Raw genomic sequence first — 68,464 nt, forward strand, 5'->3', positions numbered from 1 at the left:
CCTGACTCAGAGGCAGGAACGGGGGAGCTCATGGCAGGAAGAGGAGGGCTCTGGCCCTGAGGATTCTCAGGAATCCAAAATAAAGAGTGGTCTGTGATGATGTGACCTAAACAGAAATGAGTGTTCTGTAGTCAAAGGCACAGAAACAGGACAAAAGTGGCCTGTACTGTGCTAATAATCCATGCTTTCTGGGAGTCTCCTGTGACAGCACCTCCAGGTTACCATGCACTGATATTTAGGGTGCTGGCTGGCAGGTTGCTTCCCCTCCTTCAAGGGCAGCTTTGTGCCTGCTGCAGGGTGACACCAGAGCCTCTGCAGTCTGGGCTGGGACCTAGAAGTGTCCCTGGCTGCCACTCCTCTGTCCTGCTGCAGGAAGATGCTGGAGGCTGCAGCCTGGCCTGCAGGTCAGGATGGTCCTGGTGCTTTGTGTCCCTGTGTCCAGAGAGCAATGGCAGGGCTGTACCCTGGGCTGTTCTCACTGGAGGATGCTGGAGGCATCAGAGGACTGAGAGCCCAGCCAGGGCTGGCAGGGAGTGGGAAATGCTGTCACCAGTTAAAAATAAGTTTGTGTTTGGTATTTGTGGGGGAGGATCCTCCTAAGGTGGCAGGAGCTGCTCAGAGGCAAGGGTTGGATGCCTGTGCTGGTCCCAACACCAAACAGATCCTCCCTGGGTCTGTTTTCCAGGTGCTCCATGTGCACATCTCCACCAAATTCCCTGGCTGCACTGGCCTGGCAGCTGTGCCATGCTGGCACAGATGGGATTGCTGCCAGCATTTGTCCCAAGGCCAAGCGCTGGCAGCAGGAGTTCCCTGAGTGAGCTGTGTGTGACCTGAAGCAGCTCTGTAAGAGCACCAGAGCTATTGATTGCAAACTGGGCAGCAACAGGGACTCTGCCACTGCCTTGGCTGAGCTGCTCCAGGGTTTATCTGCTCTGGCCATTAAAACCCATCCTCATTTCTGGCCTAAACTTGCCGATGGGATTCCTGCTCTGGGTTTGGGGCCAGCGCAGGCTGTGGTGGAGGAGGTCTGGGGCAGGTTTTTGGAACAAGTGAGTCCTGCAGAGCCCCTTGCTCCCTGCATGGGTTACCCAGAGGTAGGTTCACTCTGTGGAGGGGGCTCCACACACCCTGCAATTACTGTAAATGAAAGTCAAATGAGTGTGGGAGCAACTTTGCCATAGAGTTGAAGGCATTAAATGGGACAAATCTTACGGGAGAGCTAATTCCTTTTATTAGGTGGGGAAAACAAATTAGCTGGGTACACAAGCCCTTTCTGACACTATTGTTACTGTTATTATCCTGCTCTGGTGCTGTTAGAAATGAGGGCATTGCCTTAGAGGGAAGGCACATTATGCAAGTGTTTAGGCGTGCTGGTAACTGCTCTCTGCTGACAGGTATTTACTTAATGATATGTTGGAGTGAAATCCAGCAGCAAGGACAAGCATCGGAGGGAGCTGAGCTCTGCCTGGTCCAGCCTTGCCTGGACCTTATGGAGCTGCCTCACACCTCCCACCCACAGTAGGCATCCCCAAAGCCCCTTTTCTGTACTTCCAGCAGGGCCCTGACCATAACACATTCCCAGACTGAGTCCCCAGTGCTGTCCCTGATCCCAGGCCTGGTCCCCATGGATGTCTGCAGCCTCCAGAGCTGCCCTGACTTGCTTGCAAAAGGTCTTTGTGCTCCTGCCTGTGCTGGAGGCAATGCCTGCTGCGGGTTCCAGTGGGACTGGTCACGTTTCCGGTGTCATGTGCTGTCCATGACGGATGGCAGAGCCAGTTTTTCTGCTCCAAAAGTGGGACTGGGGAGGAGACCGCAACACTCAAATACTCGGAGCCCCGGTTGCTGCCAGCCAGGCATCGAGGAGATCACTTCTTTTTCAGCTCTAGGTAAGGCCCTTCCCTTTCTCCCTTATGCCATCCAGGGAATTTACAGACTCACCCGTGTATTTTACGGGCTGGAGAAGCAGAGCAGGACAGCGGGGTGGATGAGGGGGCAGCAGGAGCATCCCTGGGGCAGCTCGTGCTCCGTGTGGTGTTGGGGATGGCAACGGGGTCCTGAGCTTTGTGGGAAGGACTTCAGTCCCCTGGCTGAGATGGGAGTGTGCTCACTGTGAGCCTGCTGTGCCTGGGGGGCAAGGCCATTCAGGTTTCATCTAGAAGGGTATAAATACCCCAAACAGGTTTGCTCTGTTAGCCAGAGGTCTGATCCAGCTGCACCTCATGCCCGGCTTGGCTATGGACAATTGCAGCTGCTCCGTGGGGACCATCAGCTGGTAGCTGGGTTTTGCTGGTTTGTCTGCCTGGGCTTTAGGAAACCGGCTCAACTGGGGCAGGCAAACCTGCCTGTGCAAAATGTCAGGTGGCCAAGGCTCTAGAGGAACAGGCAAAACTGGATCTGCTGATCTGAGATGGGATGGGATGGGAAAAAGCTGAGCATTGGCAGCCATCAGGAGCCAGCACCCACAGCAGGGGCTGCACAGGGTGCTGGGTGACACCCCCCAGACAGGAGCATGTCAGAGCCCCCCCATCTCTTGGAAATCAGCAGGGTTGGTCCCCAGGGACAGAGGGAGTAGTGCAGGGGGGAATTAAAGGGGTTTAACCCCCACAGAGGCATTTCTTGCCATGTGTTGGGGCAGAGCTCTCCCTTCCCAGCCCTGGCTGATGGACTTTGGTCTGGTTGCCCATCTCCTAGTGCAAAGCTTTTCCACCTCTTTGCCTTCCGTATCCTGACCTATCTGGACCTTGTGCTTCCCCTAACTGCTCCCCTCTGGCAGTGAAGGCACGAGGCAGGGGCATCCTCATGGATTTGGGGCTGGGCACACCATGGGAGCCATGGGGCAGCTTTGGTGAGCAGGACCTGGCATCAGAGCGTCACCTACACCTTCTCCTACCCCTTCCCAGGGCTGCCTTTTCTTTTGTTAATGTTTGATTATTTTTAATGATTTTAGATTAGAATGTGATTATTTTCAATTAGTAGTTACACTTCTTAATTACGGAGATGAATTAGATTGTCGTTCATTATTAATTAGATTTTAACTTTGCACTGATTACATCTTCTATCAGGCTCTTCCCACACTCCTTTCCTTCCCATCCAAACTCCCTCTCCCCCGATGCCACCCCAAACCACACTGCTTCCTGCTCCCCTGCAGCATCCTGGGGTTTACAAACCTGCCTAGAAAATACAAATCGATGTTATTGGCTCAGAGGCTGCAACCGGCTCCCTCAAAAGGGCCAATAATATCAACCAGATGATATCATTTTGTGGCTAAAAACCATTAAAAGGAAACATTAATATTCTGCCTTCCTCCATCATTGGCTGGAAGAGAAACTATTTCCTAATTACCTGCTGCAGCAGGGGCAGATCTGCTCTTCCCTGATCCCCTCACCGCTGCTGCCCTGTTTGTGTACGACAGGGAGGGTTTGACCTGCCCAGGCTATTTCTTGGGCTTTTTTTGGGCCTCCTGTTTTCAAAGCAAGCTGTTTCCTTTCCTTTCTTTTCATCTGTCACCTTTCAGGCACCCAATCAATGCTTAGGAGTTTTGTTACCCTTGCTCTTGGCTTCTTCTCTGCTTGCTGCTGTCTCCATCACCCTCTCTGCCATCACCCTGTCCCTCAGGGAAGGTTTCCTTTCTGCTGGGGATTCCCAGGAGTCCCCACACCTGCTCTTTATAGTTTCTTTCTCATTTTAATTTGAAATACTTCTGTAATTTGCACCTGCTGGTGGTGAGGGGCTAAGACATCTCTCTGCACATTTGCCCTGAGATTCCTCTGCCTCCATCACTCTCCACTTGCTGCTTTCCTGGGCAGAGGGGGCTGCCTGGATGGGCACAAGGTCTGGTCCTTTTGGTTCTTGTGCAGTCCACAGATTGATCTCCTTCCCTGCTGTTTTGGGGGGTAGGAATTACACAGGGCCTCTGTGAAAACTGAATGTTCCAGGGAGGTGTTTTCATCCCCGAAATTCTCTTGTTGCTCCTTCAGGTGCTCTCTGTTCCGCAGGTGTGACTGTCCCGTGCCCCAGAGCTCTTTGGCTTTGGTGAAATGTCGACAATCCTGAAATGTGAGTGTTTGGTGTGGGCCCAGGGGCACCTGCAGGGTTTGTGTGTGCTGGATGCTGCACGCTGGCAATGAACCCTCCTCTGTGCCCTGCTGTAGGGTTTGGACGGGAAGATAAGGACAAGGAGGAGAAGGACAAGAAAGAGGAGAAGGAAGAGGAGGAGAAGGCTGAGGGAGAAAAGGAGAAGGAGAAGCAGAAGAGGAGGAAGAAGGAAGAAGAAAAGGTAGGGGAATGATGGAGCTTTCTGCAGAACCATTTACATCCTGTCTATAGGGGGAAGCCACGTCTGGCCCGTGGCAAACCCACACCTGTAGGAGATGGAGCTAAGCTGTCCACAGCCAGAAATCAGAGTGTCCATGGCTTTTCCACAGACACAGCTGTGTCTCTGCTCCCAACATTCCTAGTTAGTTCTCCCTCCTTTTTCTCTCCAAATGGGATGCTGCCTGGTGTGGGCAGCAATGCTGTCTGCACTGCACACACCATGAAATCCTTGCTCCTGGCTCTGGAGGGCTATGTGGTCACACGTGGTTCCACAACAGCACCAAGGGTGCCAAGCCTGGCTCTAGATACCCACAGGACCAGGAGTCTCTCTGAATTGAAGCTCTAGCTTGAACAGCTAAGAGTGCCAGGGTTCCCAGCTTGTCCCTCTCTCTTCACCCCAGCAGGGAGATGGGGAAGAGGACAGGAGCAGCGGCAGCTCTGACAGTGACTCGGAGGAGGTAACCTCACCTCCTTGCACCTACAAACCCCAGTGTGCTACCAAACACCTGGGATGGGACACTCAGCACTCCTCTCACATGCTGCCCCTTTTCTTTCTGTCCCTGCCCCAGGACCAAGGCATTGCCAAGGATGATGAGAAGGAAGACAAGGATTAATCTTTCCGTGCTGGAGCAGCAGCGCACGCCCTGTGCACGCCGAGGAGCTGGAGATGGAAACGGCAGCTGGTGCTGGAGGGCGGCTGGGCCACTCCTAGCTAAATAAAGATGTTGTGATCTCCAAAGAGAAATGCTGTTTATTCACCCGGTCACATTGCCTACCCAGTGCTCTCCGTCCCTCTGCAGAGGGAAACGCTCCAGGCAGAGATAGGTGTGGAGCTGGGGTCCGTGTGAGCAGGTTTTGTACCGGACCGTGACAGTCTGGGGAGAAATGCAGGGGCACTGTCTGCCTGACTCTGCACAGTCCCTCCAGATCTGGCATCACCAACATCCTCCCCGTGCCCTCCACGCCGTTTGTTGTGGGATGGAGCAGCGTGAGTGGGAACAGACGCCTGGTACTGTGGTGAGCTTAAACTGATTTCAAATTTATCAAAAACAAACCAAAAGCAGTTGTAGGGGGTGGGGGAAACCCCGGCAAAGCTCTCTCTTGTAGCGGCACTGACCCCAGCGCGGGTGCCGTGCCTGTCCATCCCCAAGCCCCGCCGCAGCCGCCGAGGGCTGGCATCGGGCGCGGCGCCAGGAAAAAAATTAAAAATAAAAAAAAGGTGGGAAAAATTAGGAAAAATGAGCTGGCACCGCCATCTACCGGGAATGAGACGCCTGGCAGCGGGGCAGCTCGGTTTCATAATCGCTCGGCTGTTTTGTAAGGCTCCCGCAGCGCCCCGGGGGCAGGGAGCGCTCCGGGGCAGGGAGAGATCCGGGAACAGGGAGAGCATCGGGGACAGGGAGAGAGAGATCCGGGAACAGGGAGAGAGCCGGGAACAGGGAGAGCATCGGGGACAGGGAGAGAGAGATCCGGGAACAGGGAGAGCATCGGGGACAGGGAGAGCATCGGGGACAGGGAGAGAGCCGGGAACAGGGAGAGAGCCGGGAACAGGGAGAGAGAGATCCGGGAACAGGGAGAGAGCCGGGAACAGGGAGAGCATCGGGGGCAGGGAGAGCATCGGGGACAGGGAGAGAGAGATCCGGGAACAGGGAGAGAGCCGGGAACAGGGAGAGCATCGGGGACAGGGAGAGAGCCGGGAACAGGGAGAGAGCCGGGAACAGGGAGAGAGCATCGGGGACAGGGAGAGAGCCGGGAACAGGGAGAGAGAGATCCAGGAACAGGGAGAGCATCGGGGACAGGGAGAACATCGGGAGAGCACTGGGAGCAGGGAAAACATCGGGAGAGCACTGGGAGCAGGGAAAGCACCTGGTACAGGAAGCGTTCCAGGAACAAGGAGCACTCAGGGGCAGGGAGAGCGCCGGGGACAGGGAGAGAACTGGGTCAGGGAGCGCTCCGGGGTCAAGGAGAGAGCCGCGGACACGGAGAGCATCGGGATCAGGGAGCGTTCCGGGGACAGGAGGCGCTCCAGGAACAAGGAGCGCTCCAGAGCCAGGGAGAGCATCGGGGACAGGGAGCGCTCCGGGGGCAGTGAGCGATGCCCCTGGATGCTGGCAGGGTGCAGCCGGCAGCAAAAAGGATCTCGGAGAGGGACACAGGACCAGCGCCCCGACCCACTGCTGCTGCCGGCGGGCAGAATTAGGCCAAGCCCAGAAGTCTCACCATCGGTAAAAAAATCAATGCAAACTTGACCAAAAGCTCTCCCTGCTGTGTTGCTGCCTTGTTTTGTTTTCCCTAAGAAGTCTATTTTTATGAGTATTTTCTTGAGTGATGCAGATTTCAGGCAAGCTCGAGATTAAAAGTCAACGGAGGATTTTACTTGAAACCACAGAATGTGGCTTTGGATGTTCTTTCCGTGGAACAAATGCAGCCGGCTCTTGTATAAGCACAACAAACAGCAGGAAAGATGCTGAGGAATGTTTTCTTAATTATCCAGCACAAAGATTAAAGGAAAAACACGAAGATGGGGAAAAAACAAACAAACAAACAAACAAAAAACAACGAAAAAAAACAACACCAAAAGCTAAACTGGGTTTCAATGAGCTGGTTTGGTTTCAGCAGGGAAGGATTGATTTTAACTGCCTTATTGCTTCATGAACCCTTGGGTGCATTAATATAAAATAATCCTGTGTGGGGTTATTTTACATATTTTACTTTTCCCTCTGTGCAAGTACACAGGACTCTTGCACAAGACACAAACTACTTCCAAATAGTAGATGGAGTTGCAGAATTTTACAGTCCCCTCAGGCCACGCTGCCACAGGATGGTAATGTCTTGGAATAAATTCTGTGTTTGGACATGAGAAGGGGAGGCCGTGCCTTTGCTTTTCAAGATAAAGGTTGGAAACTTTTCAAGCATAGTGTGCCAGACTTTGAGGTCAAGCCTGCCTGGAGATGCTCAGTTGGAGCTGAGAGATGTGGCATCTCACTGGAGTGGGATTCTGCTTTCCAGATGACAGATATTTAATCTAAAAGCCCTGAAACTGTCCTCTGTGTCTTGTGCCCCAGCTTCCAAAATGGGTGGAGCCTGCAAATCTCTGTCTGCAGCTGACCCCACAGCCGTGTCCCCACGCTGCCCCGATCTCAGCATTCTCCCGTGCTCAGGGCCGGCGCTGGGCTCTCTGCAGTGCTGGGTGATGGTGAGTGCCAAGCCGGGAGAAGTTTTCCTGTTCGCTGCTCGTGTTTCACAGTCCCTGCTTCAGGTCACTGCACCAAGCTCTGCAAACACAGCACGTGCAGCCAGATCCCTGTGGCAGGAGAGCAAAGAGCCAAACACTCCCAGGGACCGGCTGTGTGAGCATTCAGCCGTCTCCAGCGGCAGCCGAGCTTCTCCGTCCTGCCTTTGGCACCTTGCCCTGCACGTAGCTCTCTCTACCCTCGGCACCCTTGTCCTGCCTTCTTTGGAACTGGCCAAGTTCCCCCCAAAAAAGTTGTAGAGGTGGAAACCATTACAAGTTCCCTGGTGTCCCTAATTCCTCATTGCCTCTCAGCCCTGGCTTGAAGCCAGGCGATGTGAATGGGCGTAGAGCACGAACATTCGTGCCAACCACGGGGATTAGGGCTCTGAAAACACTTAGTGGAGGAGGCAAAAGGCAGGTGGAGCATCTGGCTTTTGGGGATGCTGAGGACCTGCAGTCACAGCAGTTCAGTAGCTCTCCTGAGGGACCTCGGTGTGCTGGGATGGGTGTTTGCCCACAGACGTGACAGGCAGCAGCTGCCCAAGCGCTGCTGGGCCTGAGGTCTGATTGCACCGGGGTGTTTTAACCACCTCCTTTGCTCAAAGCATCTGCAGGGTTCAACCAGGGGCTCCTTGGAGCTGCTGTGTCTTCAGCTGGCTGGGAGAGGAGCATGGAGCACAGAGCTGGGCCAAGCGCCCGTCACACCACGCTCTGGAGGGGAGGAGTAGGAAAGGAAGACCAGCAAGAGGAACTGGCAGCCGTGGAGTTACTTAAGCAAGTCTTGTTTACACAAATTTATATAATAACTTTGGCTGGTCCTCGGGGAGCAGGAGGGGTTGTGCTGCCCCTGCTCACAGCATCTGGGAGTGCCTGCAGGGATCCTGCACAGCACAAGGCTGCCTGCAGCCTTATAGAAGAGAGATGCCAAGAGAGCTTAGGTGTGGAGAAAGAATTGTTTCCTATACCATTTCATGCAGAGATGCCCCCAGACGGAGGCATTTTTCTATAAATGCCAACAACTTCAGAACAGAAAGGTTGGACCTTTATTTTGTGAGAGGTTTTTCATCTTGCATCTACGGGCTTTTTTATATAAAGTGTCCTATTAGGGAAACAAGGCTCTCTGAGGTGAAGATCAAAAAAAAAATCTTTCCTCTGTTCCTAAGTGACCTTCTACATGGAAAATTTCAAGCTGCTTTTTCATTCCAGTGAAAAATGGAAACAGTTAAAAATCCTGACTTTCCCAGAAAAGCTGATTCCTGCAGCCCTGGCTTATGATCTGCTAATCTCTGCAGAGTGCTGGGCAGAGGTTTCCTATGAAACCACTCCTCTATTTTTGAGCTGAATAAGAAGAAAAGCAAAACCCAAATGGAACTTGAGTCATACAAGTGAAGGGTGTTTGGAAGGTGAAACCCCTGCTCCTGCTTCCTGCACAGCACTCAGACTTGCTCCTCTCTGTGCTGCATCCTTCTACAACTTCTCCCTTCATTCTGAATATCTGTAAATTAAGACTCTTTGCTATGCTAATTAGCAGCTAAAAGTTATAGCAGAGCTTTATTCTTGGGATTAATTAAAAATTATGCTAAGGGTACAGCACCTTTCTCTCCCCTGCAAACCCCTCTAGGATTCTGCATTTGCTCTTGCAGAAGAGCAGGGCAGGCTCCTAACTCCCCAAACCTCGCTGCAGCACCTTCCTAAAACCCACAGTGGAACGCTGCCAGGCTTCTTGCGAAGGAGAACCTTTAATTTGCTCTGGCAGATCCACCAGGACAGGTTTCTGGGTGACAAATGTAACAACCTGACCTCTTTAAAAGCCGTGACGTCTGTGCGTTATGAAAGGAGGGGCTGGCGGCGGGGCGATGACGGGCTTACCCAAACATGATTCACCTGCTGTTCAAAGTGCACCAGAGGTGGAGGCCAGCCAGCCCGTGGAACAACAAGGCACAGACAGAAATATTTGCTCCTTGAGCAGAAAGCTCTGCCCAGGCCACCACTGCTGCGAGCAGCCCGGGAGCCCACAGGCAGCTATTTATAACTGCGCTGGAGACCTGCTCATCCTGCCTGAAATGCAGCCCAGGATGTGCTCAGGGCTTCATTCTGTCTGGCTGAGGGGAAGGGGAAGTGCAGGGAGACCCTGAGCAATGAGCCCTCTGCATTCCTCCCTGAGACTTCAAGGTTCTTAATTCTCCACACAGACACGGCTTTTGGATGGAATTTGAGCCACCGGCTTTGCAAGAGCTCTTCTGTCCTCACCAAGGACACACAGCGGTGGAGATGCTGGAGATGAAGGAATGAACCAGGGCAGAGGATGAGGAAGCCAGACCCTGGATCTGGCCTGAGAGCCCAGAGGCACCCCTGCAGAGCCGGCTCTGCCAGCTGCAGAGCCCTCCCGCTGCCACTTGCAGCCTCCTATGGCAGAGCCAAAAGGCAGCGCTGGGTGCCCGCCAGCCCTGCTGGCACCCCTGTCAGGTGGGTGGGAGCCACACAGGAAAAGTGGAAAAAGGAACAAATGAGGGAGGCGGCACGTACTCGCTTCTGGCAGAGGCAAGGAGCCAAGGCCACGAGAGCTGGGAGTGAGTGGGGCAGGGCAGCTGGCGAGTCCCCAGCTGCGGTGATGGGCCACCACGGCATCACCCCCGGCCACAGGTCAGGCACACGGACACACAGCGGCTGGTGAAGCTGGCAGCTCCTGTCTGACCCTGCAGTAAAGGCTGATTGCAAATCCGCTCTCCCTATCCAGAAGATTAAGAGGGTGACGTGACCTCCAGGTCTGGCCCACTGAAATGCAGCTCCCTCTGGACACCAATCTTCTTGGAAGAGGTGGACCTTGCTGCAATGTAAAGGAGTTGGCTTGTTACGACTTTTCCTCCTTTAATCGCTTTGTTGTGTTATCCATGGGTTTAAGTGGTGCTGAACAAGCCCTGCTGACTTTGGGCTCCTCCTTGGGATCTCCTGGAGATGGAGGAACTTCAGCTTCAATAGAAATACCAATAAAACAATTTCCAGGGATCAAGGCAAGCTTACAGCACCCTGCAGCACAGCCCACGGTCTTGTCACCCATCCAAGGGCTTCCCCTGGGATAATGAGAACAGTTCTGATCTGGTTTTGTATTCTCTCCTCAGGAGTACGTGGCTTGTAAATGATTGCTCATGCTGTGGAAAAAGATGTCTCCATCTATTTTATGTGGGACTTGCTTCCAAGACTCAGCAATAATGTTCTGCCAACCTCTTTGCCAAGATGTTTGACTGGAGAGACTGAAACGAGCCGGATACGAATCTGGGCTCTCCCACTGTGACTCTCCAGTTTCCAGAGTTCAGGCACAAGCCTGGTTACATGAACAATGAGATAATGTTACTTTGCAGCTCTCTGTCCCACCAATCCATGTCAAAGTCAACTCATTTCTCTAGGAATGATGCTGCCTCAGGCAAAGCCTGTATGAGTCAGAAGGAAAAAAATACTAAACTTTTCTTAATCCTCTGACCCTGTTTACAGATGATCCTCTGTACTGAGAGTCAGGACCTCTCTGAGCACTCAAGCAGCAGAGTTTCAGGACTTGGGAACCACACCATGTAATTTATATGATTGCTTCCTGCCCTGGTCAGCACAGAGCAGAACCCGAATCCCAAACCGCACAGAGCGCTGTGGCAGCCTGCCTGCCTCTGCCAAGAGAAAACCAGGCCTGCAGCAGCTCCCCTAAAACTGCACACAGAGACCTGAGAACAAAGGTGCAGGTTATAAAAGATGAGCTCAGGACAAAGAGTCTCCCACACCACCTGCTTCCACTTCCTTTTGTTCCACTCCCCGGGGAAGGCTCTGAACCGCGTGTGGTAAATGGGAAAACCTGGTGGTTGAATAACATCCTGGATCTAGAAATACAATGATGTAAAGAAAGAAAGAAAAAATTCCAGGAAGCTGATGTGTTTGTTGACAGGCTTGGGCAGGAGGTGGAAGGGGGGATGATTCAAATAACTCCCTGCACGTTATACGCACGTACTGAGGTGTAAAAATAATTCCTTAGGCCAACTCTCAAGGCTTGCAGACAGCCAGGATCCAGGTGCAGCACTGCTGGGGCACAAGTGTCTGCACAGGTGCTTTGCCTGATCACCCAGCAGGCTGCTTGGCATCTGGACATGCCACTGTGAGCCCAGCGTGGCCCTTGCTGCTAGCAACACTCGCCCTCCTCGGCTGGAATTCTGGCCCTTTGCTCCTTCTGCAGGTTTAGAAATGGGAGAACTCCTTTCACCTCTGTGCAACAGGACTTTCAGGTCTGGAGGAAGCTGGTGGGTAGAGCAGGGATAGCAGTGTGGAAAAGGGCTCATGACATTCAGGGTGCATGTTCCTGTTCACAAGTGCTTGTGGTGCCTTTGAAGACACCCTAAGGAGCACGCAGGCCTCCTCTCTGGACAAAAAAGGCAACACTGGGAAGGTGCTGTCACCTCAGAGCCACTCCTTAAACCCTAATGCGTTAAAAACAAGTGTCAGTGCTTGAAAGCAATATTTATGCACTAAAAATGAGCAAACACAGCTGGTGTGAAATCCCTGATCCCCGTGCTGGGCTCAGCAGTCTGGACCACATTAATGAGGCAGTGCTGGAGCCGAAGCACAAGCGGACGTGTGGCTGGGAGCCAGAGGAGGAGCTGCAGCAACACCTGGAACTCTTCACCCTGCACTGACCCTGGGATATTTCCCACCTCTAAACTGGAAAAAAAACATAAATCCTGCTGTGCTTTGCAAATAGTTCCTACACACAGTGTGATCTGTCCTCTGTTATGCAACATGTGAAGTTCTCATCTGGCTAGCAGAATGGTTAGTATTAAGCATTTAAAGCTTTTTTTTTTTTTCCCTTTCTTTTGCAGTTATGTACTGAGTCAGCACAAACAGGGCAGTGACAAGAGAAAGCATTCGGAGTTCTGAACCAGCTCAGCTCTGGACAGATTGAAGAAAACAAAATGTTCTTGCACGCTGGTGCTAATGAAGCCTGCTTCGTGATGGCCTCGTGTGTCGTGGTTGATTGATTTTAAACTGTATTATGCAAAAGGCAGCAGCGCAGTCTGCTCTGCTTGTGAGGCGCTGGAGAGCCCACACATGTTTGTGGAGTGAATCAGGAGGTGAGGGAAAGAAGGAGGCAGGTCCCAGGCGAAGAGCCCGGTGTGTCCCTGAGGAACTGGCTGGGGAGATGAAAGATGCTGCGCTCCTCACCTGACAGCAGCTGCCCCTGGCAAAGGGCTGCTGCTCCCAGGCTGAGCCACACAAACAGGTTATTGTGCATTTTGCTGCACTGTTGGCTGTGGTAGCTAAAATCACCCTCATTGCGTGGCTCACGAGCCAGGAACGTGCCCTTCTTGAGGGGTAAACTGGAGGCAAAACCGGCGAGGTCACCCTCGTGGCAATCTTTTCTCTTTAGTCAATAGCCAGGTTTTGGTGGAAAAACGAGCCATGGTGAGAACTAAACCATGAAAGGAGAGTGTGCGGTGAATGAGTTTTGTCCACCTGAGAAATGCCCAACATGGGAGAACTGCTGGGGGAAGGGATGTGCAAGGTCCTCGGAGGCGGCAGGGGGAGAGGGGGGAACTAAAGACTGACCCTGCAGATGGGGACATGGAAAATGTCCCCTGCTGGGCAGAGTCTCAGACAGACCCCAGTGCTCCCAGGGTGACCACTGTCCCTAATGCCATGCTCAGCTTTTCAGGGCAGCGTTACCAAATGTCACCTGAGATTTTTCCAGTCTGGAGGGATCACTTAAAAAGATAACGGAGGAAGCAATAAAGCCTATCAAGCCCACATACAATGCTTAGTTGTTGAGCTTTTAAAACCTCTCATGAGCTGTTTAATGTAATTGCAATAGATTTGGAAACAAAACCTGCTCCACAGCCCAAACCTCCGCCAGCCACTCCCTCAGTGGGGCACGGGTTTCACCAGAACTGACCTCCCACTGATCTCCCTCCCTGAGCAGCCCTGCCAGTGCGTGCGTGGGTTTGGATTGTTTTTGGGGACATACAAAGAGCCCTTGGGGAATGTGCATCATCCTTATATAAATTCTGATCTACTGAGCTCCAGAGCTGCCAGATTTCAGCTGTTTTTCTCGGCACCTGCTGTGCAAGAGCTGCTGACTTTGTGCTGTATGACTGTGTGGTAAGGGGATGCATCTCCCTTGTGACACCGAACCCATCCTGGGGGGGCAGTCTGTGAGTGGGAAGGGAATTGTCCACACACAGGCTCTGAATTCATTCAGTTCTGGGTGAGTAGAGCATCTGAGGGAGATGCAGTTTCCCGTGTATGTTGCAGGAGTGCCCCTTTGCCCCCAGACACTATGGTTTTCCATGGAGGGCCATGCAAAGAGGCACCTAGTGCAACCCAGCCTCACCAGCCTGCCCTGCTCTGGAGCACTGCAGCAGCCAGCATCATCTGTGGAGAACCTCAGACAGCTGAAGGACCGCAGGTATCCTGTACCAGCCACTCTGCAGCATCCCACCCTCCTGAACCCATCACAGAGCACCCTGTGTCGCCCAGGACTTGTGCTCCACAGCACCCCGTTCCCCCAGGCAGCCCGCACCGTGGGTGGCTCCAAACTGCCCTGGCCCCACTCTGGGGCACCTCGAAACACCCCCAGCCCTCTGCACCAGGGCGCCCCAGAACCCCCGGGACGCCGGGCAGAGCTCTCCTCCGCCCGGCGCACGGCTTCGGAGCCGGTGTCCGGCTCGTCCCCGCGTCCCGGCTGCGGGGGGATCGGCAGCGGAGCCCCCCGGCACTCCTGCATCCCCGCTCGGTGGGGGGGGGATGTCACCCACCCACCGCACACCGACTCCGCTCGCACCCGGACCCCCGCCCCTCGCCCGCCGCGGCACCGCGGGCTCCGTTACGAAACGCGGCCGGGGCGGGGCGGGCGGCGGCGGCCAATGGCGGCCCGGGGAGCCCGGCCACCGGCGCCCGCCCGGGGTCCCTCCGGCGGGCCGGGGCGGGCCGGGCCGGCAGCCGCAGCCTCCGCCGGGCCGGCCGGGGCGGAGCGGAGCGGGGCGATGCGCGGGGGCGCGGCGGCGGCCGGGGCACCGCCGGCTTTAGGGACAGCTCCCCCGACCGCCGCCATGAGCGGCCCCTCCAGGCCGAGCTCCCCCGGGCCCGCGGAGAGCCTTTCCGGGCAGCCCCTGGGGCCGGAGCTGCTGCGCTGCCCCCGCTGCCGCCTGCTCCTCTGGGAGCCGGTGACCGCGTCCTGCGGTCACTCCTTCTGTAAGCCGTGCCTCGGCGGGGCCGGGCCGTCCCGCTGCCCGCTGTGCCAGGAGCGGCTGGAGCTGCCGGGCGTCGGGGCGGCGAGGTGCAGCGTGGTGCTGTGCGGGATCCTGGAGCGATGCGTGCCCCGGCAGCGGCGGCTGGCCGGGCTGGAGGAGCGCGTCCGGGACCGCCTCGCCCGCGGGGACGCGCGGGAGGCGCTGAGGATGGCGCAGAGAGGGGTCGAGCTGGGTAAGGACCACCGCGCTGGGGGGCTGCGAGGGCGGATGGTGCGGTGCGGGGTGCGAGGGGCCGGCCCGGCAGCCCGACAGGCGGGGATGCGCGGCTTGGGCTGCCGCGGCAGGTGAGTACCGGTGCGCGGAGCAATGTAGGTCACCGTGTCCCTGCCGCTCGGCGCGCTCCAAGCCCGCACGGTGCAGAGCTGGGAGAGGTGGGAAGCTGGAAGTGTTGAAAGGCAGGGGTGGTGGGGATGGGGAGGGGGAACGCAGCTGCCGGGCGTTCCTTCCACATCCGTGGCTGTGCCGAGGTGCTGGGAGCGGTGGGATGCTCGGCGAACCGCGCTGCTCGTCCCTGCCGGGGCCGCCTGTGTCCCATCCCACGTGCTTCTGGGGAGGAAAGAGCAGCGCATCCTCACATCTTGCAGCCCGGCGGGATTTCAGGGTCACGGGAAGAGCTCTGCTCAGGGGGTGGCCATTATGTAAAGTGGCTGGGACTTGTCCGGTCGGGGATGGACACGTCCTCTCCTCCAGAGCCTGGCGAGGACACAGCCTTGGCGGAGCTCCTGTGCCAGCCTCACGGTGCAGGTCAGCGCCCGGCCCGGCTCTGGCCGGACATTTGACCGCTGGGCTGGGATCGGGCCTGGGACGGGGGGGTTTGATCTGCTTTAATGTGTGGCTGTAAGTGGATTTCTTGGAAAGTAATACTTAAATAAAAGGGGTTATACAATGTGTCTGGGGCAGGGGGTTGGGGCGACGGAGGCAGAATTTCCTTTTTCCGCGGCGTTTCTATGACAGCACTGAGCTCTCCCTCCCGCAGAGCAGGCTCTTATTCATCGCCTGCTGCCAGACAAGTGCCAGAGGTTCAGGGTAAGCCTGGAAACGAAGGGCTGAGCGGACCGGTCGATCCTGGTGTTGGCAGCAGAAAACAAGTCGTTTTATGCAACCTCCAGAGGCATCCGTCTCTCCCCGCTCACCCTCCCGCAGAGTAAAGGCACATGCACACTCCTCTGGTACTCATTCACCAGGCTTTTGCCTGACTGGGGCGCACAATTACACGTTTCTTTAAAAATCCTTTGTTAGTTTAAAGAGGAAACATTGCAAACTCTGCCCTCGCTCTTCCCTGCACATTTTGTTCCCCGAAAGACAGGAAAGTCTGGCTGAGGGCAACAAGGAAATTGCTTCTGTGAACCTGTGCTGGGGCTGCCAGGCTCAGCCACGTGGGTGGTGCTTTCAGGATGTGTTTTCCAACTCCTGCAGCCAGCTTTAGGCTTCACAGCTTTTTACGGGCTGCCTTTCGCTTTGAAACAGAGCCACTGATCAATGTTTGACCCATGGGGGTGTTTTACTTGCTGTGCAGTGATAGCGTGATAGCGCAGTTTGCAGTGCCCTGCTCAGCCCAGCCTGCAGAGCAGCTCGCTTTGCTTGGCTGGAAAGAAACTGTCAACTTTTTATCTTCATTCTTTCTGAGTGAACAACAGAAAAATGCACTGTGATGCGTAGCACAGGAGGCCCTCTGACATGCCTGGAGCGTGGAGGCTGGCGAGTCTCTGAGGCTGCCAGCTGGCTGATGGCCCTGGTGCGTAATGATATCATAGATCAAAAATAGCTGCAGCAGCAGAGAAATGCAGAATTCATTGCCCTGTTTTACACATCTGGGGTGGGTTGTTTTTGGCCAAATCCGTCGCTTTATTGCTGCGCTGTGCAAGTGTTTGAATGGGTTTGCCCGCATGGAAAATAAGCCTCTAGACTTTGTACCTATTTGTTCATCCCTACTTGTTGTAAGGAAAAGAAACTGCCAGGGGCCAGGTGCTGCTCTGCTGCACAGCCCAGCATGGCCAAAGCAGCTTTTGGTGCAGGAGTGGCTGTGCCTGGCTCTGCTGTTCTCTGGGTGAGGGTGACACCAGGCTGGGAGTAAAGTCTCCGTGCCAGGCGTGGGGACGAGGGGGCCACAGCCATGGCAGAGTTTCCTCCTCTGTGCTAAGAAGTGGTGGCTGCCTGGGCAGGGTGACAGCAGAGGTGGGCAGGGAGATGGGCAGATGCTTCCTGCACCCGGCTGTCGTGGAGCTGCCAGTCCTGACCTGCAGTTTGCTGGCAGAGCTGCATCTGCACCGTGTTTGAACCGGGCCAGGAGGAGATGCTGCCGGGTCTGGAAGTGCAGGAGAGGCATCATCAACTGTGATGTTTCCTGATGATTGCTGATCAGCTGCCAGCCAGGCCTGTGCACCCAGCTTGCCCCTGAGAGAGCTCCTGGCCCTTCAGCAAGGTGATGTTGCCCACAGTAAATGCAGTAGCAGTGCCTGCAAATGGTGCCTAATTTATGATACAAGGCTGGCCTCAGCGCCAGCATCCTGCAGGGCCACCACATGTTACAGTGCTGGACCTGCCATCATCCCACAGGGAGCTGGGAGCCACTGGAGGGACCTGCATGACACTGGAGGCCTCCCCAAATGGACCAGGGAGCAAACAGTCCCCAGCCCTCAGTAGCTTTGAGCTGGTGCTCGGAGCTGGGGGGATGCAGGGCGGGATGACAGACCTGTTACCTGAGCTGCAGCACCAGCACTGCACTGGATGTAGGTCACCTCTGTGAGCTGTGATATAACGGGGTGGGTCTGGGCATCTCTGCATTTCAAACCCACAAACATTGCCACACCTGGTTACTCCACGAGTGTGGTGTTAGGGTGCTGCTTCCTCGCTCTCCCCAACATCCCCTAACCCAATTCTGCCACCAGCAGTGCTGATAGGGAGGAAGGTCTTTACGTGGTTTTCTGAGCTGGGAAAGAAGAGAATCTCACTGGCAGTTTTTTAGGAAAAGGCAGGAGCATGTAATGCTTGGTGTCATGACTAGCAATGTCTGTGGGACCTGTGCCCCCCCAGCACCCTAACGTCCCATCAGTGACATCTTGCTGACAAGGAACTGGATCCTCAGTTCTCTTCCTCAGTTTTGGGAAATCTCAGCCTTTTCTCATCCTTGGAAGCCCCAGGTCATGTGGTGCAGGCAGATTCTTCCACCCCCCTTGGTTTCTCATCTGCCCCAGGAGAGCAGTGACGGCCAGTTGGGTCTGGAAATTCAGGTGTTGGGCACTGCAGTCCTGTTTGGTGACGTGTTATTGTGGCTCTGCTGGGTGAGTCACATCACAGGGCCTGCCATGGCCACAGCCCTGTAGGGACTACTTGTATGGCAGAGCTTTTTTGCTGCATCCCAAAAAGATGGATGAAAGCCCAGATCCCAGCATGGCTGAGCCCTGAGGCAGTGGTGGGGCCTCTTGGCTGAGGGTGTTTAGGGAAGATGGGGGGAAAAAAACAAAGGGAAGAGCCTCGATTTAAAACTGGGTATTTAGGGGAAATAACTTCCTTGCAGAGGCTTACAAAGCCACTGTCCCTGATGAAGAGCAGTGCAGGCGCAGGCTGTGCTCTGTGTGAGGCAGTGGCCCAGGGACTGTCCCACTGTGGTGGCCTCTGCCCAGCCTCCTCCAGCCCCACTGCCTGCCCAGGGCTCATCTCACGTTTCTCTCTCCAGCCCTGGACTGCAGCTCGCTGCGGCTGTGCCGGGCAGAGGCGCTGCTGGCATTGGGGCAGTATCCACAGGCACTGGAGGACCTGGATGCCCTGTGCAGGGCTGAGCCTGCAGAGCACGAGGTGAGTGAAGGCCACATCGACTGGAGCCAAATCTTACTGGCAGGGGGAAATCTTCCTGCACAGGAGCAGTTTCCCCCTCTCCTCAGTGCTCCATTGGATTCATCCCTCTCAGAAATGCACTTGACAGACCCCTTGGGTTGCTAATCAAGGTGGCAGGTGCTGTGTTGCTCTCACAGGAGAGGTCTGGCACCGTGTCCATCTTTCACTCTTTTTCCAGCTCTCCCTAGGCTTGGCTTTTGCAACTGCTGCACTTTGGAGAGTCCTGGTGGTTTTTTAGGTAGATCTAATCAGGAGAGCATTGACAGGTCCGGGTGCTCTGGCTTGGGATGGGAGCGGGCAAAGGGACATTCCCTTGGGGCTGGCACAGGAGCTGAAGGGGCGCATGCTCAGCTGGTCACTGTCTCATAGTCACCACATGTTTTTTTTTTTTGCTCTGCAGGCCTTCTTCAGGAAAGGGAAGGTGCTTCTGGAGATGGGGCAGAGAGCTGAAGCCCTGCTGGCGTGGGAACACTGCCTGACACTCAGTCCCCATTTCCAGCCGGCTCGGAGAGAGATGGAGAAGGTGTGTGGGCTCTGCCGTGTTCCTGTGCTCTCACATCGCACAGGGAGATGTCCTTGTCCTCTGAAGGACTCAGCAGAGTGCTCAGCCAGCACAGACACCTCCTGCCGTGAGCAGAAGGGTCAGCCCTCCCACCTCCTTGCTTTTTCCTCCTGGCATCCCCTAACGCTTGCTTTGTCCTTGCAGATCATGATGGAAGCTGATGCTCCTCAGCCATGCACGGCTGCACACCCGGGTGATGCTGCCCTGAGCTCAGCTGGTTCCCAGGTGGATGGAGGGAGCCCAGTGCCCCCATCTTCCACGCAAGCTCAGGTAAGAGCCTCGGTATCTGAGTCTGCAAAGAGACTTAATGTCCCTCTGGGACATCCCAGGTGCCCAGTGATGGGAAAGGAGGTGTGATGATGGGAGATTGTGCAGGACATGTAGCCATGTTGTGTGCTGGGATGAGAATCTGCAGGTAGTGGAGGGTGGGAGAGCAGGTACCATCAGGGCTGGTGCTATGGGGACTCAGGAAACGGAAGAGACTTTCTGTTCATCTCAGTACATTGAGGGGGAAAAAAAGAAGGGAAAAAAAAAAGTGAGTTTAAATTTTTTGTCATCTAAAAACCACATTTGAGGACAGTTTGGACCATTAGCAGTTGTTAAGGGAAGCCTGCATCTTCCTCTTTGCCTTCTATAAACAAACTTTAAAGGTTTGGAGAGAAGAGGGAATTCAGAAAATGGACTCAGATAGCCCCAGGTAGCAGTTGGTCGGTCTGGACAGAGTGACCCCGTGTTTTAACCATGTGATGGGCAGCAGTGTCTGAGGGCACTCTCCTGCTGCCCTGCAGACGCAAGGTGTTAGTGTACAGCAACGCAGCGGGAAACGTCCCGGTGCCGTCGGGCTGGGTGGGACAGATGGGGCTGTGCTTTCAGAGGAGGAGAGGGTTCGGGCTCAATTTCATCTTGCTGTGCCTAGGATCAGGAGGGAGAGCTGTCACATGGCCGAGGGGATGCTGGCTCTGAGCACAGCCAAGACACAGCCACCCTGTCCCAGCCGGGGCGACGGCAAGAGCCGGAGACGTCGGCAGAGAGCCAGGGCCGGTGGTTGTTGGGTGAGTGCCATCAAAGGTTCCACAAGGTTGTGTCATAAAAAATACTTGTTTGAAATCCATTTTGGCACTGAAAACTTGGTGTTTGCACTGTGTCCAGCTCAACAAACAAATATCCCAGGGACACATGATGGGGCGGCTCTGGCCAGGATTTTCTCTGCTCCTCATGCACGTGAGGAGGATCCACCTGATCTTCCTGTGTGAGCAGGAGCATTTGGCTCCAGCTTGGTGACAGGTTCTTGCTGAAGCCAGTCATCTCTTGTTCCCCATGTGGAGTCAGGGACAGGCTTTCTTTGGTTCCTGTGGGTTTAGATGGATTTTAGTTTAGATTAAATTTCTGTGTGGGGGACAGGACATGCCATGAGCTGGGGAAGCAGCACCTCCATCAGCATTAACTTGCCATCAGTGTCCAGCCAGGTGGCTGCCACATACCTGGGCTTGCACAAAGCAGTGATGGCTCATGGCAGGTCTCTAGAGACTTCCATCCTGGAGCTTTTTGGGCCACTTTGCTGCCCAGTGCCTCAGTTTCCCTGCCTGCAAAAGGAGGAGGTACCACCTTCCTCTACAAGCACCATGAGACCCACTGACACACCAGCCATGGATGAACACAGATGAGTTAACAGAGGGGTTTATGTTGCATTTCCTAGTGGCTTTGTTTGGCTTTGACACTTTGAAAGCACTTTGTGGGGCAATTATGCCTCAGAACGAGGTCAGAAAGCAAAGATTAATTTTCTATATTGAAATGGGCGGTTGTCTTCTCTTTTGCCACTAGATAAAGAGGAGGAAACAGCAGCAGCAAAGTGCACCCAGCCATGCCTCGGGGAGTCACTGAGCATATCTGACTTGGAGTGCTCCCTCTGCATACGGTGAGTTCTCCAGCAGGAGAGCTTTTAGGATGAAGAATTAACTGGGTTTTCTTTACTGGTCTGCATCTTTCTTCACCTCTTAACACAAGCTCAGTCCTGACGACTGCTGAGACGTAGGTTTTGGTACAGATGAGAGGGGAAGGCAGGGCCATGGGACACCCTGCCAGGCTGCAGGAGCTCAGAGCACCCTCTCTCAGGGCACAACATCACTGGGGCTGTCCCCAGGGACACAGGTGCGGAGGTGGGGATGTTCAGTGGGGTCAAAGGCCAAAAGCAGTGGTTTCCCTTTGTACCTGCAGGCTGGTTCAGGAAGGTGTTGCCCAGGGAAATTCCCTCCGTGATGGGGATGTTGCAGAAGGGAGCATTTCTGAGCTCTTTGCCTGGTGCAGGTGGAAAAGGGAACAGGGCAGAGCCTGTGTTTGTCTGCTGGCTCAGGGCTGGGGAGGAACTGGTGTTGTACTGCCACAGGGCATGCTGAAACCAGGCTGTTATTTCTGGTGTGTCCCAGGACGTGGAGCAGTTGTGCAAGCGGCTGCTGGCAGAGAGCTGGGTGGGTGTTGCACTGCCAGACGTGCAAGTCGGTCAAGGTCCTGCATGGCAGCTTTTTCCAGGTCTGTGCATAGGGGAGAGAGATTGAGACTGCATCTGATCTGAATTATGTGAATTTGGGTCTCTTCTGAAAGAAGGAAGGAGTGTTTAGGAGGAGTCAGGGCTTTCTCGAGACCTTAATTTCATTCTGGATCCTGGAGCTACCTGTGAGCAACTTGAGTGCTTGCTGCTGACTCTGCTCCTGGAGCAGGGCAGAGAGGGGAACTTTCCTGTCACTGCCCTTTGGATTACATACCACTGTGAGTGTCTGGGGAATCACAGCCCTGGCAGGAGCAAGGGGTGCCAATGCTGTACTGATGGGATCTGCTGGGACTCCATGGAGACCCTGCAGAGAGGGGGGGCAGAGCTCAGGCCTGGAACAGTTCTCATCTTACATCATTGTGCAAGCCCAGACTTTCTAAGTAAAGGGCTAACTAAAGTCTCTCCCTGCCAGCCTTATCTGTGCTCCTTTCCCTTTGTTGCTCCCTGCAGTCCATTGACTCTGATCATCCTTTGCAGGATGTTCTTCGAGCCGGTGACGACGCCCTGTGGTCACACCTTCTGCAAGGAGTGCCTGGAACGCTGCCTGGACCACCGGCCCAACTGCCCCCTCTGCAAACAGAGCCTGAGAGAGGTGAGGGCACGAGTCCCACGGGATGGAGCCCGAGGGAGAGCTGGGAACCAGCTCCAGCTGCTGGCTGCGTGCCCAGGGCTGGGGTGGGAAGGTGCTCTTACATTAGCAGCTCCCTGGCACAGCAGTGTCAGCTCCACTCACATGGGAATGGCCAGACAGTTGATAATTAAGACCAAGAGATTCATTTCCACAAGATGCCACAGTGATTTAGTGAGATTGTAAACAGGAGGAGAAAGAGAGAGAGAGGGAAGCAAATGCTAATTACCTTAAAAAAATGGAAATGGATGGAAAACCTGCTAGCCTGGAGATTTGATTTAATCTTTAATGAAAAGGGACTCAGATGAGACCATCAGGGAAATTAGGTTGTCATACAAGGACTGCATCACTGTCAGAGACAGGACGCTGTGCTGGACGGGCCCTGGCTCTGAGCTGTGACTGGAGCTCGCGGTGGAGCTGACATCCCATCCTGCCCCATGGCTCAACATCCCCCGACAGGTTTTAGCTTTGACTTTCTCTGGTCTAAAATTGCCTTCAGCTCCAATAAAAGTGAGCGTGATTCAAGAGTCCGGCAGGGCCTCAGGCCTTCCTCCCTGCTCTTCTCCAACCTATTTTTGGGTCTCATTCCTTTCAGTACCTGAAGGCTGGGAGGTACAGCCCCACGGTGCTGCTGCAGGACATCATGCTGGCCACCTTCCCCACACAGCTGGCCGAGCGCCGGGAGCTGCACCGGGCGGAGATGGCAGAGCTCTCCAAGTAAGCAGGGACTGCTGCTGTGTGTGTGTGTGTGTGTGTGCACATGGGGACTGCAGGGGGCTCTGAGAGGGCTGTCCACACCCCACACCATTGCTCTGGCTTAGCTCTGCTCAAACGGTGTCTGTCCCACCTCCAGGACCACGTTGCAGCAGTGCTGGGTGGGTGTGGACATGCCCCATGGGGCACCTGGGGGTGAGGGACCATCTTTGCAAGAAGCAGTTTTGTGGGCAGAATCTGTCCTTGGTCTCTTGGTGAGCCAAGTGGAACGTTAGTGTTGCTCTGCGCTGGAGCATCGCTTCTTGTGGTTAAGGACATGCCTGGTTTGGGGGAGCAGCTGATGCAGAGCCATTGGGATGGGATTTGCTTGGAGAGGTGCCACAGTGATTTCTCCTCTGTCCCTCAGCCTGACCAAGAACATCCCCATCTTTGTGTGCACAATGGCCTTCCCTGGCATCCCCTGCCCTCTGCACGTCTTCGAGCCTCGGTACCGCCTGATGGTCCGGCGGTGCCAGGAGAGCGGCACCAGGAGGTTTGGCATGTGCATATTTGAGAACGGGAAAAGGTGAGCTCCTGGGCAAGCTTCCCCCTGCCCCAGCTGATTTTTCCCTCTCTGCCCTAGCCCCAAATGTCTAAAATACTGAGTGGTTCAGAAAGATTTCCTCTCAGTGCCGTCTCGCAGATAAAATCAGCAGGGAGGTGGCGCGTTCCCCACAGTGCAGAGTGAAATGGGATCAAGGAATGGGGCCAGCACTGGAGCTGCACAGAGCCAGTGGTGGCTGTTAAATACAACATTCTTGGTGCAGCTTCTGACTCAGGATGGCTCTGAGCTCCATGGCTCTCTGGCTGTGACCTCCAGCTCCTCTTAGTGAGCACTGGGAGGAGACTTGATAGAATCTCTGAATTTGCCCTTGCCCAGACATCTTGTTCCTGGGCCTTTTCCTGCTTTGGAGACGGTACCTTTAGGAGAAGCAGCTCTCTCCCCACCCACTAGCCCAGCTCAGCCCCTGTTTTGTGTCTCTGCAGCTTTGCTGACTACGGCTGCATGCTGGAGATCCGTCAGGTGGAGCTGCTGGCCGATGGGAGGTCCTTGGTGGACACCATCGGCCGGCAGCGGTTCCGGGTGCTGAGCCGCGGGCACAGGGACGGCTACCACACCGCTGACATCGAGTACCTGGAGGACAGGAAGGTGAGAGGGCAGGGCTGGACAAAACCCTGGGCTGCAGTGGGACAGATCCTCCCCACGGACACCTGTGTCCCTGCTGCCTGTGTTCAGGTGTCCGGGGAGGAGCTGCAGGAGCTGCAGTGCCTGCACGAGAGCACCTATCGCCTGGCGCAGCGGTTCTGTGAGCACGGAGACCTCACCTCCAGGCACATTCTGATGCAGCATGGCCCACTGCCCGAGAAGGAGGAGGACATCCAGGTAAAGCCCAGGGGGAAGGGATGCACCAAACACACAGAGTGCCAAGAGAGCCTCTGAAGCAGCGCTGTTCCTGCACTACCCACCCTGCTTCCCTACTCGGCTTCTCCCCAGGATGAACAAAACAAACCCAGTTTTTCACCCCTGTTACAGCATCTCTCATTCAGAGAGTTGGTAGGGCTCATCTTGTAAAACTGCTTGATGTTTCTTTATGGTTTTAAACTGTTGTTGGAAACTGAGCACTGAGGTCTAAAATCTTTCCCAGAGTCTTTTCCTAAATAAGAACTGAGAAACTGAACTGTGTGTTTGAAAACACTTTGGGGAAAAGAAACCAAACAAATTGGCAAAGAGGCAAACCCTGCAGTTTGTTGAGTCTGCAGTCTCCTCTCTGCAGATCCTTTGTGACAGACATAGCTGGGCAGAGGTGAGGAGCTAAGAGGACAGGATCCAATTTGTAATTTTACTGCTCCAACAAATTCAGATTCTGTAGGAGAAAAAAAATCCCCAAATTTAATTTTCACTCCTTTAAGAAAGTGTTTCCTCTCTGGATCATTACAAATATACTCTTGCTGGCTTGTCCCAGGCTAAGGCTGTCCTGGCCAGCAGTCACGTTAATGATGTGCTCAGGAGTTACAAAATGCTTCACCCTCCTTCCGCTGAATCGAGCTTTTCCCTCTTAGTTTCGCTGAGGTTATAAAAAAGCCACTTTACAAAAGCAGTGCCCAACAGCTGTGCCTGCCTGGCCTGCACCTCACCTCTTCAAGTGATGGTCAATGTCCCAAAAACATTGGCCATGAGGGATTTGGCCTGTGTTTACCAAGAGCGCTGGCTTGAACAAGGAAATGCACAAGATCTTTCACTGTCTGTTTAGTATAGACTTTTCACCAGCCACATCTGCATCTGGAGGCTCCCTGGGGAATGCCTGTCTGCAAATTAAATCAGTTTGTCCAGCAGTTTTGAGCTTGGACGACAGAAGGGCTGTTCAGATGAGTACCTTGGCCAAAGCTGGCGATGCTGTCCTGACAAGAACAGCATGCGGCTCCTGATGTGGGGGTCTCTCCCTCTCTCCTCTCCAGGCTTCAGCAGACGGCCCGACGTGGTGCTGGTGGCTCATCTCCATCCTGCCCCTCGACCCGTCCTACCAGCTGAACCTCTTCTCCTGCACGTCGCTGCGCGCCCGCCTGTCGCAGCTGCAGCACATCCTCACGGCGCTGCTGCAGCAGCCCCCTCCCCGCCACCTCCTGCCCGAGCGCAGCCCCCGGGGCCGCGTCTGAGCCCCCCGCCCTCCCCCGGATTGGCCTGCGCCCTCGGGCTCCCCTCTGCGTCACTCCGCCGTTCGCGTGTGGCTTGAGGCGCCCCGTCCCCAAAAGCAGTGACCTCAGCGACGAGCCGGGCAGGCCGTGCCCAGCTGTGCCCAGCTGTGCCCGCAGCGACTCTGCGCCGTCCGTGCCGCCTCTGGGTGCCGCTGCTGGGGTGCCTGGGGTGCCTGGTGCCACTGCTGCCGAGCTGTGCCACCAGAGGGGATACGGGCACCTGGGGCTGGCTCGTGTCTCCAAAGCCAGAGTCACTTGCTGAGCGGCTTCTGCACCGAGGAGCGTTCTCCTTAGGGCAGAGGAATGAGTGCAGGGCTTGCCTCAGTTTTGGTTCTTCCACTTTGAAGGATGATTTAGGGGTTTTGGTAGAGGATCCTGATTCATGCAGGAAATGTAGAGGCTGGGGAGAGGTGGCATTGGGGAAGCAGAGAAGTTCCAATGGCTTCCCCCAGCTTTGGGACCCGGCAGCTCTGCCGCTGCTTACGGCTTTGACTTAGTTTGTGTTTGAACAAGAAGGTTAAATTAAACAATCTGATACCCGTGGTCTCGTTCCTAAACCATCTCCGTGGCCTCACGGTGAGGAGGTGGTTCCCTTTGAATGCTCTCAGGTCCAGACATCCCCTCCCCACTGCTCTGCCGGGTGCTGTGCTGTGTTTGCTCGCCAGACCCTTCCCCAGGGCACTGCCAGGCACTCCCCTCCCCTCCCTGCCGCCTCCAATGCTGTGAAGTGCCATGGGAGGGGGGTTTTGTCAGCTTTGGTGCTTTTCCCCCTACCCAAAGGCTGCTGTTCCTGACCCTGCCTGGGTTCAGGTTACAGGGTCGGACCTGGGGTGCTGGGAGGAGCTGATAGCACAAGGGAGTTAAGTCTGGAAGTTTTGTTGTGAGACTTTCTGCTCCTTAACTTTCTGCAGTTTTTCCCTGTTCTGTGTTTCTTGTGAACTTTCTGACTCCTCAGGAGAAAATCAGGATCTCAGCCGAGGCTGCACCCTTGCACTTGGGACCCAGAATAATTCAGGATCTCCCAAAAGAGCACAGTCAAGTCAAAGGGATCCAGATCTCTGGAGAGGCAGGGAGGGGGTAGGGTCAGTGACTGAGGCCATGAGCCACACGTGTGAGGAGCGAGTGCTTGGCTGCTGCTTGTCTCTAGACACAGGCCAAAGACTCTCTGGACAGACCAGGCCTCCATGGAAATCCTGAAGGTCTGGGATTTTTGTCTTTCATCCATAATTTCAGTGGCTTTGGGTTCAATTCTAGGAGTGGCATCCACTTAGTCATTGGATTAATATTGCTTCTGGAATTTTATCCCTCTATTTCTCAAAGGCACCACACCCCCTCAGAGAGCTGTTGGATGTGTGTGTGGGAGAGGAAACCACGGCAGTGATCCTTACTGCTGGGGTGGGAGACTGGGCATAGCTCCAGAGAGGTCCCTGCCCAGGGCCACCACCTTTCCCTGTCCTTCTGTCTCCAGGAGTGAGGGGTCCCTGTCCCTGCTCTCCATCAAAGTGCCTCCCTGGAGTGGCAGGAGCTGAGGGCTTCCTCCCCAGGGACAAGCACAGGGCAGCTGAGGAGAGCTCAGAGCTGGATTTGCTCCTCTGCCTTTGAGCCATGGTGCTGGCCCAGGAGTGCCACAGCTCCCAAGGAGCCAAATCCCTGGGCTGGCAGATGGGCATGGGCTGGGGTAGGTGATGAAGGGATGCTTTGCAGTCCCAGGGCAGGTGGCAGGATGAGGATGACGCTGAAGTTTGGGAAGTGCCTTTCTTTTCCCCCGGGTGTGGGCTCACCAAGTGACGTCCCCACCCCAAGCCACTCACCTATCCCGTGTGTTGCTGTTTCCCCAGGGTTGAAAGGTCCCTGCGGGTCCCTCCAGCAAGGGGTTGGCGTGGAGGGGATGCAGGGAGCAGTGTGGCTCGGCACCTGTCACACTGGGGAGGAGCCAGAGCCCCATCGGCCTGGCTGCTTTGGGAAGGGATCCGTGCAAATCGCTCCAGTTTGCTTGGAGCACATTCGTTTGGTTTGGTTTTTCTTACTACCTTTGCTCTTGGAATTACATTTTCTTTCAGGTCGTTGAAATAAAGACTTTTGTTGTTGCTGTTGTTGTTTTGTTGCTGGTGTTTAACTTTTAACCGCTCATTAATAAAAGTGCTCGGGCATCCCCAGGGAGATTTGGGGACACGTGGAGAGGTGACGCCCTGGCCTTCAGGCAGCAAGGTAGGCACAGTGATCACAGTCCAGCAGGGCAGATGGCAGCAAGGGGAAGAAAAGAGGTGGTTTTGCTCACAGGCTGTGTGAAACAAGACAGGAGGAATGAGCAGCTGCCTGTCATTGCAGCTAAAGGCCGTGGGGCAGGATGAGCTGGGAGAGCAGTACAGTAGAGATGCTGACCAGTGTGGGATGACCCTGGAGGCGATGTCCCCAAATGCTGTGGCCAGCCTCTGTCCCTGTCCTGCCTTTGCAGCCATGGGCAGAGGGCTGGGAGCTGGGAGTAGGTTAGCTTTTGGCAGCTGGCATTAGGGATGAGAGAAGATCCAGGGAGTTGTGCACGGGGTCTAGAATGAGATGGTGGTCCTGGGTGGAAGGTGGTGTCGTGCTGGGACAGCTCTCCTGTCTCTTGTTCCCATCTCACCTCTTTCCTCTGCTTCCCAAAGGTGCCACCCACGATCAAGGACTGGAAGGGAACTGCCCGGCTGTGCTGTGCCCCTTCGCTGGGAACGTGGAACGGGCGCAGCCGAGAGGGAGAGGGCTCGAGGGCTCTGAGATGGCAAATAGCCCTGAACAGATCCCACTCCTGGGAGCAGTGTCCCTGCTATCCCATTAATAACTGCACGAGCATTTGCGCCCTGAATCCCACCCCAGCAGTGTTCTACAGAGGCAGCTGTGCCCTGATGAAGCCCAGCTGTGAGCTGTGGCTGGTGCCCGCCCCTTTGGTGGCTCGGGCAGCCCAGACCTGTGGATCCCAGCAGTCTGGAGCTGAGGATCCCTTTGCCGTGTTGCCCTGCTCCCACTAGATGTCAGGAAGAGGCTGAGTCCGGGCGAGGAGGAAGGCACAGCAGAAGGGATGTGCAGCATCGGCTGTTGCCAGAGCCTTGGCTTTTCTCTCCCTTAGCCCCCAAATCAGTCCTGCTCCCAGCCCTGGCCCCAACTGGGCTGCTCGGGGCTCTCCATCAGCACAGAAGAGCTGGGGACCTGTGCAGGTCACTTTGAGTCCACCTCCAGCTCCCCAAGCACGCAAGGTCTGTGCTGCGGGCTCCTCTCCCCACTCCAGCCAGTTTGCTCTCTTGGGGCTGGAGCAGGGCACTGGGGCATTTGGGGGTGTCCTACTCCCCATCATCAGTGCCCAGGCAGAAAGGGACCTGGGGGTACTGGTGACAGCAGCTGGACATGAACCAGGGTGTGCCCAGGTGACCAGGGCTATGGCTCCTGGCCTGGATGAGGAATGGTGTGGCCAGCAGGAGCAGGGAGGTCATTCTTCCCCTGTACTCGGCACTGGCGAGGGCACACATCGAGTGCTGTGTCCAGCTCTGACCCCTCAGTTTAGGATGGACATTGAGTGCTGTGTCCAGCTCTGTCTCCTCAGTTTAGGATGGACATTGAGTGCTGTGTCCAGCTCTGACCCCTCAGTTTAGGATGGACACTGAGTGCTGTGTCCAGTTCTGTCCCCTCAGTTTAGGATGGACATTGAGTGCTGTGTCCAGCTCTGTCCCCTCAGTTTAGGATGGACACTGAGTGCTGTGTCCAGCTCTGTCCCCTCAGTTTAGGATGGACACTGAGTGCTGTGTCCAGCTCTGGCCCCTCAGTTTAGGATGGACATTGAGACCCTTGAGCGCATCCAGAGGAGTCAATGGGGCTGGTGAGGGGCTTGGGACACAAACCCTGTGAGGAACAGCTGAGGGAGCTGGGGTTGTTCAGCCTGGAGGAAAGGAGACTCAGAGGTGACCTTGTCACTACATCTTCCTGAAGGGTGGCTGTGGTCAGCTGGGGTTGGTCTCTCTCTCCAGGCAGCAGCTGACAGAATGACAGGACGCAGTCTTAAGTTGCACCAAGGGAAGTATAGGTTGGATATTAGGAAAAAGTGTTTCACAGAAAGAGTGATAAAGTACTGGGATTTTCTGCCTGGGGAGGTGGTGGAGTCATAATTCCTAGATGTGTTTAAAGAAAGTCTGATTTTATATCTGTGGGCAGCTGTAAACTAGCACTGGCCCCACTTCCATCACCCCAAAATGTGACCTCTTCCCCAGCAGCACCATTTCCTCCCTTTCTGTTCAACACTTTCAAATTGAGACATGGGTGACAACTTCCCTCACCTAACAGTGTGGGCAAGCAATTAGATAAAGAGGTAAATAATTAATACAGCAGGTGTCAGACTGTGCCTCATCTTCCTTTAACAAATGGTGCATTTCCAAACTAATTAGACCAGCCGGTGCTCGAGAGAGTGGAAAATCAACACAAGATTGTTGCAGCTAAGATTTTCTTCTCTAGCAATGCTATGTTGGTGCTGGAAGAGGAGCACAGTGCGTGGTAAAGTTAATGAAGGTGGGAAGAAAAAGGGAAAAAAAAAACCCCAACACCTAATTTTTCCCACCCTTTAGCAATACCAGTTGGTGCAATGAAAGACGGGTCGTATCGTTCCTGCTTTTTCAAAAGAAAAAAGAAAAAGCAAAGGAAAGCAATGAAGACAGATGTGCTGTCTCTTTCAAGAAACTCACCCAGGGGATGTATTCAAAGCTGGAAAATGACAAGTGATGGGGGGAAAAAAAAAAAGTGACTGCTGGAGCTGCTGGAGTGGGACCTGCCTGTTCACCTGGAGAAATGGTAGAATCACAGAAACACTGAACATCCTGAGCTGGAAGGGACCCATGGGGAGCACTGAGCCCAACTCCTGGCCTGCAAAGGACAACCCCAAAAGTCACACTGTGTCAGTGTTTGGGGATCTTATGGTTGTGCTGTCCCATCCTCTGGCCAGGCTGCATCAGGGGGTGAAATCCACCCCTGTCCTGAGCAGAGCAGGGTGTGGTGATCGCGGGCACCTGCTGAGGGTGACCCAGGGCACAGCTCAAGTGGCAGCTGGACAAATGCCTTTGTGTCCTGTGCATTTTGGAGGCGCTGCACCGGCGTTCCCTGGCTGTGCTGCACGTGGGAACTGCGCAAAGCCAAGCCCTGATCCGAGCAGGAGATCTGGGATGATGCATCAGGTGGAGCTGCCTTAGCATGACGGTTGGTAATTCACACCATTAATAAACTGATTAACAGTGACAACCTTTTCCCAAAGGCTCTTCCAAGCCCATTCAGCCCCCTCACAGCAGCAATGCCACCAGCCTGCAACTGGGGACTCCTGGCTTTGGGACAGTGAAAGGAGCTGCCTCCCAGCCCTGGAACACCACCTGATTCAGGGTCACCTCTCAGGCCCTCCGGGCACGCCTGGAGGAGGGATTAACCCCTGAGTCCCTGCCCACAGCCACATCCATCCCATGTGCTCATTGGTGATTTGGGCTCTCCCTGCTGATTCCCAATTTTGCAAAACCCTTTGAGCCCTGGCAAAACATTTACAGGGCTGATTAAATATCGAGGAAATGGGAAACTTGTTAAAAGTGTGGAACTTATATAAATACAGCATTATTAAAACAAAATGTGACTTTTAGCAAGGACAGCTCGCTCAGCTGGGCTGTGTTTACCTTAATTGTTTCCCTCCATTAATTACAGTCTGAGAGGAAGACTTGTGCAAATTGAAATAAATTAATCGAATTTGTTTGGAGTTTTGTCTGTCTGGCTTATGGGGATTGCAATTAAGCTGGTATGTTTGGTGTATTAAATTACATTGCCTAGATCTATTCTTCCCTTTTCAAGCACCACAGACGTGAAAAGGCAGAAGTCAGTGGCAATTAGAAAGTAAACAGGCAGTGTGAGTGATGGTCATTTTAGCTCCTGTGCCTCAATAATTTCACTCTTTGCAAGTATTGAGGCTCATTCCGTAATAAATAGATCCCAGCTCTGTGCAATGAAAGATGAAGGGGAGATGGTGGAGCAGAGAGCAGGGCACATCCCAGCTCTGCCCTGGCGGTGGGAACAGTGACATGGGTGGGAGTTTAGTCCAATTCTCCAGGAAAATCAGGCTCTGTGACTCAGCAGCCTTGTGTGTGTTCCTGCTCGTTCCCACCAGCAGCTGCCCAGTACCACCCACGTTTGACACAGGGGAAAGAGGCTTCCAGATATATCGAGGTCCTGGCAAGGTCTGGAATCTGAGAAATGAGATGGATGAAAGAAGTGCACCTTCCAATGGGGAGGGGAAGGGCATGCTCAGCCCTCGTTAGAGAGCAGAGAATCTACGCCACAGTCTTTTTCAAGATGGGTATTAAAGAGGAAACTGTGGGCCTGATTTTCTGGGTCTGAGAGATTTTAGCCTGCTAGCAGCTGCTAACTTTTTCCCAGGAGAAAATTTCTCTAGAAAGCTTCTTCTCAAGACAATTTAAGTAAACAACTCCCCTTTCTCAAAACAATTTTTCTCCAGGTGGTGTTTTGCTGTTTCTCTAGTTTCACCAATGGGATTAGGGAGGTGTCGTTCCTATTCACCAATCATGTTAAGTCTGTATTGGAGCACCTTATAAAAGGTGGTAAGAATTAGACAATAAAACTTTTCTATACTCTTTGTCTTCTGAAATACTGGGAGTCTCTCATCTTTCTTTCATGTCCTACAATGGCAGGATACCTCGCTTCACTTGTCTCCTCTATGACTCAATCTTATCTGGGCTTGTCCCAAACCAGCCACAGGAGCAAGCTGAGTGGGAGCTTGATCCAAAGCTCACTTCTCTGCCACCCCTCTCCCTCCACTGCTGCCCTGAGCCATGCCCAGTACAGAAGTTTCGTTGCTGTTTGTGTTCCTAGTAAAACCCATCCACCATGCCCCAACAGGAGCAGATTCCCATGGGAATCCACCGTTGGCATCGCTGTGCAGAACAGCCCTACACTGTTCTCACCCTCTCCCACTGCTCCGGGCTCTGCTGGGAGGGCAGGAGGACACAGCCTCCTCCCTGGCCATAAATAGAGGGTGAGCAGGGGTGCCAGGGCCCAGCAGTGTCTGGCAGATATGTTTCCTAGAAGCAAACCTCTTCACCTGGCCGTTGCCTGAGCCCCGGTGATGTATGGAGTGGCTGGGCTGCAATAGGATTTCTACCCAGAATATTGGCTGGATGATAAAGGAGTCTGTCTGCGGTGATAATTGCACCATAAATAGCTCTGGGTTCGGCAGTGAAGAGTGAGGCATTAGAAAACCTCACCCTCTGGATTCCTCCCACTTCCTTCCATCTTCCTGACTGCTAACAAGAGGGGAGAGCAGCTCAATGGATTTTACCAGCCACGAGAGGTTTATTGTGCTCAGACACAGCTGGGCACCTTCCTGCCCATAAATCTCAATAGCAAGAAAGGAGAGAGGGGGGAAAACCCCTCCCGGCTGGGTGATTACTGAAAAGCAGCAGGTAGAGCTGTATTGTGGCACAGCTGTCCCTCTTCATTGTCTCTCTGCAAAGACATCACTGCCTCACTCCCTCCTCCAGGCATCCCCTGGCTCTTCTGAGCACTCCCGGGCACTTGGGGGTAAACATCCTCCTCACTCCACTGATGGAAACTGAAAACCCGCCAGCCAGCCCCAAACACTGAAAAATGAGCTCAAACTGGGGAGTGCTGTGAAAGTCAAGGCTGGAAAGACGATAAATATGACCAGACTGGAAGATCTCTTGGGCTCCTGGCTCTTTGAGCCTGCAGAAAGCACATGGATGCCTTGTCTTTTCTTCCCCCAAAAAAGAGATGGGAAATGGATCTGACTTCACTGGTACATTTACCTGCTCTTGAATTCCAAAATATATTGAAAAACAGAGAGTTTGATCCCTCACATTAGGGCTTCTCACTCACATTAAATGCAGGTTCACCTGAGTTCTGTCCTCTGCACAGATGTACTCACTGCTCTCCAGCAACCACTTTTGGGGGGTGTGATATAAATGGAAAAAGTGGTCAGGACTTTGAATAGAGGCATCTCCTCATCAAATTTTATTCATGGGTAGGTGAATTGCTGCTGTGGCTTTTCTTTTTCCCGTGTGCTGTGCCCAGGTTTGCTGCAAACACCTAAAAGATGGTCTGTGTAGCACAAATCCTTTTGACAGGCTTGGAGAGCCTACAAGATCCTGGTCAAAAGTTAAACCTTGAGGAGTCAGGTGTGACATACCCCAAATGCCGTGAAAATCTCATTTTTGGTTCCTGGGTTCCAGCTCAGACCAGGGGGTTACCACATCCTGTTGTAACACTGACATCGCTATTGAAAAAATAATTGAAAAATCGAGAAATGTGATTAAATCTATTTTTTTCCTAGAATTTTGAAGGGTCCAGAAGTGAAGGGGGAAAATGGTTTTCCTACCTGGACACTTTATGAAGCTCCCACAAATAACTGCAGTAGGAGAGAGGCAAGTTTTATTCTCAGATAGGGAAAGAGATGCTTAAAAGGCAGTGTTTAAAGGCATTGAATAGAACTGGGGGAAATCCGTGCCTGGTGTCCACATCGCAGCAGAACCATTCAGCAGGGATGGGGCAGTGCTGGGCTCGCACTGGCAAGAACAGCAGCAGCTCTCTCCTTTCTGTACGTGGTGCAATGAGAGCCGCTAAGCTGGCAGAAGATTTTCAGCTCCTGTACAAATCTATAAACTCTCCCAAACCTTCCTCTCCTGCACACCCAACAAATCCAAATATAGAACATGATTTTTCTTCTTTTTTATTTTTTTTTTTTTGACGTATTGGAGTGTTTGAAGCAAAACTATTTACCCTTTTAAAGGTTTGGATTTGCAAGTTTAAAGCTTTCACAGTTCCAGGTGCACCCAAAAAGATAAGGGAGCCTGGAGGTGTGCTGTTGTACCTAGAAACAGATGAATTAAGCTGTGATTAATTTGAAGGTAGGTCTTCATGCTCATTATTTCTTCATTATCTACTGCTATTGTAACAGTGACCTCACCTAAGCTGATGCAGGGTAGCACAAACCCCTTAAAGCAAACAGGAGAGAGTTGCAAGGAGCATTTAAAAATTCCAGAGATCCTGAAATCCTGGGACCAGGGAGGTCTGGGCAGAAGAGAGTGGTGTGTTCCTCACTCTGCTCCTCTGCTGCTGCCAAAAGCTGTGGCACGGCCAGCACGGCGTGGGGTGTGCAGAGCACCAGTCCCTGCTGGAGGATGTTACTGGGATTCCTGGCAGGCTGTGTGAAACCTGGCTCCGTAAAGCACAGCCCAACATCCACTTGGCTGGACGCAGAGGGAGGAAGAGAACCAGCCCAGGCTTTAAAAACTGTAATGAGCCTGAAGGAACAGCCTGGGAGCAGAGGGATCTGTGCTGTGGATGACTCAGTGGAATGAGGAGAGTCAGGGCTTTGTGGAAGAAGCTTTGGGAGAAAGGAGCCAGAGCTGAGATGAGATTAATCAAGTAGCAAGAGCTGCCCAGACACGGTTATTCTTGGCTGTTTTATTAGAAGGGGGATTACTGCCTATGGCTCCTCAAAACAAGTTTCAAGGCAATTAAACAGGCTTTGCAATGGGTCCCTCCCTTACTCAGCAGCTCTGCTTCATTCAGCTTGTCTGGCACGGGGATGGATTTATGTGAGCTTGGATGCAGGAAATCCTCGTGGGGGCCACGCTGGCCTCCAGTCAGTGCCAACTGCCCCACCCTGAGCTCTGTGCCCGCTTCTCCTGGCCTTTTCCCTGGCAGCTGCTCAGCCTGTGCCACCTGAACAGGCAGCTCTTCCTCCTCCTCCTGCCTGCTCGAGGCTGCACGGGGAAGTCCTGTTGACAAGAGGGGGTGAGGTGGGAGATTCGTGCCTCCAGCATCCCAGATCATCAGCGAGGACACAGGGCTGGAGGTCCCACAAACCTGCTCTGGGGTGGGCACAGCAAATGCAGCCAATTTCTGGCACAAAAAAAAATTAAAACCAGGCCCACATAACGTTTCTGTAGCTGCAACAAATGAGTTCCATGGTTTGGAGCTGAAATAAGCTGTCAATGTTTGACTGTCTCTGGGAGTTAAAGCTTTATGCAAATGGTAGTGAGATTTTAGTCCAGGTCAGGAAAAAAGACATCCACTCTGAAAGTTATTAATTTTCTTGTCCTTATTTTTGAAAGTCATTCTCTGTGTTTTATTTTGTCAGCTTTCTCTCTCTTGAAAGCTCAATACCACCCACAGCACTGGGTACTGCTGAGCTCTGGCTCTAAGTCAAATCCACTTGCCTTCAGGGAGATGGAAACTAATCAATGAGGAATATTAAACAATATGAAAGCCTCAATGATTTTTACATTTTCCACAAAGGTCAAAGTCCCCCTGGCAGCTCCACGCTAACACTGAGCTAAAGGTGGCAGAGAGAGATGACATATCTCAGAAAAAACCTCTCACTCCCCTGTTTCCTGCAGAAGATGCTTTCTTATGTTGAGGAAAAGATCTCGCTGCTGAGCAGGCTCGGGCTGGCTGGGCTGCTGGGCTTGTGCTGAACTGAATTTCGATTTTGCAGGTGCTCATGGGGAGCCTGGACTGGCTCAGGTCTGGGCTTGCAGGTGTGGCTTTGCAGGGGAACAGGCTCCAGCTGCTGTTCCCAGTGGCTTTTCCCAGTCTGAGAGGCTCCAGGGTTTTGCTGGGAGCAGGACAATGCACCCAGGCTGCCCCAGGGATGCTCAGCAGAACTTGCCAGTGGGATTGAGGGATCCTTCAAGTGAGTGTAACATCTGCCCAACAGCTGCTGCCTCCAGCTGCCTGAGCCTGGGGGCTTCACTGGATGCTTGACAGGAGATTTTAGCCCAGATTCAGCCCCGGGTTCAGCCCTTGATTTGGCACCTTGCCTCCCTTTCCAAAGGTGCTGGGGTGCAAGGAGGGCTCTCATGGCCCACTCTTCGAGGGAGGGGGCAGGATGCAGCCCAGCTCATGGCAGCAGGTGCCTGTTGACCACAGAAGGGTCACAGAAATATAAACCCTGAAGTATACCCACATCTCCATTTTTTTTTTTTTTTTCCTCTGTATAGGTCCCTCTGTTCCTCTGGCAGCAATAAGAATTTTAATAACTCCAAGGTGAAGGTTCAGTTCGTGATTTTGCACTTATTTTTCTTTCTGAGCAATCTTAACAAGTCACTTCTCACTGGGTCCAGGACTTGTGTCTCTCTTTAAGGATGATGACACTTAACTTTTATTTCTATATCCAGTAATATGAGGGGGTTGATAATATTAAAGCACCAGTGTGAGAGACTTCCTAAAGGGAGGCCAGTAATCAGTGGACCTTTGTTTCCATTCTAATAGCAACCTGGTTAAAATCTAAATATTTTGTTTTGAGCATTCCTGGCAGGGCTGAAAAGCTGCTGACACAATAGTTCAATCCAGCTAGAACTGCTCAAGACCTTTTTGTATTTAAGGTTTGTAAAAAAAAAAAAACCAACACAGCAATTAGCAAAACAAGGGGAGGAGAACAGCAGGAGGGGCCTTGAATGATGCTCACTGGATGGAAAGCCAAGGAGCCAGGAAATTCTGGAGATTGCTATGAGCCATTGCACTTTCCATTCCAGTTATTTCTCTCAAGTGCATTGTTAACTGACAGAAGTTTGTCCCTTCAAGTTTCTTGGCAAGCAATATATTGTTACAAAGGGCGAAAATCAGCAGGTGCTAATTCCATCCTAATGCCCCTCCTTTTCCGTCCCAGATCCTCCCATCTTCTTCACTGGCTCCTCTTAATAAGATTTTGTATATTGCTACTACACCCGGTTGCACACCATGGTTATGAACTTAATGTGCAAAGTTAAATGTAAACAGGATTGAAAAAAAAAAATCTTAGCAATTATAAAGCACTTGAAAGCATTCTCCCTCCTCCACTTTGTTAGCAGACACTTCACCTGTCTTGCACACCCAGCATTGCAGTAATTTTCAGGGAAAGCTTAACTCGTTCCAGATATTTCAGCCAAAAAGAAGCGTTCATTTCTGTGGTAGAAGAGGCACGAGAAAATGGAAAGTGTTTGCCTTTATTCAACAGGAATGGGGGAAGGAATGAATGCAAGCTTCATTCGACTGAATTCAAAAATGTCAGGTGAAGTTTTGTCTCCTTAGAACCAAGGACAAACAATTCTTAAAAATTCTGTGACTTCAGAGGAAGACAAAGCCACAGCTGTAATTGCCTTTAACTGGAGCAGAATTTGCCTGTCAGCCTGTTACTCCTTGGTGATGTGCTTCTGTGCTGTTATAATCTGGGATTTTTTATTCTGAGGGCTTTAGCAGAGATGTTTAATTATTCATCTCATTTGGAGCCATTTCAGGAGGAAAACATTGGCACCATCATTCCCATGCGATCGGAATTTAAAGTATACATTAGGTCAGCATTTAGGGATAAAGCCGGAGTTTCTGTGGGGTGCTCAGATCCTCCTTAGTGCAGTTAACAACAATTCCTGAAATATTGTGTCTTGGTGGAAGCATCTGTCATCAGAGCCTGACAATCTATGAAGACAGCTTGAGCCGATTGACCCCGCTGTCCTCCCGTGGGAATGATTGACTCTGAACACAACTGGCTCCTCTTCAGCTGCCCAGCGAGGAGTACCTCGCTGTCAGGAGAAGAGAGAGACTCAGAAACAGCACAGCTGGGTGGAATTGAGGGGCATTTAGGAAAATCCAGCTCTAGGGGCAGCAGGCTGTAAAAGGAGGGTGGCTTGTGCTCCCACCAGCCAAAGCGCCCTGCAGAGCCTGCCCAGTGCTCCTGCTCTATGCCAGGTGCTGGCATTTTGGTGTATGTAGTTGTAGCTGCATTTCAAAGCCTTCTAAAAGAAGCAGAATTTGCTCAGGAATACAGCAGATTGACAGGAAGTCAAAGTTTTGGCTGGCAGGAGGAACAGCTTGGCCTGAAGGTACCTGGTGGCTGCTGTCAGTGCAATGTCCCCGCAGAGTGCACCATGGCCATGGGCTCCCTCACCCTGGCATGTGGCCACTGGCCACCAGAGCAGAGGCAGAGGCTGGCCTGCAGGGCCACAAGGAGCTGGCTCAGCCCAGCCAGCCACTGCTGAGATGCACATTCTGCTTTCTAATTTGCCTGAACTCTCAGCGGGCTGCCACCTTCTAATTTGCTGTTTGTTGCTGCTCTCCTAGAAGTCCAGCTGATTGCTCTGTTGGAGCCAGCAGATCAATCTCACTGAAACAGACTTATTTTTCTCCTCGTCTTGAAGAGGTTAGTTTTCCAAACATCTGTGCTCACCTGCTGAGCTGAGTGAGATTGCTCTCGCTCGTCCGTGCTGCTCCTGCGTGCTGCCAGGCACATCCTCAGCCCAGGGCAGAGCTGGAGGAGAGACCTGAGACGGGCAAACAGCTGGATTTTTATGTGTGGTGGGAGAATGGCGAGGCAGGAACACATAGGAAAGAAGCTCACGGAACTATTTTCGATGTCATTGGTTTTACAGTTCATTAAATTGAGTTTTTCTCGACAAGATGTGGTGGGAGACCATGCAGGCTGGGCTGGCACAGAGCAGCCATGGAGGGAAGGACACACTGCAGCCCAGCGCTGCAGAGGTGGGGCTAACACACCTCTCACCTCAGGAGAACTTTTAGGGCCTCGAAATTTAAAGACCTGCAAAATCCACCTCCCTGGGAGCACTTGCACGTTGCAGTCTGTGCACACCTTGTGAAAGGAATTCATCTGCCCTCTTGCAGCTGGGAGTGCAAACACACATTGTCCTTCTCTGTTCCACTGCTGGACAGCTGGAGCACCTGCATCATCCCCCTCTGCCTGCCAGGAGCTGCTCCAGCTGTTTGCATTCCTGATGTTTGTTGGCACCTCTGTAGGGCACAGGATGAATTTTGCATGTGAAATATCATCTGGCCTTCATGGCACCATCTTTGAAGGGGAAGCGAGTGACCCCTCAGCCTGACCCCTGTCAGAGAGGGCTCAGCTGCTGCCTGGGGTGGTGGGAGGTGGGCAGGGGAGCAGTCCCTGCTTTCCTCAGCATCCACACCGATCTGGCACATTGCCAATGCACCAGAGCTTTGCTTCTTACATCTTTAGATGGGTTAGGGCTGAAATATCCTAGAAACCCAAGAAATAACTGTCATAAAGGAAGAGCATGCAATTTAGTAATTTTTTTAAAAACCCAAGTCATTATTTCCTCAGCACCAGAATTTGCTGAAAGCACTCCAAGTTCTGTTTTGCGAGTGCCACGGAACAAAATAATTGTGCAATTAGTAATGCATCTCACACTCCATGAAATGAAAGATTTTTTAACTTTCAACAAGTACAAAATGTAGCATTTTGCTTTTGCATGGTGGGAAAGTGCCGGCCATTCCTTCCCCCTCCTCCCTATTTTAAGTGCGCTGCAGTATGTAATTAATAAAGATAATAATAAATACGCTCCACAAAGCAGGAGGGATGTGAATGGCACAGGCACAACGTGGATAGCTTGGGATTGCCAGAGCAGCCAGCAGCTCCCAGATATTAATTATAGCTCCCTGTGGAGGAGCTGTGCCCTCTCCAGCCCCGTCCAGCACTGCTCCCGGGCACTGTGGAAGTGGGGCTGCTTGCCCAGGGTCGAGCAGCAGCTGGGTGGCCCAGCTGGGGTGGGAGTGCAGGGCTTGTGTCTGCAGCCAGCAGCTCCTGGTTACACAAGAGGGCTGCTGATAATTCAGTGACCAGAGAGGTGTATCTGGAGATCCAGCACCCACAAGAGACCAATCCACACATGATAACAAATGTCCCCTGGGTGCTGGCCTGGCCCATGGGAAAAGCTCTGCCATAACTTGCCTGGTTGGAGTTTGGAGGCAAACAAAGCTGTTGCCTGGGCGATGGCATCCTCCTCCCTGCTGGGTACCGCTGGATAAACTGCTTTCCCTGCTCTTCAGCTCATGGCACACTGAGCCTGCTGCTGTGATGGGAAGCTCTACCAAACCCCTTTTAGAAATGATCCTCCCCGGCAGCGTGCCTCTCTCCCTGGCTGCTCAGAGAAGGAGCGGAACAGCGGCAGCATCGCGGTGGGGAGTCATCACAGGCGTGGGATGCAGGAGCAGCACCTGGCAGAGCTCTGCCTGCACGGGCACACAGCAGCACGGAGCAAAAGGAGGTGTGGGATGCAGGAGCAGCACCTGGCAGAGCTCTGCCTGGGCACTGCACACCACTGGTGACACTGGCAGAGCGATGAGGCTTTGGTGTGGCTTGGGCTCTGTGAGCTGCAGTGGGCAGGAGAGTGTGGCAGGGCAGGAGCTGGGCACTCCTGGGGATGAGCTGCACCCACAAGGAGAGGGTCAAGTCCACCGCAGAGCCCGTGTCACGGGTTTGCTCCCACCCATGATGCAGAAGAAGGAGATCCAAGGATGGGGCCAGTGGGACTCAGCCCTCAGTCACCCTGGTGCAGCGTCAGATGTGAATCACTGACCTTCAGCTGCAAACCAGCACCATGCAAGCCAGTTGATTTAATTAAACATATTTAAATTGCCGTGTATACCACACCATACTCAGCTCAGCTGTGGGAAGGGCAGTGGGGAATTTAATTCTGAAGCTGCAGCTCTGTCTTGTGGCTGCCCAGGGCATCTCTGGAGCCATCCCTCGTCCCTCTCCCTTGCGCACGGTGCCGACCCCGGCAGCTCAGCGTTTCCATGGCACACCAGCAGTGTCTGGAGGCAGGGCAGGGAGGGCAGCCCGGCTGGGATGTGAGCAGGGGCTTTTTGGTGCATGCTAACGAGATGGAGCCTGGCAGAAAATGGAGCCAGCAGGGGTGGGCAAGCAGGAGCCGGGAGCAGTTTATCGCTCCTCGGTAGAAAGAGATGCTCGGGGAGACGGTGGCTGATACATAAATAAATAAAGCAAACATCAAACACCTCGACTCCCTGCAGTTGCTGGCCCCTGTGCCTTCCCCAGGGGTCCCAGCTGTGTTTTCCCTCCAGCAGCTGATGCGGGATGCTGCAGGCAAGTGGCAGCAGGCAGGGGTGCTGAGATTGCTTTTTGCCTAAAACTAAATTGCCTTGGAAATTAAACGCTGCTGCAGGCACAGAAGAACCAGAGTCACGGGGGCTGGAGCAAGGCCTGTCAGTGTGATAAAAAGCCCATCGACTGTTTTTCCCTGAAAAGGAAAGGCTTGTGCCAAGAAAAATCTGGAGGACAGGAGACTCGAGGTGCTTGGATGCTCGTCTGGTTCTGAAGCCCAAGGCGCTCACGGGGCAGGACGGGTGTGACCAGCGCTGAGCGTCCCCTCACACCTGCAAATGTGCACTGACAACTTCTGGAACGGCAAAGCCAGAACAAAATCCTTCTGTAAAATGGCACAGGAGGGGTCTGGGCCACCCAGCAGACAGGGACCCTCCTTAGTCCTCCTTGTGTGAGCAGCTGTTGCAGAACAGCAGTTTTTGGGGAGTGCTGGGAGCGGGGGGTCATTTGGAGCTGAGGTTAGATGAGAGGGGAGAGTTGTGCTGCTCTGCCTGGGCTCCTCCCCTGGGCTTTGACCCCAGGGCAGAGCTGGTGTTTGTGCAAGATTTGGGTGAGTCTGGGTGCAGGGCAGATGTGTTCTCCTCTGCTTTTACAAGGTTTCAAAGATCCTGCTAAGGAAATGTGGCCTCTCAGCTCCTTCACACACACACAAGTGCACAGCACTTTGCTTCTGCAAGCACATGGAGCAGGGTCAGTGTCACCAAAAATGGTCTGTGCTCTGACCCCAGAGTCAGCAAAGGCCAATGAATGAAAGAGATCTCTACTCTAAAGACCAAGAGGCACAAAGAGTGTTTGAATCTTAGCAGAATCCTGAACCTGAGTGGATATTAGATGTCCAGGAGAGAACTAGAGGTCTGGAAGGAAGCGACATGGGGAGATGGGATGAGCTGCCAGCTGTGTGTGTGCCCATTGCACCAGGAACTGGCCAGGAGACACCTCTCTTTGTCAAAAAGGACACCCATCCCAGTGAAACCAGGTCTCCAGACAGGAAAATGTGTGACAGGAGAGACAGGGGTGGAAGAAATGGTCACAGGAACTCTATAATAACAGGAGGAGGTGAAGTCTGGGTACTCCAAGAATGGATCAACAGCCTCAGTACAAAAGTCTTCCTGCAGCATTCCTGTGCTCGTGGAGGCGAACAAAGGCAGTAACCTCTTTTCACATGGCTACAAAGCTTGGAGCATGGGGACCTACCAGCTTTCCTTCCCTCTGCAGGGGAAGGGCCAATGCTATCCCAGCATCCAAGACTTACCTTAAGCTTTCCTTTGTTCTCTGCATCATTTTGAGTTCCCCAGCCTGCCCAGATCAAGTCCATCGCTCCCTTCTATCTGCTGCACTGTCCATTTTCAGCTTGACTCACCTTCACCTGCCTCTCATGCTGGGCAAATGCCAAGCTGCACCAAGCTCTCCGGTCTTGGTCTCCTAAAAATTTTTTTTTTGGCTCCACAGATTGTGTTTCAGGTGTCACGTGAAGCTTCACTGCAATCCAATCAAACCAACAGTCCCTGGCTGGCCATTCCTATTCAGGAAAATCTCTGCCAGTGAAGTTATCACTTCAGCAAACTCAGAGGAGAAGCTTTATGAGGCACCTGAGGATTTTCATGCTAATGAGTTCCAGTCCATCATCGGTTCCTCACTGCTTGAGTTTCACCTGCCTGCACAAAATCTGTGATTTCTACCGTAAGATCTCTTTCATCTCTTGCCATCCTGGAAGACCTAGATAATAAAGAAGTGGAGAAAAAGCAAAAAGAAAGGTTTTAGCCCCAGATTAAGAGATGTCAGAGTCTAGGTCATAAAAACCACTTTAATATAAATTTTGTATATTTTTCCAAGACATTTCTGCTATTTTCCATGTTTTCAAGATGAGTCATAAGGGAATGGGAAGGAAGATCATAATTTCCATTTGTACAAATATCAGGTGATAGAGAACTCAGAAAACATTTTCAAGGTTTCAGAAGGAGCTAGAAGGATCAAGAAACCTTGAGAGGTTCCATCTGATTACAGGGAAGTTGAACACCTGGTTAGTACAACTCCTCCTCATTGGTGAAGCTTCAACAGTGATAAAATCCACCCGTTTCTCCCCATCCATATATAAAACCCACAAACACTTTCTCCAGAAAAGTAGCATTAGAAGTGATTATCCCTGGACAGGTTGTTACCAAAAGGTAGCAAGGAGGGTGAATTTACCCTGATGATATATTTATCTTGAGGATGCTTTCCCAGAAGGTCTAGAGAAGAGCTGCCAGCCTGGCCCATGGCCCTGCTTGCTGTTCTCCAGAACATTCTGCCCTGTGAGATCAGCATCGAGCACAAAAATCCTGTCAGAACTGTGCTGGGGAGGGTCTCTGTGAAATGATGCATTCCTGGTGCTGCCTGGTTGCACCCACCTCCATCCTGCCCTCCTTGCTCCAGAACCAGCTGGGCTTATCAGGCTGCTCCAATGCTGCTTTTCCTCTCCTCAGTTTCTGGCAGGAGGATCAGCTTCTGTCTCCCAGTCCCTTTCAGTTTTGATGCTCCTGCCTCCTCTCCTACCCCCACATGCCACCACCCTTTGATGAGCCGCTCTTATTGAAGACTGAAGGGGATTTGCCACGTGTCACTTTCAAAGGTCCAGGGGCAGGAAGCTTTAATTGCCAGATTTTTCACACAGGGTGTTAAAATTTATTAAAGTCAGTTCCTCCGATTTCCCTTTAATGAGAGGACGACTGTGTGTATGAGATAACATTAGGTTCAAATGGTGGGAAACTCAGAGAGGGCTTAAGTAATCAGACCAGGAAAAAGAAAAAATCAACCCCAAACCTGTGCTAGATCTCATGTCTTAAGGACTTACTCTGCAACTTAATTTAAAGGTATGAAACCAGGATCATTCTTCAAACACTACAGCAAGGCTGGCAGTCTTTTGAAAGGGCTTTCCTTGGGAAAGGGAGCAGGAGGTGGGCTTTGGGTATTGTTTGATTTTTGACACTTTTGACATTTCAGTTGCTGTTTCTTCTGTGGCTGTCCCTGTGGAAACAAAGACAGGGGGATCAAGACTTGGGGCTCACCCAGCACCTGAGGAAAATGCTTTAAATACAGTTCCTTGTGCTCAGTGTTACCGAGATGTGAGATAGTTACTCTGGGGATGCTGAGCTCCAGCAGCCCCAGGCAGCACTGAGGTGTCAGAGGCAGCGGGGAGCTAAACCCCATGTTCATGAGCCCAAACCCCGTGTTCATGAGCCCAAACCCCGTGTTCATGAGCCCAGACCCTGTGTTCACGAGCCCAAACCCTGTGTTCACGAGCCCAAACCCTGTGTTCATGAGCCCAGACCCTGTGTTCATGGACCCAAACTCTGTGCTGATGAGCCCAAACCCTGTGTTCACGAGCCCAAACCCTGTGTTCACGAGCCCAAACCCTGTGTTCATGAGCCCAAACCCTGTGTTCACGAGCCCAAACCCTGTGTTCACGAGCCCAAACCCTGTGTTCATGGACCCAAACTCTGTGCTGATGAGCCCAGACCCTGTGTTCACGAGCCCAAACCCTGTGTTCAAGAGCCCTTGCAGCATGAGCCAGTGCCCCAGGAGCACACATAACCCCACTGACAGCCACAACCAGCTGGAAGTGGGACCACTCAAATCTGGGTCAAAAGAAAGCCTCTTCCAAACTGGGATACTCTAAAAAAAAAATGAAGCCTTCAAGAAAAAAATGAAAATAAAGCTGAAAAGCTGAACTTTTTGCCTTGGCCAGCCTGGCTGCTCTCCTCCCTCACTTCATTTCCCCCCTCCTCCTTCCACTTTCCTCTACCTTCACACGGGATTCTGCTGCCCTACTTTTGTCCAGCCTTCTCCTAGAGATAAGATAAACGCTATTTTCAATTAACAAGACTTGATTGCTGAAAGCAATAGGAGGCAGTTCGTTTAGAGCCAGCAAATTAATTGAAATCTAAATGCACATAGTCAGTGTATTGCAGGGAGAACAATTATCCCGTCCTTTGGCCCCTGCCACGAAGGCAGCTGGGCTGGGCTGAGCTCTGAGAGCAGGAGGAGCTCACGTTGCCCTCGTATGTCCTGAAGTTCCTCCCTCAGCTGCTTTTAGCCCACTTTCATCTTGCAAGAGAAAGCTCTCCATGGTTGTAGCTGTAAATTAGAGCAAGAGGATGTGTTCTGGGACTTTGGCGCTGGTGGGACGCAGAAGTCATTTTCTAAACATCAGTCAGACATGATGAGATCTTCCTCCTCACTCCTGTCCTCCTTAGGGAGGGCTTGTGCTGCGTGTGAAAATGGAATCTGTGTAATATCCACCAGCTGAATGGATTCCCTGCCCTTAGCAGCGTTTACCAGGATGATCAGTTAAGGACACGTGGTGGGAGCTGAGACCTTGGGAATTCACTGTTCCTTAAACTATGTTTACACATGACAAACAGCAGAGGGAAGGAGGGCAAAGCAATCAGCCAGTGGAAGAAATATTCCATCATAAGAAAGATCTTCCATGACTTTTAATGCCCAAATGCTTCTGCTCTTGGCTTTGAGCCATTGCAGCTCCTGTACCACCAGGTCCCTCAGGAGCTGGGCTTGCTTCCTCACATCACCTGAGGGGACACCTCTCACCAGTCTCAGAGTGCCTAGGGACTAGAGGATAGGGAAAAGTCTTGGAATGTTTTCTCTCTTGAAATGGATGAAAATGAAAAAACCTCAGAAACTGACCAAGCACTGATCTGAGCCATGGAGGAGTGCCCAGGTCTTCAAATACTTCCAGAGTAACTTGTACTTAGGTCATCTCCTGTCCTCCAAAAGACTCCTCAGAGCTTCATGACTGTCATGAGGGGTGCACTGGGAGTGTGCAGCATCCAGGCCCTGGATCTGAGCAGCAAGGAGACACCTCCTCACCCCACGGGGTCATCCCTGGCCTCACTGACACATCCTGCAGCTCTTCAGAAACACCTCACTCCAAACCTACCGCTCCACGATTTACATACCGGGGCACTGTAGAAAACAACCGGCTCCAGCACACAATCCCCCCCGAAGTGGTTAAAAGCAGTAATTACCAGCCAGTCTCCACTGGAGCGCTAACAAACCCGTATCACGTTTTCCCTGCTGCACCTCGCTGCCTCCAAGCCAAATGGCACAAGGACGCTGCTTTCTTATTCCTGGACAAATTATGCTTTTAAGCTTTCCCTCCCTGCCAAGCGAGGGAGGAGCCCCACGTGTCAGCCCGACAGGATTTCCGAGGATTTCTGTTCTCACCCCGGCGCCTCTCGGAGCCAGCAAACCCGGTGCTCGTGTGAATTTTCTCCCACCTTTGGGAGCTGCTGACAACGGGGGCCCGAGCCATGTCCCAGTTCCATAGCTGGCAGCTCTGGAGGGAGCCAGGCACGTTTGCAGGGAGCAGCTGAAGCTCATTAAATCCGAAAAGTAACACCTCGGGAGCGCCCCAGCGCCTCCAGCTCCTCCCGGCGCCTCGTGCTCCAGCACGGCTCCTTGGAGGTACTCGTTATGCACCAACATCTGTTTTATCATCCTTCCCTCTCTTACTTCCTCCTGCCGACCAGATCAAAGTGTTCTTGCCCCCTTCTCTGTCCTGCCTCCCTCCTCGTCTCAGTCTCAGAGCAGATTTCCCAGGCGGGTTGAAAAACTTCTTGGAGACACAACTTTGGCCCAGGTTTTCCAGGCAGGGAAAAACCCTCTTGCCCTTGGCTCAGTAACTTTCTAAATAAGATTATGAACTCCTGGGACAGCTCAGAGAAGGCATTTCATAGATAGAGGCTGTTTAGGTCACAGTGGCCACTGCACTGCTGGTAGGCACAAACATAGGGGAGACTGGAAAGTATTTTTGGCAATATTGCATTCCCAGTTATTCCAGTTTCAGATCAGCTTTCCCCATGATGGCTGGCCAACATCGTGCATAACGTTTTTGGTATCACCAGAGGTTTTTGCCACATGGAATTCTTGCTGTGACCCTTGAATGTGCTTGTTTTTGTGTTTGATTTTTAATTTGTTTGTTTGTTTGTTTTGTTTTGTTTTGTTTTTAACAGTCCTTTCTTTAATGACTGCAGAAGGTATTGTCCCTTTAGGGAAAAACATCCTCACTGTGATCAGCAAGCGTAACCCAGACCTTCATCTGCTCTTTCCAGCAGTAGGGAGTCTTGCAGTCAGTCCCTCAATCATGATGTCAAACCACAGCCTTTCATCCTATTTCCCAAATTTAAAGTCTTTCAATTCTTCATGTGATTTAACAGTGGTTGCAAGATAAATCTTTCAGAGAAGCTCTAGATGTACGTTCCTTCCACTCAGTTATGCTTTGCAGTACAACTCATTATCTTCTCTTTAGATGTCTCACTTTGACAACTTTTCTTTTATAGTCTTCATTTTAGCTAATGAGCTCCCCCACAAAATCAAATGTTTTTGTGAAGCTCATTTACATTAAACCTACCACACCTCCCTCCTTCGAAACACAAGCAGCTTCAGAAGAAAAACAGACCAACAAAACAAATCACAGCAGTCTGTCACGATCTATCTTTGGGGAAGCACACAGGGTTTTTTCTGGTTTGCAGAATGCTTGCATGAGTTTGGTTGTTTCTTCCTAGCCTGGAGTTAGGCTGTGTCTTTTCTTCCTGGCACACAACACTACCTGATGCACTACAGCTACCCAAAAGTATTTCCTGGCCTGCAAAGTAATTGGTTTTGCTCATTTCAGGGCATGCATTTTGGAGTTTTGCCTCTGCTCAGCGATAGGAATTCTCCCCTTGCAGTGTCCTAATTGCTGTTAAGGTCACCCCCTCCCCTTTTCACCAGTCTCTTATGAAGCCCCAGACGCATAATTCAGCAGTTTTCAGGCTCTCGTTTGACCTCTTTTAATCTCCCTCCCATTATTCCTGCACTCCAGCCTCCTGTCTCTGTCAGCAGCTGAAGAACTCGGTGCTGTTGAAGGGATTAAGCACCAACCCCACAGGCTGGGATAAGGAAGCTTTCCTTCCTACGTGCCTGCTTCGAGAACAGCTCAGAAGCCAGACGGAGGAAGGCACTGAGAGTTTCCCCTCCTACCCGTGGTATTAAAAGCAAGCGAGTGTCTTTTTTCTCATCTTCCCCATAGCTGCAGGACAGGATGCAGGCAGTGACAGATTCCAAAACCCCAACCATGCCTCCTGCCCCAGCTCTCCCAGCAAAACCCCCCTGTGATAGATGTTTTGTGATAAATTTGTGTTCTATATATTATAAACTATAAACTGTATGACAAGCAGAGGGTGTCCACCAAGATGTGAAAACGCTCCTGTTTGCCAAGCCTGATTTGCAATTGTAGAGACTCCAGACAGTAGCAGGGCGAAGCCCAGATTAGCAACCAAAAGGAATGGCCAAGCAGGAGATGTCCCATCCATCAAGGAGGAGCCACCTGCCTCCTCCGGTGATTAACACGATACCAGTTTAGAAGAGGAAGACTCAGAAATGTCACCATCAGCATCCGAATACCGATTTCTCGGAACCCCGTTCAGGCGTCCGACTCTGCCGGTAAGGAGCATCCAGGACCAAGCGGCCAGAGAAAGGAAACACATGGATATGTACTTCAATTACGAACTAACAATAAAACTGCCTCGGGAGAGAAAATCCCTATAAAACCTGACCACTGGATCTAGGCAATCGTGAACGGGGGAGAAGTGGTTCATTCGTGACCGTCTCTACGTTCACCCAACTTCGATAACCCGGGATCGAGGCTGTCTCTTTTATTGTGGCTATTTCAGACTGTTATTATTTTATTTTTAATGGCAAAACAAAATTACTTTATATTAAATTGGCTACTGATTTGTCCATAACACTCCCGAACTCTCCCAGCACATTTTTGTTGCTCCTGGCAATCTCCCAGTTCCTCCCAGCCCAGCCCAGGTTTGCAGCTCATAATTGGGGTGTTAATCCTCTCCCCAGCAAGCTCCAGACACAGACCTTACACCCCACCGTGCCCACCTGTGGTCCCTAGGTGTGGCATCAAGCAATGCTGGGGGCAGCAGGGATGAGCCCTGAGCCACCCCTGTGCCCTGTGGAGGGAGGCTGCTGCTGTCCTGGAGTCCCAGCTGATTACAGGACCGAGCAGGCTGGACTCACAGCATTTGCTGCAAAGCCACACATCTGGGCTTTGCATTCCCTAAGCTTGAAAATATCTTCCTGAATTATCATTTTGGCCCCTTGAAGAAACACAGAGGGGTTTGGGGTGACCTGCTGACTGTAGAAGGTCTCCTCTGGGAGCCAAAACACTGGGAAGTGACTTGTCCTTCCACCTGGACTTCTCATGGAGCACCACTTACTCCTTGAGACTCTTTCTGTTTGCATTTAGTTTAAAAAGGACCAGGAGATGCAAACCTTTCTGTGCTAATTGTTCTAAAAGAAGATCCAGGAATCACTGGAGCAGTGTTCAAGCTCTCTTCCTGCTTTCTGGTTAATCAGCAAATGTATTAAGAGTGTGGCATATGGTCTGTGAGGGGTGGGGAGTTTTCTCTTACACCAGAGCAAAAACACTTCTTCATATGAAACCTAAAAGCTGATCACACTGCGGTCATGTGGCTGTGTCAGGATCCTGTCAAAATGTATTGCAGCAGAGATGGAGATGTGTGACATCTTGCTGAGTTCTGCCAGATGTCTGGTGGGATCTCAGAGGGGGTTGCTGCCTAAAATGTGCTTACGAGTCTCTGAAAGTGTGTGGCTTGTGACTGCCACGGTTAGAGCCATAACCCATCTCCCATCAGCAGTGCCAGAACTCGGGCTGGGGCAAACTGGCCACGGAGAGGTTAACTTAGATTTCCCTTTGGTTGCTCAGTGAATGCGGTTGTTTAATTGCTTTCCTTTGGAAAGAACAATCAGCAGCACCGGGGGATATCTTTTCATCTTGCCATAGGGATTATCACACCAAAGGGCATTGATGAGGACATAAAGGTCCTCGGATTTCCTTCTGCAAAGAGCTGATCTTTGTGCTCATATTTGATTTTTTTTCCAGGGGCTTTCTTCTTTACTTTTAAATGGCACATAGATGCACACAGTGCAAACAGGAATGAACACAATGCTCACTTTGAACATATCAATTGCTGCCCATTTGGGGAGATGAATGCTTTTTCTAAAAGACCTGGTGAGGTTAGATTGCTTCCAATATTTCCCCAAGTATTCCCCCCCACTTAAAGAGTCCATCAGGAACTAGGAGTATACACAGCTCTTTTAATTCAACTGCTTCCTTAGAGGAAGAAAATTTTCCCAAATCTTCACCTTGTATCTTCCTGTTCAGCAGAGCCAGGACTTCAGCACACAAAAGGGGAGAGAAGATCACAGCAGCCCTTAGCCAGTCTTTCCCCATGTTTATTAGATTGACATTAGAGATGCTGATGAGCACTGTCACTTAAAAGCCCTAAAAACAGAGAACATGGAAACCACCTCTGCCGAAAGGAGAAAGCCAAGGGGCTCCTCAAACTCCCTTTGAGAGAGAGACCCTGTGGGTAGGATGGCTCTGGTGACCCACATCATTGCAAAATGGGGGCAAAAGGGGGCAAAAAGGGGACCCCAGGACTGCTGACCCTCGTCCCATCCCCTCCTGGACCCCATGGAAGAGACCAACCTCCCTGTGTCACCCTTGTCTGCCTGAACAGCCTGGAGATGGGATGGAGGTAGTGAGGATGAAGAAGAAATATGGATAAAGTGGGTTGGAAGGGACTTTTTCTCTCCCAAAATGAAAGAAAATAAACAAATCAAAAAGCCCTTTCCAAACCTAAGTTAGCAGTCGATTTATTCAGAACCCTTCATGAAAATCTCAGTTGTTGTCCGACCAGTAATTGTGGTGTGCTTGGAGCTGGCCCTTGGCTGTGAATGGTACCTTCAGAAGGTTTTTATCGTGTCCCTCTGCCCTGCCTGTGGGGCTGTGCTCCGTGCTGTGGCTCCCCAGCCACAGCCCCTACCCAGCTCCACAGGGGAGAGGCAGTGAGAGGCCATTATGTGTTAATAACAATAATATTCAGCACTTAGGCAGGAGTTAGAGGGCTTGCTTGAGCTGTTAAGTGTCCCCTGCCTGTGATGAGTGCCAGCAAGCCAGGGGCTCTGGGGTTCCCTCCCGAACCACAGCTGCTCCTGTGCTAGCTCCCACGTCACACGGTGCCCTTGACCTCTCACCCTTTCCAGCCTGCTCTGTCCCCAGAAAGGAGGGGACACGAGCAGAAATCCCCCACTCAGTGGGACTGACTGGGACCTCAGCTTTCCCAGAACCCCCCCTCCTCCAGAGCTGAGCTGAGTCACTCTGGACAATGAGTGTGAGCAGCCTGCGGCAGGTGAAGGCTCATCGTGAATTCAGCCCCCTGCAGAGAGCAGGGTGAGCATGGGACCTGGTGAGGTGCATCTCCTCTGGGACTGCCCCGAGGAGCTGGAAACGCCCTGCCCAGGCTGTGGCCACTGCCGTGGGGTCTGGGCTGGAGGTGCTGCGGAAATCATTCCATGGGACCAGCACAGGATCCACCATACTCCAGCTGAGAATCACCAAACCACAGCAGCCTGTGGGCTCAGGCATTGGCAGATTTGATGTCCCTGCCACGGTGAGGCTGCTTGAGGGTGTGTGGGGTTGCTGGTACCAGTTATCCCTGCTGTGGGGTGAAGATGGAGGCGACAGCCCACGGCTCCCACTGGTGCTGGTGGTTTCCTGTGAACGCCGTGGCTTTGCAGAGCAATGCACTGGGGGGTTTGTAGGGCTGTGCTGCTGGGAAAAGGGATGTGTCACCTTCCCCTCTGCCACAGCTGCAGGCCCGTGCCGGCACCTCCTGGTGTTAGTGGAGAGAGCTGGAACAGCCCTAGAAGGAGCTGAAACACTTCTGTGTTCATATTTTGGTTAATTTTTGTCTTTTTTTGTTCTCTTTGCATGTTTATCCAGAGCCACTCTGCAGCCAATACCCCTGGAGTTTGTGTAAACACGTCCTCCTTTTCCATCCCACAGCGTGGCTGCACTGGTCCAACTGGGTTGTGAGGCCACACTCCCACCTGGGACTGGGTGCATTCCTGCATCTACAGAGCCTCTGATGGGGCCAGGTCCTTGCAAGGGAGATCTGGTCCATAATACCTTAAACCACTGCAGCATCTCTCCAGGGCTTGGCTGCCAGGGCAAGGGACCTTTTTTTTTTTTGGGGGGGTGTGTGTGCGCTTTTGTTAAACTGAACATGCAAGGAGCTGAGCTGAGCTGAGCTGAGCTGAGTGCACAGGCATGAGGGGCAGAGAGGAGGGCAGAGGGGTGGGAGGGAATATCCCCCAGAAAACGGTGCTGTTCCTCCAAACAGTGACACTTGTAGATGAGGAGCGTTCTCTTTAACAAATATGGATCTAAGGGATTAGGTCTGATCTAATTACGCATTCTGCATTAAGGCGACGCTCCCACTGTCTGTGGCTGCTAGCATAATTAAACTTAATGTACTTTTAATGATGTCTTCTTAACTCATGCATTCATATATGATTAGAATCAAGCAGGACGAGCTGTCACGAGTCCAGGAGAGCTCTTGCGGCAGCTCCTGATGGGCCTCACGTTGAAATATTAATAATGCAGATTTCAAGGTTAGCAACATTGGTTTTGAAGTGAGGAAAGCTCGTCACGCAGTTTGAGCTAATCTGAGGCAACAAAACGGCTCCCCTTTCAAGTTCAGCCTCTTCCCGTCTTTCACACGTGCTCCTGGGAGCAGAGGAGTTTAAGTTTTCCTTGGTAAAGATGTTGTTAAGAAAGTGAATTGATCCGTGGGCAGCAGCTTTCGGAGAAGCTGGGGCAGCAGCTGTGTGGGAACCTTTGGGGGCTTGCTGGGAGCTCTGCCCTGGCCTTGCTCCTCTTCCCTTTTCCTGCTGCTTTTCTGGAAATCGGGGGTGGTTTGTTTTAGAGCCTGGCAGTAAGAAGGCAAACTGCTTTTGTCCCTGCTCCTTTTTGATCCAGTGGGACCCTCCCAGGCTCTGCTGGCCCTGTCCCTAGCTGCCTTGGCACAGGGAATGCTCCCTTTGGCTGTGTCCCACCTCTTGAGATGGAGCCTGAGGAAACCTTGGCATTGCTGCCCTGGCCCCAGCGTCCTATGTGAAGCAGGCAACAACACTGCAGTGCAATGTTGGGCTTTCCCCTCTTTTTCCTGATTTTTTTTTTTTTGTTTTGTTTTGTTTTTTTTTATTTAATGTAAACTTATTTTTGAATAGGCCAATGGCCTGGCAGACAAGTTTTCTTTTGAGCTGCGGAGAGCAAGCTGCGAAATCGTCTGAAATCCTTCCAGTGGGAACGCATTGATTTATTACACTGTAACAGTGATGCCAACAACAGCGTGTACCTTTCATCTGAAAAGCCAGGACTCATAGAACACGACATGCCATTAATTTTGATGCCAGCTCGAACAGGGGAGGAATTACTGCTGAAGGGATCCAGAGAACGTGTTAAACCAGCCCTGCAGAGTAATGAACACACTTTGTGGCTCTTACTTTATACCCCATTGTTCCTTAGGAATAGGAAGGTACCTTGACAGCTAATTTGGGCTATCAAAGGCATCTCAATACCTGTGTGTGCATGTTGGTGAATGAGAAAGGGGTGTGATTACCCCTCTGGGGGTGAGGGTTGCAGTTTCACTGCTCTAGAGACAGCTGTCCCTTTGCACAGGTTCAGCTCACTCCATGGAGGTGATTCCCAGCACTCTGCCCCTCTCCATCCCCAAGCCAGATTTTCTCCTGGCAGCCAGACAGAAATGTCTCTCTGGGAGAAGTGGTCACCAGAAACAGGGAGATTAGTCCAAGTGCTCTGAGAACAGCCAGGAAACCCAACACTGTGCAGGGTTGTGGCTCCACAGAGCAGCCCATTTGCAGAAGGGCTCCTTGCTGCCCAAGGACAGTGTGAGAGGTTATAGGCTCATTTCTGCCCAGGGTGGAGCCTCTGCTCCATCCCAAAGGTAATTTGCTTTCTAGAGCTATATGGTGATAGAGACTTATCTGCCTCTAAGAGAACACCATGCACAAACCCAGAGCTCATTCCAGGTCCTGGAGAGGAGAAACTGGCAGTGCTGAGGGTGGTGTTGATGTACAGATGGAGGAGAGATGGGGACAGGCAGAAGGGAAATGGAAAGTGATGCTGAGTGTAGAATCCCAGGGTGGAAATAGTCAGGATTTTGACGGAGGGATCATCTCAAGCTACCCCTCTGCTCCTGTTCTAGGTTCTTGCACACTAAACTCATCCGTCTTGTACACTCCAACCATCAGGACCAAGCGTCTGGAAAAATACAGAGCTGCTCTGTGTAAGAAGGAGGGTGAGAAGAGTGGCATCTTTCTAATGAAGATGGAGCAACATGGATTTGGGGTTTGCCTGTGGATTTTGCCCCAAAAGCCCTGCTCTCCTGTGGGCTGCTAGGCAGCTGTGCATGGCACTGTGATATCCTGATGTTCCTGTTATTTAATTAATTAACTGGGTATCAGAGATGAGAGCACAGGAACTTCAGTCAGCAGTGGGGTACCAAGACACAAAACCAGCACTGGTGGATGACAAATTGGTTTATACTCACAGGTAATATGAAGGTAACTGGGGTCTCTGTGTTTAGGAGGGGCTGGCAGCTACCCAAGCCATCAGAGAACAGCCCACACAGGTCTCCAAAGGGTATCTGGGGTTAAGCTGGTGCCTTTGCTGGTAAGAACCCGTGTGTTCCTGTCCTCAAGGTGGTGCCTAAGCTCTGACACGTGGCTTAGAAATGTGCACAGAGATGTTCCCCTGGGAGCCAGAGCCACATGTGAGACCTGGGTGACTGACCATGTCATTGGAAACTGAGCTGTGTTCTCAGCGAAAACTTCCCCATGCCTCCCAAAACTACTGATGGACACAAAGCACTGAGGTGCTGGAGCTGAGCAGGCCAGTGGAATCCCCTGGTTTACAGAACACTTTGAGTCACCCCCTGTCCCTCCCCTTAGATGATTTAAGCTCTCCTTGCACTTGCTGGCTGGTAGGACAAACAAGCCCAGAAAAAATTTTGGAGCGTCCCAGCTCTGGGTCCTGACCCCATAGCAAAGGAATGGATTGGGTGATGCATCTGTTGCTCTCCTGCTGCACTTCAGGGTTCAGGGAGGTTTTTTTTTCACTTCAACTGCTGAAGAAGGACTCTTGCTGGAGACTTTATTACAAGGAATATAGTGGCTTTTGCCACTAGGAGGAAATTTTGTCCTGTTTACGCTAGGATATAAAGGAACGTTTCTTGTGTATTTTTGCAATCTCACTGAGAACCAAGAGTGAACCACTGAGCAAGAAGGACATTTTGTGACAGAATCCAAACCTGCAGCACAGCCTGGATGCCCAGGGAATTGCTGAGGACCAAACTGGGCTGATCCAGCATAGCCTGCCCTTAGGAAACCTCTCCTTCAGGCCCCAGTGCTTGGGAATCTCTTTTTCTTTGAAGCCTCAGGGTTCACTGCCCCTTTCAAAATGTATTAATTTCTGTCCCTTGCTGATTCTATATTTAAAACTTACCAGTGGGTAAAACACCACTTATGGATGCTTGGAGATCCTCTAACCTTGGCCCTGTGGGATGCCTGGTCAAATGGCATTTCCGTGTCTCAGCTTCCCCAAATGATAACTGGGAATGAGGACATAGGAAGAGGAATCCTTCCACACCTGTAACACCAAGTGCTCCACAAGAGCAGGACATTAATGAGTGCAGTTTACCTCAGTAGTTGTCAATATTTGCATATATGTACAACACCCTTTAAATCCTCCTCTTTTTCGCCCCTTAACAGGCTTTTGGATGAGGAACTCAGCAGGCTGGTCATGTGAAAACTGAGTGAGAAGCATCTCAAATGTCCAAGCCTCTGAAACAGCATGGGAGCTCCTAGGAAAGCTGATCCTGGTAGGGATTTTTGGACCAGTGCTGGTTCTGAGTTTTCTCTGAGCTGGATATGTCTTCTCTCTCTGCAAAAACAAGCTAAAATCCTCTAATAGCCCTCCTCAAAAAATAACCCCACAAGACTCCAAACAAAACAAAATCATTAATTTTGAACCCAATGATTATTTAGTTCCCTGACTCTTGGGTAAATATTAGATAGATTCCCAATTTCAACCTGAAGCAGTTTATTCGGCTGCTGTTCACAAGTCAGACACAGCAAAAATCAAAGAAATCTCTTTTGATTCAGGTTGGGTAATATTGCCTGAGGGGTAACATCATTTTCATTTCCACACATCCAGCACTGGCACAAAACGGCATGGACAGGTATGAGAAATGGATCATGGATCCTTGGTTCTAAAATTCCAGCTGATAGTTTCCTTTCTTTGTGTAAATAAAAATTACCAATAAAAATATCACTTGAAAAAAAAGAGAACGTGAAAAGAAAAACACCATTGCATTTGATAAAGCAAAATCCTTTGCAGTACTACCAAAAGGAAAAAAAAAAAAAAAAAGAAAAAAAAAAAAAAGAAAGAAAGAAAGAAAGAAAAAACCAAAAAATAGTTAAAACAAATATAGCTGTTAAATAAAAGATCCAGGTACCAAAGAGCAAAATTTAATGAAAGCCAAAACTGTTAAATATGGAATCCTGTTGAGAAAAAATGTCAATGTCTTTAAGAGTTTTACCATTACTCTATTTTTAAGAAAAGTGTAGTAAAAATACATATTACAAGTTTACATTTTCCACGCTTTTGTCCTATTCACTTATTTTTTTTTTTTTTCTTTTCTTTTTTTTTTTTTAACCCCTCCTTTGATCAAAAGCCTTTGACAGCTGCATCTCACATCTTCATGTCTCAGGTGGCCAGTTCTAGCACTGCTGCTGCTCACGAGACTGCTGTGACCTGCTGCCATGGGGTCCTGGAGGAGGATGGGGCACTGGTGGGTACCAGTAGCCTATTCCCAACACACCGGCCCAGAACACAAGAGCTGGGTCAGGAGACTCATCTGAGGGCTCTGGACATGGAAAAAAGAACTTGTGCTGATAAGGATGCCTCCACTTGTGCTAGCGTTGTACCGAGCTGAGGTTAAAATTAAGAAAAGCAGGTTAAAAATAATGATAAACAACAGAAAGCGCCCTGAAGTGGTGTTTGGAGTGGCTGATAACAGAGTTCATGTTCAGCAATGAGAGATACAGATCACAATGTTCTCAGTTTTGGAGAGAAGAGTACATTGGCTGTGCCCAGGCTTAGGACCTTGATTCTGACTTGCTGGTCTCCAAATTGTCGCATGACAAGTGAATAAGGAGCAGATGCTTCAGACCAGGCTGGTGTTAAAGGTGGTAAATGTATTGCTCTGCACAGTCATACACTAATGGAAACTGGAATTCACTCATTTTCCAGCCTTACTTCCAGATTCTCCTCACAGACCTGTGCCAGTCATTTGCCTGCATCATTTTCTCTTCACCTGCCTCCCTTCTTTCACGGCTCCTCTCTTGCTACATTGCAAAAAACAGAAAAGAGTAAAGAAAATGCGAAAAAAGCAGCTCAGAATGCTCCAGTAGCAGCTCAGTCCCTGGACAGGGATTTGTCAGACTCTGTGAGAACCTCTGAACTTTTTTTGCCATCAGTGAGATGGGACCAGGCCAAGTGGGCTCACTGTGGCCCCTGCCCCACAGATCTCCCTCACCAGGTGTTCCCCTGGGAATCCTCCACTTGAGAATGTCACACCCCTGAGGTGTCTCAGGCCCACCAGGGTGGGAAGCTTTTGTCTGTCCATGCCAGAGACTCACAGAAGGAACCTTCAGTGTGGTTCTGGAAAACCATTCTTGCCCCCTTGCTCTCCAGGCCTGTGGCTGGACCCCCAGCTGCCTGTCTGGCACTGTGGGTTTCTGCAACACCAAGTTCGGGGTCAGCAGCTTGCTTTCCTGGCTTGTGGATGCTTCCCCCTCCCTAAGGATAGAGTGGGAGTCTGCTACGGTTGGCTTTGTACCCCGACAGGCCACGGCTTGATGGGAAGATTGAATGTGACCAGCACTGATGCTGCTGAATGTTGCTTGAGTTATGCTCTTGTAGGATCTCCTCCTTGGTTTGCTTCAGCAGTTCCTTCCAGGAATCCATTCTGGCCAGCTACCTACAAAATGTCCCTCTGAGTTAGAAAAGAATGGCCATAAAGGGATTTCAGAGCAGGAGGGCAGGGGTGTCCCCGTTGCAGCCCCAAGACTCGTAGCACGTTGCGCTGGTTATTGGCAGCTGTCTGGAGCTGGAGGTCTGGAGATGGCCTATCCCCAGCCCGAGGTGGTTCCCTTATGTGACCACCAGAAAGGGAGCACACACAGAAGCTAAGCAATGAAGAAATGGTTCACAATTGCTTATTAGCCCCCAATAACCTGGGCAGGAGAGTCACACGTGAGGGGAATTCCACATTCACTTTCCTTCTTCAGCAGCCGACCGTGATCTTAGACCAAGCCTCTGCTCCGGTCTGCCACTCTCCACTCCAGGCACGTGATTTTCCTCTTGGAGCTCCGCTCATCATCCTGGAAGAATTACTGCTATGTCCTCACGCTACCTGGGGTTTCCAAACTCACCCACCACTTTGCCCCCTGTGAAACAGCCTCATGTTTTTGTTCAGGTTTCTTCCTGCATCGAGTCCTTCCTGCTGCAGGGAGAGCCGGGGGCAGCTCTGTCTGCCTCGCTGCGATAACTGCACCGCCTGAGTTCCCCACAGAACGATGAAGGCAGAATCACGATGGACAAAAGAGGTCAATGCTGATGCCCTGCGCTGAGTTCAGCTTGCCACGTATATCGGTCTTTCTTTTTTTTTGCTGTTAGTAGCTCAGACACTGTGGTTTGCATCCCATACGAAACCAGATTGAAGGACTGAGCAGGGAAGGGGGGAAGGGCTGATGTTACCCTGACACCACAGGAATTAGTAAGAAAAAATATATATATTGCACACACTAAGACTTATTAACAACCAAGTTAAAACAAAATGGCGTAGTCCTCATTAGTGTTCCAGTGGTTCTTTGATCAGGGATGGTTCACGAGTCTGTAAAATCCCATTACACTCTCCTTATTGCAGTACAGACCTGTTTCTGTTCTCCTGCCAGTGGATCTGTTTGCAAATAAAAAGGGAAATTGATTTGATTTCCTTGAGAAGATCCATCCAATTGTCCCTTCTGTCGTCATCGTTTGTCTTGTTGGTGTTGGGTATGTTTTTTGGCTCTGGAGGGGTGGAGTTGGGCTGCCCCTGCTCTCACCCAGGCAATGGGTCAAAAGGCCAATTATAATCCCGTAGCTCCCAGGGACATGCCAGTGCTGTGGCTCATGCATGGGATCGTCTGCATGGATTTGGGGAAATCGTGGCTGACCACACGTCCATTTTCTCCACTGCCTCCTGCTGCAGCCGGCCTGGGAAGGGTTGATGTCTGTATGGCTTCGTTGATTGATTGCTGTGGGATTAAACAAAAACCCTTTTTAGGAAAGACGGGGGGGTCTCCCCCTGTCCTTTGCAATGTTGAAGAAATCACAACATTAACCAGTGTTGTCTTTCTGTTACTGTTCTCCCCTTCCTTGTCTCCATTCAGACTCTCACTTTCTGCATGTCCCCACTGCATCTGCTCTGTTCATTCACACCTCTTCTACATGCAAAATTAAATGTTTCAGCAGTATTTTGGGGTATAAAGCACCAGTGCCATATGCCAAAACCCTCCTCGAACTCTACAACATAAGAACAGTCATCCTGGATCTGAGCAGAGGCATTTTACACACTTCCCCCATAGAGATGCTACTGCTACTCCAGGGCTGTTATGCACGGTGGACTCTGACTCACTGCAAACATATGTTTAACTTTCCTCATGTGAGAACTAGAGCATGTGCCTATGTTTTTGTCTACAGCAATGACTGAGGTAACTAGGAAATGCAAGCCTAATTCAGGAAACCAAATTTCATCTCTGTTCCAGATACATCCAAAACATTAGTTTTCAGAGATCTAAGGGAACTGCCTGCTTAGAACAATTCAACTAAAAGATAAAGCCAATTTGGTTTCTTTGCATTCAAGCTACCCCCAAGGGTACCATCATTCTTTCTGGACTGAGATATTGAGGTGAAGAATTTTCCATAACAGATAAATCTGGAACAGCTATTGAGATATTGCATTCTGACACTTTTTTTGCAGTGCATTTGTGCCATACCTAGCTTTACAGTGGGCACAAATGATAATCTAATCTTTGTAGCTCCATGGACAGTATTTGCTCATGTTATTTTACCCCTGTGCTCAAGGTAGCTCTCCTTGCCTGTGGAACTTCCTTTCCCTCAATGTGAAAAGAACTGTAGCACATTTTCAGTGCATTAGAAATGTTATTATTGCTAACAAAATATTGAGCGTGCTGTGAAATGGCGACATAAACCCCAAAGAAGTGGTTGCTTATTTTCCTTTTGATTCTGGGTGAGTTTCGGTGAAATAAAAGCCTATTTGGATTTTTTGAAACTCACTGCATACTTCATATGCCCATAACAAATTCCATGCTCATGGGAGAAGTCAAGATGAGGAAGACAAGGGATATATCACATATCCCACTGCCCCTTTGAACACCACGATATCTCTGTAAGGGATTGCCAGGATATACTTGCTCCACAGGTGCTGCTATCTCCCAGGATCTCAAATGCCTATCTCCAAGGCTCTCAAATCTAATCCACTCTTGACACGAGACTTGGAAATTCAGGCACACCATGCAACAGATCTCCTGGGCTATAGGAAATACGCTTCTGCAAGACCATGACAGGGTGGAGTTAAAATAACCATTACAGGAGACATTGGAGGCCAATTTCTCTCTAAGAAGACCCATAATTCTGGAATTTGGAGGCCCACATCATCCATTCCAGGGCAACAATGCTCTGAGCATGTATTGGTGTTGTCAGCCTGGAAATGGTGCCAGCAGGGTGCCAGCAAAGGGAACAACAGGATGTGAATCATTACTGCACTCCCCCAGTTTTATCTCGCTGTTAAGAGCCTGGGTTTGGGGATTTTTCCATATTGCAGCAACGGCTGTATCACACCAGCCCCAGCACACTTCATCCATGCTGCACACACATTGCCACAGTCTGCCTTCATTAATTTTAAGGAATTTAAATGTGTTTCTGTTGCCGCTAGTGCTGTGGCTTTGCTCTGTGTCTGGATTTTGAATTAGCATTCTGCCACATGTCTGATCTTGCATCGCTTCCCCACGACAGCCCACTTGACCCTGTTTCAGCTTCCTCAGATGGTCCTATTCCTTTCTAGCAAGTTGAGTGACACGGTCACTTCATTATCCCTATGTCTTGGCTTTCCACCCGTGGTCTGGGCTGCATCCGTCTCTGAAGGCAGCTTTGGAGCCGGGGGAGGATCAGAGAGAAGGTGTGAAAGGCCGTGGAATGGGTTGCCACCTTCATCCGCTTTGATTCACTTCTGGACTTGTAACAAAACTCGATTAAGGCAACCAGCATGGCGAGTCCGAGCCCACCGATGAGGATATAGAAAACCCCCGCCACATTGCTGAGACTCAGCGCGCTCGTCTTGTCCTGGAAGAAAAAGGAGAAGGGAGGGAAAGGAGGGCACACGGGAAAGGAGAACAACAAAATTAATATGGAATTGCTCTGGGAAGGATGCTGCACAGCATAGCAGTACTGGCATTACATCATCTTCCTCCTTAAATGAACAAGTGACATTTCTATGAGCATTTTTTAAATTTTTAATTCAGTGTCTAGTAAATCTAACGTTTCCCTCACACAAACAAATAAACATTTCCTCAGCAATGTGGCTCTTGTTAAAGGTTTGGGAATCTCTGTTTTTCAATCAGCTAACTTAAATGCTTGTTTTATCCAAAATGTCTAGTTTGAATTATTGATTAAAAGAGAAAAAAAATTTGAAGTTTTCCTCTTCTGTGACATTTGCTTGTCCCTGATGTCTCGCCTGAAATAACCTGTTCTCTTGGAAATGCTCATTCCTTCATTCCTAGATTGTTTCCCCCGCAAATTCTGTTGCTGAGCAACACATTGAAGTGGATGGGCTTTTTTTTTTTCCTTTTTCTTATCTTTTCTTTTTCAGTTCTGGGGTTGAGGTGGCACCTGAGCTGTCCTCAAAAACTCATTTGGTTTCTATGTAATAGGACAGTTATTTCATATGCAATCAAGACCTGCTGATGCATGTCTAAGCTAATTATTTGGTTGGCAATAAATAGGGCTATAAATGAGCTGCAACTTTTAGTCAGCAGCTACATTCTGATTTTACAATTGCCTAACGAATCTTATCCTCGCGGCTCTCTGTGGAGGAGACAAAGCTCAGAAAAACTAATTTCACTGCAAGGGAAACCAAGTTCCCACATCTAACCCTGACGTCACTACCTGCAGTTTTCAAAACCTCCATGATGACCATGTTGAGTTGGGGTGTGGGGATAATCTGGGCAGCAACAGCACCCCAAACCTGGCTCAGCTCCATGTGCAGGGCTCCTGGTTTTAGGCCAGGCTTTCTCTACAGTGAACCAGAGTCCCCAGCTCCATGCTTGCTGCTGCTCTGCAATATTGACTCGATACCAATTTGACAGCAGAGATTTCCCAGGGCCAGCCCAACAGCTCAGTGCAAATCTCTTGGGGCCACCAGAGCCTGAGCAGCATTGACAGCCCTGCTCTGAGGACGTGGGAGGAAAATTGCATGTGGCTCATTTGAGATGTAGCCACACAGTTAAAGGATGACATCGGTGCCTGTAGAAGTGTCTGCAGCTGGTAATGAAGCCTCTGCACAGTTCTTGGTGTTCTTCTCTGCTACTCCATGGACACATGGACTGGTGGGTGGCACAGCCTGTTCCTTGCCCTTGGAGGACAGTTGATTCACTTGCTTTTCTTGGCAGGTTTTACAAGAAACAACCCACAGTCTCTGGGAAGGGAGGGGATTCAGGAAACAGAGAAGGATGCTGGAGTGATGTCGAAAGGGTCCAAACTGGAACACCAGCATGAGCACAGAAGGTTTCAGTGCAGGGCAGTCTGCCTGACACTGGCACGGTCTTTCAGGCAATATGTTTTGCAAAGGATTCTGTCTTTTTCTGTATTAGGGTTTGATGGCAAGAAAAAGAAAAATCAACCATCAAGGCATGAAAACATCTCAATTTTCACGATTAAAAAACTTCCTGTAACAGAAGAGAACGCAATTTTTATTATTATTATTATTAGAAAAGTGGGTTCCAGTCGAATGCTAGAAAGATTTTTTTTTTCGTCTATTCCTCCTTCATCTGACCCACTGCCCATGCAAGCTGTCAAGCTTCTTCCCAGCTGGAGCTCTCACTGTGGGCTCTGGTACCATTGGGAGCAACTTTCCATCCTGAACTCTGCTGAAAGATGCAAAGGTTGTTATGGGGCCATCCCTGCTGAGTTTCAGCTGCTGGAAAAAAACTCCACAAATGTTCTCATTTTCTGTGCTTTACTGATTGATCACTTTGACAAGGGACTCATCACAATCACCGTGTGCTGGTGGAAAGGTTGGGTTTCTCCCTTGTACAACCTTCCTGCACTGCTCAGATTGTAATCTTGATGTTTCCCGTGTGCTCTCCGTAATGAGAGATTTCTGCAAATATCCTCTTAATTTCTGCAGCTTCAATATTTGAAAGATTATTTCCTTGGTCTTTTCTAATCTGCCTCCATGCAGTTTTCCCCCCAGGCTTGACTGTATATTTGTTCAGTCATCTCTTCTCTGCAGATTGTTGGGTGTACTTTTAAGCACCAATTGGGAGATGCTGGGAGTTTTTTAGTGGAGCTGTAGAAAAGCACAGCAATTACTCCGAGGAAACCGTGTTACAACATATCTGGTACTTTGCACTTTAAAATTCAGTCTGAAGGAGCTGCCCCAGCTTCAGGGAGGGATAAAAGCACTAAAAGGGGGCTGCCCTTCTCAGCATCCTAATAATTTTGCCTGGTTTCTTAACAAAATGTGGCTGATTAGCACATGCTCTCTGCTCAGAGGGAAGAATGGGCACAGGGATGCAGGTGGAGCAGCCTGCTATCTGTGTATTACTAAAAATTGCCAGCCTATGCTTCCACCTTGATTGAACAGAAGGGCGTAAATGTCCACCATATCAGGAACATCTAAGCTTTGTGCAAAAGGATGACACCGTAGACAAGAGAAAACCTATTGGTGCTCTCCTTCAAACAGATGCATCAGTGCAATCTGTACAATAGTCATTGACTTGCATCCATAGGTCCTTAGGAAATCTGCCTTCCTTGGCTCTCTTGGGCATGGGGATACACGAATTTCAGGGTTTGTTTGCCATGATATTTATTTCCACCCCCAGTCTGGGGTTCATGGTCCAATGAGGCACGTCCTCAGCTGGCTGCAGTGGCAGAGCAGTCTGGCAACCAGGAAAGGCTGCTGGTTCTTAATTCCCACTTTCCTGCTCATGCCAGCAGCAAAACAACCAGTAAGAGACAGGAGATGACCCAAAGCAGTTTCCTGCACCACCACTACAATTCATTTCGGAGCTGTTACGTTTTTCTTGCATTTACTTTGCCGTAACATTATTATTGTTATTGTTACTGTTATTACTCTTATTACTGCTGTTCCTATCATTACAGTGACAATCTGGGTGATCTGAACGTTGTCTTATCCAGGAGGCAAAAGAAAGCATTGAGAGGCACAGTGGTGGGTAAAGATGCAGGGAGGGAAAAGGCAGCATGAGTTTCACTTCTGCTTCCTTAGTAGGGTTTCTCCCAGGGGGCCAAAGGCAGTTTCCTGGGGCACTGAGGAATGCTGAACTGCAGGAGCACGGCTGATGGCACATCCTGCTACCACGAGCAGGATGAGAAGTGAAACTACTCCTGCGGTGATGTTTGACTTCTTGCTCATGCTCCTTTTAGTATCCTTTTTCTCCCTTCCCTCTCCCAGCAGGACATGCAGAGATGTTCTTTGGGCAGGATTGACATCTCGTTGCTCCCATCAGCTGCAGGACCTGACCCACATGAAGGGTCAAAAGCCCTGAGTGCCCCACTGAGGCTCTGCCTGCTGTTCCCATGCATGATCCTGCCCCAGTAATGCTCATAATAACAAAGAGTCCCAAATTATTCTATCTGCTTGAGAGGACACTCCCCTCCTCTGTGCTCAGGCTCTGTGACACCAGATGCTCTCCTGCAGAGCTGCCCATCACTGAACCAGCTTGTTAGTGGGAGTGTAAATGTCACTGCTCGTCTCCCGCAGCAGCAGAGCCCCGACGTGGGGGGAAGATTGGCAGGTGAAAAGAGAAAGAAAAATCCATCTTCCCAAAAGAAAATCCGTCTTCCCAGCCTTGTTGCTGCAGCAACCAGGCACCTTCCTGTCTGTTACTCTCAAACAGGGCATCGTGTCCATCACCCTCTTTGTCATTATTTAATCCTTGCTGGCTGACAGGCATTAGAGCCAAATTTTCCCAGTTTCCCAGCAGGGCTGGTCCCTTCTGTCACTCAGTGTGAGCAGAGCCCATTTGCAGCAGAGGGTGATGGCACCTTGAGTTGTCGCAGTCTCCAGAAGATGAGCTGTCCATAGGGCAGGTGGCAGCTCTGGAAGTTGAGCTTTTACCCCAAAAGCTTTAGTGGGGTAAGGCCTGAAGCTCAGCAGTGAAGGACATAGCATTGGCCATGGTCCTGGAGTGCTGCCAGGGGATGTGCAAGAGCACATGGATGGCTGGGGATGAGGCTGCTCAGCATAAGACACCTTTGATTTGAAAACCTGCCAATTTGCTGCAAAGCCAGGGCAAGGCATTAGCAGGATTTGTTGCTTTTAACAAAACCAAAATTCTTTCACTGGAGAAGAGGATTGGGAAATGTGTGTCTTTGATAAATGTCTTTTAATTGCATGACACACCTGGGTGTCCCGGAAAGCAGCTTGCCATCCTGGTCTGGGAAAAAACTTCCTTTCTCTCAGTGCCTTGCAAAAGCCCCAGGAATCACATCCATCTGCCAGAAAATTTAGAGTACCTTGTCATCACATTTCAACAACACAAGGCATCCCTTGCAAGCCCATTTCATAGCCTGCAAAAAGTCCATGCTGTTCTTCTTTGCAAAATCTGGTCCTTGTAGGGAAGTGCCTATTACAGTGTCTGCCTCTCTCCTGTTGTGGCAAGTGGAGGGAGCTTAGAAAAGCTGGGAGACAGGACCAGGAATCAGTGGATGGTTTCCAGCTATGTGCAGTGCTGGAGGGGAGTGTGTACAGAAAAACCCTGGGCCTGTGTGAAGGGGTGGCTGCTGCATGTTCACAGTGGGAACAAGAGCACAGGGACACTGCCTGGGATGTCCCACTGTCTGGCAGTGCAGCTGGGGCCATGGACTGAACATCCAGCACCTTGTGGGACACCATGACATATCAAAATATTCAGCAACGCAGGAGCGCTTGCCTCTGGAGTCTGAGTTCAGATCCACTAATAGATCCACTGTTTCTTCACAGGAATTTCTCTGGATGAAAAACTTGGTGGGCAATAGATAGGTGAACAGATTAAAACCAGGATGCACAGAAATTAGTACAGGCATGGAACATCATCTGGGATCAATGAAAATAAGCCTGGGAAACACCAGAAGTTTTGCTAGTCTCTGGCTAGAAACCTTGGGCACAAACCTTACATCCAGCTAGGCCCTCACCTCTCTTCATAAGCATTCATTTATCATTCTGAAAGTCCTCCAACTGCAAACTAAGCTAAGCTCAGCAGTAGACAGAAATGGGAAGGCTTTATCATAGCTGCGTGAGGAAAAATATGAAATAGCTTCCAACCTCTCCAGCTTAGTTCTGGACCTTGGCTGTTGAGGAAAGGTGAGTGTTCCAGCCTGCACTGAGGGATCTGTGCCCACCATGGGCAGGAGGGAACTGGGCCAGTGATCAACCCTGCCTGCCCTGCCTCATCCCTGGACCGTGGGCACCATGGAAAAAGGAGGGGGATGCTCATGCAGTAGATGGGCAGCTCAGCTTGTCTACAGCAGGTGAAAAAGAGCCTGAGAGACAAAAATGGATAGAACTTGGGTAGGCAATAGGTGGGCACGTTTGCCTGGCTGCAGTTGTGAGAACAAGTGAGCAATGCAATTTCTTGGTCTTTCTGTAGGTGGGAGAGGGGCCAGGTGATGTTTATGTTGATTTCTCTGACGTTTCATGTCACTCTTCTGTTGCAGACACGGTGCAGATGCTGAGAAAGGACTAGAGATGAGGTCCTTCTGTGTAACAGCCAGGATTCTTCACTGTGATCTTCCACTCCCAGAAAAAGCTTACACGGCTTAAGGTTTGTGCCTACTGATTTCACACATGGGGTTCCGAGCAGCTCTCATGACTCTAGGATCCAATCTCATTTATTCACATGTGATTCGTATGTGAGTGATTGTGTTTTCCAAGCACATGTAAATAACACGCAATCAATATTGAGGTCATATGATCCACATAAACCTATGTGTGCCAAACCTTCTCTTTCTGCCCCTATTGGTTACCCTACTGTGTGGAACAAAGCCCTACACCTACTTCTTCTTTGTATTGTTTCCCAAGAGAATAGTGATAAAGCACAGCATTGTAGGGATTTTGTTTTAAACTAAACTGATTTCACATCCATTTCCTCGCAGGCATTTTATTGGTTATGGAATTTCTCTAGCACTGGCACATGCAGGCTCATGGTGGAGGAATTATGGAAGCTGTGTCATGGCTTCAGTTTCCCAGCAGAAGTGATTACTTTTCATTCATATGGTGACTACTGCTCAGTTGGTTACCTTGCAAACTACACACACTCTACAAGTCAATCAGACTTTTGCCTGAGTGGGACCCATGCCATATTGTATAGCATGTCTTATAGAAGGGTTATTCTTGG

General features: G+C 51.2%; 2 protein-coding genes across 5 annotated transcripts in view; one reads left to right on the plus strand and one right to left on the minus strand.

Annotated features, from left to right (window-relative positions):
• Positions 1-14,628: 14,628 nt before the first annotated feature.
• Positions 14,629-27,935, plus strand: LOC120759393 (LON peptidase N-terminal domain and RING finger protein 1-like). Its single transcript, XM_040078571.1, has 12 exons — positions 14,629-15,001; positions 18,506-18,624; positions 19,064-19,186; positions 19,370-19,495; positions 20,142-20,277; positions 21,047-21,140; positions 22,248-22,362; positions 22,994-23,115; positions 23,519-23,677; positions 24,139-24,301; positions 24,389-24,535; positions 25,609-27,935. Exons 1-12 carry the CDS (start codon positions 14,629-14,631, stop codon positions 25,804-25,806), a joined length of 1,875 nt encoding a protein of 624 aa, XP_039934505.1. The 3' UTR covers positions 25,807-27,935.
• A 29,302-nt stretch (positions 27,936-57,237) lies between these two features.
• GRIA1 (glutamate ionotropic receptor AMPA type subunit 1) overlaps positions 57,238-68,464 on the minus strand; it is a 118,885-nt gene continuing 107,658 nt past the window's right edge. For 3 of the 4 annotated variants that reach the window (XM_040077928.2, XM_058422432.1, XM_040077929.2), the window contains 2 exons: positions 62,058-62,192; positions 57,238-60,106 (listed from right to left, as the gene is read on the minus strand). In XM_040077928.2, the coding sequence (XP_039933862.1) occupies positions 59,918-60,106; positions 62,058-62,192 (324 nt within the window). In that variant the 3' untranslated portion in view covers positions 57,238-59,917. Of the gene's footprint in view, positions 60,107-62,057; positions 62,193-68,464 lie in introns of those variants that run through there. The other variant, XR_005703118.2, reaches the window with a different exon arrangement.

Source organism: Hirundo rustica, chromosome 14, assembly GCF_015227805.2.
Source record: "Hirundo rustica isolate bHirRus1 chromosome 14, bHirRus1.pri.v3, whole genome shotgun sequence".
In the NCBI taxonomy this organism is placed as follows: Eukaryota; Metazoa; Chordata; class Aves; order Passeriformes; family Hirundinidae; genus Hirundo; species Hirundo rustica.

Coding starts and splice junctions, on each gene's coding strand:
- LOC120759393 (XM_040078571.1), top strand. CDS start 14,629: ATGAGCGGCCCCTCCAGGCCGAGCTCCCCCGGGCCCGCGGAGAGCCTT. Junction 19,496..20,141: donor CATCTTCCACGCAAGCTCAG/GTAAGAGCCTCG, acceptor TGCTGTGCCTAG/GATCAGGAGGGAGAGCTGTC. Junction 24,536..25,608: donor AGAAGGAGGAGGACATCCAG/GTAAAGCCCAGG, acceptor TCTCCTCTCCAG/GCTTCAGCAGACGGCCCGAC.